This window comes from Chlorocebus sabaeus, chromosome 20, assembly GCF_047675955.1.
Source record: "Chlorocebus sabaeus isolate Y175 chromosome 20, mChlSab1.0.hap1, whole genome shotgun sequence".
Classification (NCBI taxonomy): domain Eukaryota; kingdom Metazoa; phylum Chordata; class Mammalia; order Primates; family Cercopithecidae; genus Chlorocebus; species Chlorocebus sabaeus.
Window position 1 is genome coordinate 132809077 of NC_132923.1, and position 72089 is coordinate 132881165.

The 72089-nt window shown below is 50.9% G+C and overlaps 1 long non-coding RNA gene across 1 annotated transcript; it reads right to left on the minus strand.

Annotated features, from left to right (window-relative positions):
* Window positions 1–7577: 7577 nt before the first annotated feature.
* On the minus strand, window positions 7578–47350 carry LOC140709403 (uncharacterized). The gene is made up of 3 exons (XR_012089899.1): window positions 47240–47350; window positions 46336–46552; window positions 7578–10076 (listed from the first exon to the last, which is right to left on the minus strand). It is a non-coding gene; the product is annotated as an uncharacterized lncRNA (long non-coding RNA).
* Between the last annotated feature and the right edge of the window lie 24739 nt (window positions 47351–72089).

Sequence of the window (72089 nt, forward strand, 5' to 3'; positions counted from 1 at the left end):
ACAGACAGAGCCATGAACAGATGAGAGACCCCCAGGAAAGTTCTGAGGCGGGAGAGCACGGGGCATACTAAAGGACAGAGACCAGGCACAAGGTACGGGGAAGAAGGCGCAGCTGGGCCTCATAGGGCCTCCCAGGCAAGGTAACCAGTGGGGATTTCACCTGCTGAGCAACAAGAAGCCAGGGAAGGACACTAGGCAGAGACAGGGATTCTGGATCCACTGTCAGTGACTACGTAGGAGATTCCTGCAGGGAGGGGAGGCTGGTGCCAGAGACAAGAGGCTGGACTCGCTCATTCAGCCGACACAGGTACATGGTCTACCCGGTTGAGGCAACACCGGGGCAACAGGGACAGGACAGGGAACAAGCAGACCCCACAGACCCCACCCTCTAGAACTAAGCTGTAGACCACAGACATAGTGTGAAGGTGGCAGAGAGGGGGTTTGATGTGTTGGGGAGAGACAGAGAGGAGCTGAGGGCGTGTCCTAACGTGGGCGCCAGCAGAGGAGTAGGACAAGGTGCCATTTACAGATACTGGAAGGCTGGGGGAGGGACAGATTGAAGGGACCAAAGGCAGGCTGAGTCTTGTGGAGTCTGGGGTTCCTATGAGACACCCAGGGGAGGGGGCAGGCAGGCACCTCCGCCCAGGAATCGGGCTCTCCAAGGAGAGGTATGGCATCAAGGACCAGGAATCCTGGTGGGATTCCTCAGCACTAAGACAGGTATAAAGCCCTGAGATGAAGAGATCAGGGCTGGAAAAGCAGGAAACCAGGACTTTCACAAGCAGATCATTTAGAAAACATAGACTCCCTCACGGATGGACTGCGATGCATGAGGCCTGAGTAGATTTAGGCTGAGCGAGCAAGGGGAGGAGTGGGAGTGTGAGATGGGGCGGGAGAGGAAGGGGAAGGAGGGCGTGTGAACAGAAGGCTCGTGATGGGTGCCAGGAGCTCAAAGAGGCGGCTGGAAGGGGCGTGGGCGATGGGCAGCGGGGGTGACGAGGCCGGTTTGTGGGAGGAACTGCACTGTGAGGAGGGGAGAGGACCCTTCCAGAAACCCTCCCAGAGAGGCTTGCCAGGTGGACAGTGGCGGGCAGAGGTTCGTGAGAAGCACGGATGTACTGTAGCAGGAAGGAATGGGAGCACTCCAGGACACGGCAGGATGGCGACCACCTGCTGGCCGCGCCCTTGACTCGCACACAAGGGCATGGTGCCATCTGCCCAATCCTGCCCTTGGCCTGATATCCAATGGGGAATGTGGACGTGAATCTGCCCCTGGTCTTCTCAGCTCAAAGAGACGCCATGAACCCACTGGAACAGACGCTGTTGGCCATCCCTGAAACATGTGGGTGTCACGCTCCGGCTCCTACTGACTCAGGGCAAACCTGATCCTAGCCAGAGGTGGAGCGTGCAGCGAGGAAGAACGTGGACACGGTATGTTCACACACACGGCGCTCGGCCCGCTGTTCGCCCGCCAACATCTTTCATGCCGCTCAGCCAAAGGCAAGCGCCTGCCCTACGCAAGACCAGCTCAGAAATCCATGACTTCCAAAGTTGGCTCTGTGATCATCAGCGCGTGCCAAGGAGCCTGTGTCTCCCTGAGATCTGAAACCTTGGCAGGAAGCTGAGATGAGAGAGATTGCCGCAGGGATGGTGAAGAACTGGTATCCTTTGCAAGAAAAACACTAACTGGTGGCTCCTCCGTGCTTCATTCCTGGCAGAGCCCTGACTTGGATGCACTCTGACTGTGGAACAATAGCCCTAAACGATAGAAGGTAAACCTCCATTTTAATAATTCATCTTCTTGGGTTTGGTTGTGCTTGATCAAAGATACCGAACTTAATAAAATAATTTGTCAAGGTTATGGCATCTTAGTACAAAAAAATAAGCAAGATCCCTGAATCGTGCTCAACACCATCCCCAAGCTGAGTGATGTACGTGTGTGTGTGTGTGCGCGCGCGTATGTGCATGTGTGTTTGTGTGTGTGTGCAGATATGTGCCCAAGTGGCGGTGCATGCAGGGATACATGAATTTTAGCCAAGATCTTTTGCAAAGGGAAGCACAAAGCTTCAGTGTGTAAGCCTCAAAGGAGGTCGCTAAATGCCTCCATCTTCCGGTTAGGAAACTAAAACGTGGCCATGGTTCTCCCCTCTGAGAGGCTCCATAGCACCTGCCGCGGCTACCCGTGTGGCCACTGCCACCATGCTGCTGAGTCCCTATCTTTGCCGTATGTCCCTGGACAAATTTCTAACCTTTCTTCCCTTTCCTTAGTTGTGCAGTAAAGATGATAACCATCATAGTACCGACCTCATGGGACTGTGTTAGGGCTCAAGGATTGGCAGAGTATTCGGTCCATCCCAGAACTCGCCCAGTCCTGTGTCGCTGCCCCGGGTCTTCCCAGGTCCCCATGCCCCATCCAGAAGCCACAAAGAGCAGCGTTTCAGGACCTGCGACATCTATGGGGTGGCGACCTGGCCCAAACCTCCCACACCTCCACAGAGAGGGACTCAAAGCCACCTGGACCAGGTTACCACATCATGGTCTCAGCCTATGTGGGGACACAGGATCTGGGAGGGGATGAGGCAGGGGCAGAGGGCGCCACTGGGTCCCGGCCTCACATTGACAAAGGTCTGCAAAGTTAAAGTGTTGATGTTGCCTCCGAATATTTATAGTCACAGAGATACTTTGTCAGAATTTAGAGAAGATTCAAAATCTGTGGCCCTCTCTCAGGCCACACCCTGATAGTGCTCTCAGAATTACTATTTTTAAATAAATCCTTTAACTAGCTTATAAATTGCTATGGAAATATGGAACATGAAATGTGGAAATTACATCAAATTATCTTTTTTGTTAAAAACTTATAGTTGCTCGATGTAAATATATTAAACCTACCACCATTTTGATATCTGCTTCAGAGCTTTTCTTTTTGCTTTCGTTTTCCATCTGCTTGTTTGCTTGCTTGTTTTTGAGACCCCAGATGAAGAGGGTGGAGTTAATCACATATGTATCCTACTGTAGCGTATTTTCACCAAGGATATTTGCAAGGTTCCCAGATCGTTCTGTTGTCTACACATTCCTTTCCGTTTCTCCCCACCCTGACTCTCACCTCCTCCCCTCCCCTGTCTCTCACCTGCTCCTCTCCCCTATCTCTCACCTCCTCCCCTCCCCTTGGAGGCAACAGTTTTGCTCTGATTGCCAAGTAGTTGCTTCTGCATTTCATGTTCTTACAAAATAGGCATCACAGTCTTATTTGGGTGTACATTTTATTTGCATAAATGGTATTGCATTATATATCTCATTCTTCTGACATTTTTTTCTAAAAATCCACTAGGTTCTGAAGTCTCACCTGTGTGGAAGGGGCACATTTAATCCAGGTTCCATGGCTGCATGTGGCTCCAGCACGATCAGCCACGTTCACCTGCGCATTCTTTCTCTGATGGCTGGCACCCGGCTGCCTCCAATGCTCTCCCACGTACCTCCTCCACACTGAACAGCCTCAAACCCGTGGACCACGGTGGATCCCATGGAATGCCTCTGGCTGGTATACTCAGTAGCGTAACCACTGGGTCATAGCATCAGGAGCCCCAGATCCTTCCAGAAAGGCTGAAGCATCCACACTCCATCAGCCACCATGAACTTGCCTGCAGAACCCATCCAGGCCAACATTTGGCTTCACCAGCTTTTCAACTGTTTGCCAGTACAACAGCTGGAAAGTGGCCTTGTGTTCTAGTTCTCATGTGTGTGATTACTAATGACCTTGAGCTTCTCTTTACATGCATAATAGCTTTGGGATTTTTCTTTCTGTCATCTGTCCATATCCCTTGCCCAGTCTTCTGCTGCGGTTGCTCTCCTTGTCTTTTTGATTGGCAGGAGTCCCTTATTAATCCCTCATCAACTATTAACATTGCAAATATCTTTTCTCATTTGTTCAGCTGTGCATTAACTTTGTCCATCTTGTCTTTCATTTAACAAAACTCTCTAACTCTGACATAATGAAAAGTGTCAATGTGTTGCCCTATGGCTTGTGCTTTTGAATTTTTATTAAGACATTCCTGCTTATAAGTAACAAAGGTTTTTCTCCTGTATATTCTTTTAACTTTCGCTTTTTCTACTAGGACTTTACCTAGAATCCAGCTATGTTTATGGCGTTAGGTAGAATTCAGGGTTTTTAAAAAATGTTTTATCAGAGATGAGTACTGCTATGGTTTGAATAATTATCCACTTCAAAACTCACTGGAATTCAGGCTGGGTGTGGTGGCTTGTACCTGTAATCCCAGCACTTTGGGAGGCCGAAGCAGGCGGATCATCTGAGGTCAGGAGTTTTAGACCAACCTGGCCAACATGGAGAAACTCTGTCTCTACTAAAAGTACAAAAATGAGCCGGGCATGGTGGCACATGCCTGTAGTCCCAGCTACTCAGGAGGCTGAGGCAGGAGAATCACTTGAACCTGGGAGGTGGAGGTTGCAGTGAGCTAAGACCATGCCACTGCACTCCAGCCTGGGCAACAGAGCAAGATTCTGTCAAAAAAAAAAAAGAAAAAAAAAAAGGAAGGAAGGAAGAAATTTAATTGTCATGGACATTGTATTGAGACCTGGGACCAGGCTAGGCATGGTGGCTCACACCTGTAATCCTAGCACTTTGGGAAAACCAAGTTGGGCAGATCACCTGAGATCAGGAGTTTGAGACCAGCCTGGACAACACAGTGAAACCCCATCTCCACCAAAACAACAAAAAATTAGCTGGGTGTGGTAGAGCACACCTGTGGTCCCCGCTACTCCAGAGGCTGAGGTGGGAGGATCACTTGAACCCAGGAGGCAGAGGTTACAGTGATCTGAGATCGTGTTGCTGCCCTCCAGCCTGGGTGACAGAGCGAGACCCCATCTTCACAATAAAATTTTTTTAAAAGGGGGGTCTGGGAACTTTGGAGGTGATGAGGCCATGAGGGCTCCTCCCTCTTGGGTGGGATTGGTGCTTTTATAAAAGGACAAGTTCGTCCCCCTCTTGCCCTCCTGCCTTCTGCCATGGGACAATGCAGCAAGAAGGCCCTCACCAGATGGCAGCACCTTGACCTTAGACTTTCCAGCCTCCAGAACTGTGAGAAAATACATTTGTGTTTATCATAAATTACCTAATCTCAAGTATTCTGTGGACAAGCACAAAACAGATGAAGATTAATACTGAGCTTTATCAAGTGCTTATTCTGCATTGATTGAGATAAAATATATTTCTTTAATCTATTACAATAGTGAATTGTATTGAGAGATTGTTAGATATTCCTGGATGAACTCTACTTTATCACTTATTTTTCTGAATATACTTTTAGATTCTATTAACTAATATTTTACTTAGGATTTTTAAAACTCCATTTATAAATAAATGGGTCTATATATTTTTTTAATCCCTGCTGTCTCTATTTGGTTTTGAAATCCAGATTACATGAGCGTCACATAATGAGCCAGACAGTTTCCACTCATTTCCCAATTTTCCAAATATCTTGTATAAAATAGAAATTAACCATTCCTAGAAAATATTATAGAAATCTCCAAAAACGATTATCCAGACTTGGATTTTTTTGGTGCCTTTCACTACCATTTAACCTCTTTAACATGCATTCATCTATTCAAGTTATCTGTCTTGTCTTTTACAAGTTTGGCATTTTCTACTTTTTATAAGTAATTCATCTGGCTGGGCGTGGCAGCTTACACCTGTAATTCCAGCACTTTGGGAGGGCAAGGTGGGCAGATCACCTGAGGTTGGGAGTTTGAGACCAGCCTGATTAACATGGTAAAACCCTGTCTCTACTAAAAATACAAAATTAGCCGGGCGTGGTGGTGCACGCCTGTAATCCCAGCTACTCAGGAGGCTGAGGCAGGAGAATCACTCGAACCCGGGAGGCAGAGGCTGCAGTGAGCAGAGGTCATGCCATTTTGCATTCCAGCCTGGGCAACAAGAGGGAAACTGTACATTGAAAAAAAAAAAAAGAATTCATCCATGTCATCTAAGTATCAAATTTGTTAAAATATGCCTCTTCATAATACCAATTTATTATCTTATTTATTCCCCCTCTTGCCCTCCTGCCTTCTGCCATGGGACAATGCAGCAAGAAGGCCCTCACCAGATCCCATTTTTATTGGTCTTTCCAGAAGTCTGTCTGGCATATTAAATGTTTTAAACCAGATTTTGATTTTGTTCATGCTCTGTGGGTTTTATTCATTGTATTTGTTTCTACTTTTATATTTTTCTTCTCCTTTCTTATGTTTTCTGGGAGTGGAGTTGGATAGGTGTTGCTCTCTTGCTCTTTTTCCAGCTGCTTGTGTTAAATACCTGGCTTGTTTGTTTTCCCCATTTGTTGTTTCCTAACGAAAGCATTTTAAGCTTTCAGTTTCCCTTTAAGACCTGCCTTGGCCTTGCCTGAAGGCATGTCACTGACTTGGGCATGTCACATTGGGTATACATAGAGGAAGTGCTCACATAAGTACAGAACTCCTCTATGTACTTCTTAATTTCCTCAATCATTTCCAAGGGTTATCCATAAATATATTAATTACTTTCCAAAATATTGGAGTTGTTAAAAAAAATTCTTTTGTTAAATTTAATGTCATTGATGTGTGGTTACGGAATGCAGTTTATTTTGTATTAACTATTAGAACTTCACTGAGACTTCCATGGCTCTGTGTCTGGCCTATTTTGGTAAATGGTGTGTGCACGCATGAAGGAAAGGCATAGCCTCTGTCTGATGAGTGGTAAGTTCTCTGCGTATCTCATATCTCCAGCTTACTCACTGTATTGATCAAGACATCAGTATCTGTTTTCTTTTCTCTGTTTGATCATTAAAAGCTCCAACTACAATTGTTGATGTATGTTTCTCTCCCTGAATTTGTAAGTATTGCTTGATATTTTTTGAAGCTGTTCAATTAGATTGACCCTCGAACAGCATTGGGGTTAGGAGCTCTGCCCCCATAAAGTGTATTGCTTTACACTTTTGACTCCCCCAAAACTTAATTACTAACACCCTACTGTTGACCAGAAGTCTTACCAATACCATAAACGGTCAGTTAACACATATTTTATATGTTATATAATTATATACTATATTCCTACAATAAAGTAAGCTAGAGAAAAGAAAATGTTATTAAGAAAATCATAAGGAAAAAATATTCACTCATCATTAAGCAGAAGTGGATCATCTTAAGATCTTTTTTGGGTTGTTTTGTTTCGTTTTGTTTTGTTTTTTGAGACTGGGTTTTCTTTGAGACTGCACTCCCAGGCAGTGGCGCAATCAGGGCTCACTGCAGCCTCAACCTCCCTGGGCTCAGCTCCTCCCACCTCAGCTTCCCGAGTAACTGGGACTACAGGCACACACCCTGCTAATTTTTTGTAGAGATGGAGTTTCACTGCATTGCTAAAGCTCAAACTCTTGGGCTCAAGCAATTCACCCACCTTGGCCTCCCAAAGTGCTAAGATTACAAGTGTGAGCCACTGAAACTGAACTCAGCCAGAAAAGATCTTCATCATTGTGGTCTTCACATTGAGGAACCTGAGGAGGAGGAAGAGAAAGAGGAGGGGTTGGTCTTGCTGTCTCAGGAGTGGCAGAGGCAGAGGAAAATCCACGTATAAATGGACCCAGCCAGTTCAAACCCACGTCGTTCAGGGTTCAACGAGAGGTGTATTTAATGAATTGATCTTTAACTATTTAGAATTAATGGGTTTCTGTCCTTTTTTAAAAAAAAAAATCTTGTATCCTGTTTTGTGCCTTTATCTTGTTAAAATTGTGATAATACGACTCGCTATATCAGAGAGTTAACTTGCAGATTAAACATGTTATTCCATGTAATGCATTTTAAACCAGGTCTAGAATCCTGAAACTCTGCTCAGCGCTAACTTTGTTGTTTTCCCTTTTTTTTTTTTTTTTTTTTTTTTTTGAGACAGAGTCTTGCTCTGTCACCCACGCTGGAGTGCAGTGGCACAATCTCTGCTTACTGCAACCTCTGCCTCCCAGGTTCCAGCGATTCTCCTGCCTCAGCCTCCCAAGCAGCTGGGATTACAGGCATGCACCACCATGCCCAGCTAACTTTTGTATTGTTAGTAGAGATGAGGTTTCACCATGTTGGCCAGGCTGGTCTTGAACTCCTGACCTCAAGTGACCCACCTGCCTCAGCCTCCCAAAGTGCTGGGATTACAGGTACGAGCCATGATGCCCAGCCTGTTTTTCCATTTTTAATAGACCGTGAGTCTCAGACACTCGAGGTGACCAGGGCACCTCTGCTGGGGTCCCGCAGGCCCTGCCTGGCTCTCCTCCCTCTCCTCTCAGCACCAGGGGACTCCCCTCGCTGCAGAAGGCGCACAAGGGCTGGGGAGGGAAGAGAAAGTGACACTCTCTAAGACAAATCCCCCTCCTGGAGGAAGCTAGAGTGAGGTCCTTCCAAAGTTGGATGAGTGAGCATGGCCCAAGCCAGAGGAGAGAATCCAGAGAGAGTGGAGATCTCGACAAAAGAGACACACAGCAAGCAGCACAAAATCCACTGCAGAGCTGCTCAGCGTGACAGACGGCTGCAGCCAGAGCCCTCAGATGGGAGTGATGAAGGAGCAGCCAGCTCCGTGTGGAGAGAGGCTTCCAGAAGGATTGCTCTGCTTTGCTGGTTGGACATCAGCCCGCCTTGAGGTCTCTGGGCATGTGGGTGGCCCAGAAACAAGTGGCCAGCGGTCACTCATTGACATCCCAGGGTCACCCAAGGTGGGCCCTGGAGTCCGGTATCAGTCACTCCTCCAGCAGGGATTGTGACCTCAGGACTCTGCTGCTGAGGGTAACTCAATCATTGCCGGGAGCGCCGGCCCCCACGCGGCTGTCGATCTAAGTGAAACTCTGGGTTTTCGTAACACGGGCCGTTCCAGGATGCCTCTCTTCCCAGCTTTATCACCTCTGCCATCCAGTCGCTTTTGAAAGAAAAAAAAATAAGCCAAAGGGGATAATAAGTAACAATTTCTAAAACAGGGTCTTGTTTCTGGTGGTTTACTTGGGAGAAGAGTAACAGATTTGACAAACCCTCCCTGGCAGGTTGTGGACTAGACCCGTATCCAGGGTTGGAAGGAATGAGGGTCACCAGACCCTGACCTCAATAGGCCCAGGGCTTACCCAAACCCTGCTCCCAGGAGTCAGATCACCTGGGAGCTCCTGCGTCCCCACCGCCCCTGCTGAACCACCCAGCCAGGGAGAGGCCCAGGAATCTCCATTCTAAAGTGTGGCCGGTCACTCTGATGCATGGCTCAGTCCACTGGCCCTGCCTGGCCCCACCACAGCCTCCTCCAGGTCATCCGCACAGAGCAGCCCCAGGGAACGAGGCCACCCCTACTTCTTGTTTAGAGTTCTGGCCCATAACCCGCAGCAGCATTGTCCGAAGTGGGTCCCGATGTGCCTTCTGTGGGAGAGGGTTCTATTGTCCGGTAAGTCTGAGAGTGAACGCTGGCTGACGCCCTGGCTTGCAGGCAGCATGAGCTCCCATTGCTTCGGAAGGTTCATCTCCAAAAATACACAGAGACAACATTCTCAACCCTGAGCTACTGAAATCCCATCCGTCTTTCTCTGAAGATTAAAAACAGGAAGGCAATCAATGAATCTTTTTGTACACCCTATGGCAAATATTAACTACTGTGCACTTGTTTTATGAGAAACTGCAATAATCTTTTGGGTCCTAGCTAGGCCCCAGCTCCCTGACCTGCAAAACAGGGCTCACTTCATGTAAGAGATGAAAAATCGGCAATGGTTAGGCTCAGAGAAGTCCAAGTCACTTGTTCGGGGCCACACAGTTGAGATTTGAACTCGGCCCAGCCACATCTAAAACCCAAGCTTCTGCCCCCATGCCTGGGTGTTTCCCAAAGATGAAAAACACCAACTGAAAGGGAGGGTCAGGACCCAAGAGAAAAGTGCCACGAGTGATAAGAAGCAGGGACGAGGAGGAGACAAAACTGGCTCCTAGAGGTAAGGCTTCAGACGTGGTTCCAAGCCCACTGGCAGATCACATGGAGACAGATGAACGGGTGGGTGGGTCTCCCTATCAGAAAGAAGGCAACACATGTGTTCCTGAAAAGAAAATTCTGTAGCAGTTGACCCGGGAATGCTGTGTGATAAAATGGGAATATCATTCTCAATACCGTTTTCATGGAGAAATACGGCAGGAGGACACCCTGCACGCAGCTGTTTTTCACAAAGGCCTCAGCAGAAGTCAGTGGCACAGCAGGAAACTGCCTCAGTGAGGAGCCCTCTTTGCACATGCATGGTCCTATGGTCTAGATATGCGGACTTCTTCCTCCAGAGGTAGACTTCAGGGTGCCCAGAGACGTGGACGGACTGCGTATCCTGCAAATAATCATCTGTCTTTCAAAAGCAGTCATTGGGCTTTTGGTAGAAGCCAGAGAGCAGAGACACCACTGTGGCTGGTGATGCATGGGTGTTGTTGCTGAGGTTGACAACCGGGGGTACAGGCAAGAAATTTAATCAAAATTCCTGCTGGGATTAAATGTCTCCATACCTCCAGAGAGACACTACAGGAAACCAACTGTTTATGAACAGGGGTAGTTTGGGCTCCGTTTCAAAAGGTAAACAATTGTCTGATCACAACCCTCAAATTCTACACAGCAGAGCTTGGCCAGAATTCCCGGGCATGGAAACGCCATTTGCCAACTGCAGCCATGGAGAAGCACCTGGCGCCACCTGGTCCGTCTGATTTTCGCCACAGGGAGTCCCCACACACCCTTCAGATATAACAGCTTAGAAATGAACTTCCTACAACTGAATAAATCAACTTTCCTTATAGAGTTATTGTTGTTCATTTAAAAATCATTAGATTCTCACTTTGCTTAAATTTTAAAAATCCAACAGGATCAGAGAAGGATTATTTTCTCTCTTTTTTACTCCTCTATTCTCGGGAAAGAAGTAAAATGTGCTAATGATTTTATTCTGGCTTAATAAATAAAAATAACAAATATTATACCTTTAAGAAAACAAAGATGTTGGTTCAAATATTATTGCCACTTCAACACATTATGAAGACACCTTATCAGAATTACAGCTCACTTTTAAGATGCAAGTGACCTTTTCCAGACACAGGAGACTCTCTAGAGTCCAGGATCTTGGAAGATGGCTTCATTAGCGGTGACGTTTCCAAGCACAGCTTTCTTTATTGCGGCGTTAGGGGAGGTTTGTCGGCATCCTTCACCAGAAGTTAGACAGGGCTACAGTTTCCAAGCTAAGCCTGAGAAACTCAACACTAACAACAGAGAGAACACATGGGCAACAATATCATAGCAAACAGAAACAGGGATAGAGAATGTTCCCTCCAGTCACACACTGACAGCAATCGGATAAGAGGCTCTCACGCCATCACCTGCCCCCAGCTCTGGCAGGGCAGTCAGATGCTGGGGAGAACTGCCAGGCCTCTCTTCATGTCATCCAGGGTAAGGGGTACTAGTCATGTGACCTCCACTTTGCAGGCACAGGGGAGTCACTGGAGCTAGAAACAGGGACAGGTCCAGCTTGGGCATGTGAGTGGCTGTCCAAGGTGATGCCCAGTGACCCCACCTCCTGGTATTCACACCTTTGCACAGTTCCTTCCCCATGGCATTGGGACTGGTCTGTGTGACCATCTGACAAAAGGATGACGTCACCTCTAAGATCAGGTTATAAAAAGACTGTGGTTTCCTTCTTTGTTCTATCTCTGTCACTCTCCTCTTCTTTTTCTCTCTCTCTCTCTGTCTTATCCTCTTTTTATGTCTCTGTCTCCCTCTTACCTCCCTATTTCTGTCTCTCCCTCTTCTTTCTCTTTCTCTTCCTTTTTCTCTCTTTTTCTGTCTCTCTCTGTCTCTCTCACTTCTCTTTTCTCTCTCTCTGTCTCTGTATCTGTCTCTATCTCTTGCTTCCCTTTTTCTGTCTCTCTCTGTCTCTGTCTCCTCTCTCTCACTTCCCTTTTTCTCTTTGTCTCTCTCTGTCTCTCACTTCCTTCCTTTCTCTGTCTCTGTCTCTCTCTACTTCCCTTTTTCTCTTTGTCTCTCTCTCTCACTTCCCTTTTTTCTCTCTCTCTGTCTCTGTCTCTCTGTCTGTCTTCCCTTTTTCTGTCTTTCTCTGTCTCTGTCTCTGTCTCTCTCACTTCCCTTTTTCTGTCTGTCTCTGCCTCTCTGTCTCTTTCTGTCTCTCCGTCTCTGTCTCTCTCTCTCTCTGTCTCACTACCCTTTTCCTGTCTCTCAGCCCTTTTCCTGTCTCTCTCCCCACCCCTTTCTCTCCTCACTCTCAAATTATGGGGACAGAAAGCAGCCATGCTGTGCAGCAGCCTTCCAGAGAGGCCATCAGGCGAGGAGCTGCATCCTGGACCCAGTCAACAGCAAGGGAGTGGGCCTGGAAGCAGCCCCTCTGGCCCCAGTCGAACTTTCAGACGAAGCAGCCTTGGCTGACAGCTTGATGGCAACCTTGTGAGAAACGCTGAGGCAGAACCCCCAGCTAAGTCCTTCCTAGATTCTAAACGCTCAGAAACCATGAGAGACCATCAATGTCTGTTGCTCTAAACTGGGTAACTTGTGAACAGCCGTAGATAATGAGAGCATCAGGGACCCAGGCGGAGCCAGGCAGGGCCCTTCTTGAGGATGACGAGGAAGCTGCAGGGAAGCATCAGGCCACAGCAAGAGAGGTCAGGCAAAGGCCCACAGAGCCAGGAGAGGGACTGTCCAGGAAAGAGAGTCCTGAGGCCATCGCCTGGACCCATGAGTCCACCTCCGCCTGGAGGGCCACCCCCAGAGCCCTTCAGGAACTCCCAGGGACACTCATTAATTACACCCTCCTTTCCAATTCCATTTCGAAGTGGGTGTCTTGCAAGTGGGCAAGCCCTGGCTGAATCACTGGGTCTGTGAAACTCTGCCCAGGACCCACACCCTGCCCAGGGACCAGAGGTGGTCCCAGAGTCGGCACAGATGGGGCAGCCCTGTAGCCCAAGACCCTCTCTTTGGCCCCAGCAGGAGCTGGAGGAAGTATAGACTTTCCCATGAGCTCCTGGCCCAGGGGCTGTGGTGTTGTGGGCTCTAGGGGGGCCCTGCCTCCAGCCTCCCGTCACTGCAGAAAACAGGAGAAATTGCAGTTGGCAGGCCAGGTGCGGGGGCTCATGCCTGTAATCCCAGCACTTTCGGAGGCTGAGGCGGGCAGATCACGAGGTCAGAAGATCAAGACCATCCTGGCTAACACGATGAAACCCCGGTCTCTACTAAAAATACAAAAAAAAAAAAAAAATAGCTGGGGGTGGTGGCGGGCACCTGTAGTCCCAGCTACTCAGGAGGCTGAGGCAGGAGAATGGCATGAACCCAGGTGGTGGAGCTTGCAGTGAGCAGACATTGCGCCACTGCACTCCAGCCTGGGTGACAGAGCAAGACTCCGTCTCAAAAAGAAGAAAAAAAAACAACTGCAGATGGCAGCAGATGACCCATCAGCACAGGGCTCCGGGGCTCTCCCTTCAGAGGAGCTGCTCCAACAAGGTAGGAAAAAATGATGGGATGCCTGGGACTTTCCGTTGCATTTCCACACGGTCCACTTGGCCACAGCACAGGAGACACAGCTCCTGGCTATGGGCATGGCCCTCACCCCTGCATTGCCCCCTCCGGGGGATGCAAACAGCCCCAGCTGGGCTGGGGAGGTGAGGCCTCCGCCCTGCCTTCTGCATCCCCCTCCCTCATGCCCAGCCTGAACTCCTCTTGCTCTTCCTCTGAAATGGTCTCCTGTTGCTGTAACCCAAACCCTATTGAAAAGGACTGCCACTCAGCAGTCACCCTGCCTGTTCGTGTACAGCAGGTCTCTCTGTAATGTGAATCATTCACGCCTATTCAAATGTTTGATTCTACAAATACATTGCAGAGGGAAACGTGCTCCCCTCTCTCCTCTATCGTGGTGTATGGAAGCTCTTCTGGGACCTGTCTCCTGGGGTCCTGGCTGGCAGGGGATGTGTCTGTCTACCCTGCAGACACACAGGGAGGAACCTGTGTTGCTCCCGACCAACCTTTCGCCACGCACAGAGTGCCTTGTGTCCAAAACAGAGAAGGATGCCCGGCGGAAACTAAGGACAGCAGCGTGGGCAGCAACTGAGGTTCTAGTCTCCATTCTGGCACTTGTTAGCTGTGGGACTTGGAGTGGCTGATTTAGCCCCTCTGCGCCTGGGTTTCTGTCCCTTGGAAAGGAAGGAGGCTGCTGCTCTAGCTCCCGCAGACTGCTGTGTGTTCAGTGGCAGAGCCCACTGTGAATGCTCCAAAGTGAACAAGTGAGCCAGCACCCAGTGCCTGCTATGAGCCCACTGCTCCCAACCTGTGCAGTGCCAGTGGCCTGAGACAGGAACCCCGGTGCCGTTCCTATTTCCCTGAGGGGCTGGCAGTGCACAGGCTCCCAAGACACAAGGTCATGCAGCCTGGGCTCTGCGTCTGGTGGCTTCAGGGCAGAGCATGAGCCCCAGACACTGGCCCCTTGGCCCCAGACATTTAGGGCATAGGAGCAGCCCATCCCACCTGCACCCCATCTTCAGCCTCAACACACCCTTGTTCTTCAGGCTTTGCTGGGAAAGCCTCCTCCTCCTTCTGAAGAGACCCCCTCACCTCCCTTTTCCTTTTGAAGGTAAGTGGAAGATTCCAGAACATCGTGTACTGCCTTGCTACCTCCCTATCTTGATTAGTAGCTGGATATGGGGCAGCCAGAGAGTGTGGGGTTCAGGAAAGCAGAACTCAGTGGCTAGCACTGTGGAAGACGAGGGAAGTGAGCTGGCACAGAAGACGGGGCAGGCACGGGGCAGATAAGACCTAAGGCAGAGGGGGCAGGGAGGGACGTGGAACATTCCAGGCACACGGAGCAGGCAGGCCCCATTGGAGCAAGGATTTCATTTGGGAGGAGCAAGAGGTTAAACAGCGAAGTCTGTGTGGGACCAATGCACAAGGTGCTTGGCTGCTCATCCGAGGGCTCGGAGCCTCTGCTGCCCGCCCTCAGGAGCCTGCTGTGATTCCGTGTCCCCCGAGACACTCAGAGCGTGGAGTCCCAGTGACTTCAGATGACAGTCTCCTGAGGGATTGAAGTGGAGATAGACCAGCCTCACTCCCAGCTTTGCACAGATGAGGAAACTGAGGCCCGGAGAGGGGAACAACCCACACCCAGGCTCAGCCCAGGTGCAAGGTAATTCCGCAGCCTGGCTCCAGCCTCCTGGCCTGGCCTGCCCTCAACAGAGTTGCTAGTATCTGCTGATGGAAGGATCAGTAGAATAGCAGATGTTTGTAATTATAAACTTCTTAAGACTTTTTTTTTTTTTTTTTTTGAGATGGAGTCTTGCTGTGTCACCCAGGCTGGAGTGTGGAGTGCAGTGGAGCCATCTCGGCTCGCTGCAGCTTCACCCTCTGAGATTTAAACAATTCTCATACCTCAGCCTCCTGAGTAGCTGGGATTACAGGGGTGTGTCACTGTGCCTGGCTACATTTTTTGTACTTTTAGTAGGGATGGAGTTTTGCATGCTGGGCAGGCTAGTCTTGAACTCCTGGCCTTGAGTGATCCGCCCACCTCGGCTTCCCAAAGACTTTTTCTTGTAGAGATAGGGTCTCACTCCGTCACCCAGGCTGGTCTCAAACTCCTGGGCACAAGCCATCCTCCTGCCTCGGCCTCCCAAAGTGCTGGGATTGCAGGCGTGAGCCACCATGCCTGCCAGAATTTTTTTTTTTAATGGACCATAACAAACTTCAGTGTTGTTTCATTCCTTAATGCGGCAACTTCGAAACACAAAGGAACTCTTTTTTTGTTTTTGTTTTTGTTTTAGACAGAGTCTTGCTCTGTCACCCAGGTTGCAGTGCAGTGGCATAATCTCAGCTCACTGCAACCTCTGCCTCCCAGGTTCAAGCGATTCTCCTGCCTCAGCCTCCCAAGTAGCTGGGACTATGGACATGTGCCATCATGCCCAGATAATTTTTGTATTTTTGATAGAGACGTGGTTTCACCCTATTGGTCAGGCTGGTCTCGAACTCCTGGTCTCAAGTGATCCACCCACCTCAGGCTCCCAAAGTGCTGGGATTACAGGCATGAGCCACTGTGCCCGGCTGAGACACAAAGGAAAGCTCTAATACAGTTTCCGATTGCTGCTGCAACAAATGACTGGAAATTCGGCATCTTAAAACAACATGAAAGTATTGCCTTGTAGCTCTGGAGGTCAGAAGTCTGAAACAGGGCCCCCTTGCCTATAAGCAGCTGTGCTCCTTCTGTGGGTTCTCGGGGGATCTGTTCCTTGCCGTTTGCAGCTTCCAGCAGCCGCTCTCATCCCTCAGTTCTTCCCTTCCTCCGTCCTCAGTCAGGCCGGCACAGCATTTCTCTCACCTCTTCTCCTGCCTCCTCTTGCCCATGTGAGGACTTTTGTGATGACTCTGGGCCGCGCAGTTAATCCAGGGCCACCTCCCCATTTTCAGGTCAGCTCACGAGCAACCCAAATTCCATCTGCAACCTTAGTCCCCCTCTGCCCTGCCAGGTGACATATCCACTGGCTCTGGGGATTCGGACGTAGACAACTTTGGGGGCCATTACCCTGCCCACCACAGTAACACGTCTCGGCCTAGGAGGAATTTTTGGTTTCAGCTGTGTCCCCTTGCACCTACCACAGTGATCACACAGAGTGACCCTGCTGGATCGGATGAGAAGTGGCATGGTCAGAGAGGCCAGGGCTGGCCGTGCTCCAAGGGAACTGGTCCCTGTTGTGGAAAAGGAAGCTGTGCCCCAGTGCCCATGGCCTGGCCTGGAGTCTGGAGGCACTGGTCCCCACAGCCGACTCCTCACACCCAGCAGCGAGCTCGAGGCCACAGAGCAGTTGCCTCTAAGGCGTCATCTTTCCCCACCCTGCCCCCAAGGGCACCCGTTCCTCACGCAGCACAACCTGGAACTATCTACTGCACAAGGAGGCCCCGACATCCCCCGGGCACACATCCTGGGGGCTGCGTACATGACATGGCTGAGGACCAGCTTTCTGCTGAGCGAGTCATGTCCTGAGTAACTCCAGGGGGTGCTGCTGTCATCTACATGGATGGTACCCCCAAAGTTGTGCAGTGCTCCACCTGGGCAACCACCCATGGCAGCCCTGAAGATTAGAGTGAGGAGCAGAAAGGAGTGGGGCATTCTCCACCATGGGATTCAGGATGAAATATGAAGGCTACTCCCTGTATTTTCTTGACAGTGGCACACCCATTGTCTAACCTGCCGTATCCTCCTTATCCTCAAGAAAATCCACCTACTTCTGGGTCAGTACCTGAGTGTTCCCTGAGTGCCAAAGTTAGAAAATCCAATCATGCTCATACCAGCTGAGACAGGAAACTCCCATGCCCACCTTACAGCTGAGCTGAACTGTGGGGGTGGGGGAGATAGTAAATAGTTTACCCACAGCCATGTGGCTAATAAGCTGACTCAGGCTGCCAGGAGAACAAGCTGCTCTGCCCCCAGTGTGTTGTGTGGGCCTGGCAGAGGTGCTGTACCCATCAGAGTGCCCACTGGCAGCCCTGGGGGAGGCACCTGACCCATCAGAGTGCCCACTGGCTCTAGGGTTCTCAATGCCCACAGGTCAGGGCCAGCCACAGGCAAAGCCACACTGGGGAGGCTGCTTTCTCCCAGCAGCCGGAGGGCAGCAGCCAGGCTGGAGGAGTGGTGGATCTGAAAGCAGCTGGCTTCTGTGCAGTTTTGGCTCTAGGACGAGCAAGGAGGGGCGCTGCTTCCATCACCCAGAGCACTGCTGCTGCCGAGGCTCAGAAGTGAGATTTTTCACAAAGAGTCCTACAGAGGGGGAAGAGCAAGCACCTGCAATTTGCCCTGAAACATGGGCTTCTAGCAGAAGCTCATCCATGGGGGCTGCAGCTCTGCTCCAGCAGAGCCATCCCGTCCATGCCCTGGGGTGTGGGAACTGCTGGTGCCAGCAAAGCCCAGGAGAGAAGACAGAGACAGAAACCTGGGCCTGGGCAGGTGCACTGCTGACACTGGGACATGTGGGCATCTCCATGAATGCCCAGCACAACAGCCCTTTCCCACAGCCTCGTATGTCAACCCCATGGCAGCATTTAGGGTGCCCTGGGCAGGTGTCACTGTTGCTTGTGATACAAAAAGCAAATTGTCCCAGGACATCACGTGTCTCCTCTCCCTTTTCCAGCCCCTCCTGGTCCCTCAAAGCCTCATCTCACTCAGCCTGGCTGCCCCCCACCACCCATCCAAACAGCCTCCCTGCCACCAGCCCAGACCCCAGGTGGTGCTGCCACAGCTTCCCTCTCCCTTGCAACGTGAACGCCCCGAGAAGCACACAGGCCGGACCTCCAGGGCAGCTACACTGCAAAAGTTCTTGAACACAAAAGCCCACGTTCACCAAAGTGTTACATAAAAACCTATAGACACTTTTGGAACGATGCTTTGCCCACGCTCCAGGTGAAGCAGCCTCTGCGCCAGCCCTCCTGGAATCCGCGCTCAAAGGCTGAGCTTTGCACATCATCCTGGAAAACTTTAGGGCCCAGGTGGGAGGACAGTATCAGGGAACGGATGGATTTTGTCTATTTGACGCTCCACATAGTAACATTTTGTTATCTAGGCCATGGAGACTGGGAACGATGCCAGCGAAGGCCCAGGGGAGGTGCCCTGCCAGTGACAGTCCGACGAGCCCCCTGCATTCCCACCCCCGTCCTGGGCCTCCTTCCTCCGCACTCAGCTCATGGATATCGAAAGCTTTCTCTGTTCACTGCCACCCTGAGCCACACAGCAATGCTCTGTCACTCCTGACACGTGACTCTCGGAAGGTGCTGCCTCCCCGGCCAGCAGCTGGAGGTCTTCAAGCCAGTCATGAGGGCGTGTGGAGTCTGCAGCCACTGCTGCCTGGGGCAACTGGGGCTTGTGCTGATTTGACCAAATCTCCCAGGCACCTCCAGGACCCACGGAATCTGCCAACTACACCAATGAAGAAACTGCCCCAGTGAACGGCGCTTCACACAGCCTCTCGTCACTAAAGGCCACAGGGCGCCTCCTGTGTGCCCAGCCCTCTTCTGTGCCCAGTGCGTGCTCAGCGGTCCCTATGTGACTGTCCTTGGGGAGGACAAGACATGAAAATGCACAACAAACCCTGAGCTGTAAGCGACTGAGCACTTACCCCCGATGTGTTCAAGCCCCGGCAAAGCCAGAGAACCTCGTGGCCCGAGGGTGAGTCTCCTACGCCTCTGGCACCTGCTCGTGGAAAGCAGTTAGTGATCGAGGGAAAGGGATTGGAATCAGGGGCCCTAGAGCACCTGTGCCTGGGCCCGGCACTCAATGATCCTGGAGGTGGCCTTGGTCTGTTCACCCCCAGAGCAGCCTGCAGAGGGTCCGGCCCCTCCACACAGGAAACATCTAAGCAGGGCTCTGGCTGTTTCAGGACCCTGCCCCACAGAGCCGGCCCCGAGAGCAGCCCTCAACCTACCCCAGCACTCCAAGACATGGGAAGAGGGAGGCTGGGACTCAGTTAGGGAGGCCTGTGCATTTGCCGGGAAGGCTGTGGCCAGCAGGGAGGGCACTGTGGGCTGCTGAGCAGGGGAGAAGCTGTTTGGGACTGTTTATGGCCCCTCAAATTTGTATGTTGAAATCCTAACCTCTAAAGCGATGGTAACAGGAGGTGTGCACTTTGGGAATCATAGGTCATCAGGGTAGAGCCTCACGAACGGAATTAGGGCCCTTATAAAGGGGGTCCCCGGAGTGCGGCCTCTCCCTCTTTCCACCAAGTGAGGACGCAGCAAGAAGGCTGTACCAGAAAGGGTCCTCACCAGAACCTGGCCGGGGGCACCCTGGTCTCAGAGCAGCCGGAGCCAGCAGAGGCAGAGCCCGTACACACTGCTCCCCAGAGGAGACCAGAGGGCCATGGGTGAAAGAAGGGATCACAAAGAAAACACGGATCCGTGCCCTTCCTTCCCTTTCATCTCAAAACTGCAAACGTCTTCAGGCCTGAAGATCAAAGCTCCTACCTGTGGGCAACTCCAGGCCCACCCAGTCGGCAGTGTGGCCCCACTCCTCTCTGTGACGTGTCCTTCTGGGCAGCTCTGGCTTCACCCAGGACCACAGGGCAAGGCAGATTCAAGAGCACTTGGTTGATTCATGGGGGTCACAGACGCCGCTGTGCCTCAGCAACCCAGGGCCCTGTGCCCAGGAGCCTCCCGGGAACCGCTGGGGGTTGGGCGCGGTGGCTCATGTCTATAATCCCAGCACTTTGGGAGGCCAAGGCGGGTGGATCACCTGAGGTCAGGAGTTCGAGACCAGCCTGGCCAACATGGTGAAACCCTGTGTCTACTAAAAATACAAAAATTAGCCGGGCATGACGGTGCGTGCCTGTAATCCCAGCTCCTGGGAGGTTCAGGCAGGAGAATCACTTGAACCCGGGAGGCGGAGGCTACAGTGAGCTGATGGTGCCACTGCACTCCAGCCTGAGTGACAGAGTGAGTCTCTGTCTCAAAAATTTAAAAAATAAAATAAAAAATAAACAGAACTGCTGGGACCTGGGACCCCCCGTCCCAGGCTCAGGCATAACCCCTTGCCACCTGCAGTCTTGGCTCAAACCTCTCCCAGGGGCCACCCCTGACCACTCCCCACTTTCCAAACTGCACCCTGCACTCCCATCCCCGGGGCTCCCCAGTCCCCTCTCCTCCCTCACAGCTGACAAGGTGTCATGAGCATTAGATGAGCGAACACACACAGCACACACATCACCCGCCTGGCACACAGCCGCTGTTCAGCATTAGATTTAACTTTGAATATTCACTGAATTTAAGACACCGTCGATAGCAAAGCACTGCGCTATTTTATGAACCACTAAGAAAGAGAAAATGCTGCCAATTAAACTGACATGACGCTTTCTTATCACTCATAACTTTCATTTTACACTTATTGAAGGAGCTCTTCTGGACTTAATTAGACATGGATTTGTACTGGCCATCACTTTGGCACACACATAAAAGAAAGATATCAGCAAAATAAAATTTGTTAAGCTATTCCTAAAATTTGTGCACATTATTAAGTCCAAATCTTCCAACTCCATTTCCCTCCAAGCCATCGAGCCCTGTGCTTGTCCTCACGCTCCTGTCCTCTGAGCTATCAGAAACATCCAGGGTGCAGCTGATGCTCGAAGAACACGTAAAAGGATGAAGAGTCGTAGCTGCGGGATCCAGAAGCCTGCCTGGGGTTGATGGAGTCAGCCTGCTGCCTCCTGCTTAGGGGACTTCTGCGAAAGGCTGATTCTCAACATCCCTGGCCACTTGGTCTCCTAGGGGCAAGTGTGCTCCACCATTGTCCTGAGAATTTTCTTCCAGGCCCACACCCATCTGCAAGCTTTGAGACTGAGGCTGTCTTGTTCTGGCAAAGGCAGGCCAGTGTCTTGTCCAGGCACAGACAGGCCCAGTGGCTACATGGCTGACCACGATGGTGAGACGTCTTCTATTACAAGATATGTCCTGATTTTGGAGATGTCCACGCATTAAAAACTGGGCCAGGCATGGTGGCTCACTCCTAGCACTCTGTGGGGTGGAGACAACAGCATTGCTTAAGCCCAGGAGTGTGACATCAGCCTGGGCAGCATAGCAAGACACCAACTCTACAAAAAATAAAAAATTAACCATGTGGTAGCAAATGCCTGTTGTCCCAGCTACTAGGGAGGTTGAAGTGGGAGGATTGCTTGAGACCAGGGAGTCGAGGCTGCAGTGAGCTGTGATCACATCACTGCACTATGGCCTGGGCGACAGAGCGAGACCCTGTCTCACAAAAATAAAATAAATAAATAAAAACTGCATCCTAAACAGGCTGAGGCTGGAGGAAACCACAAACCTAGGAGTTTGAGGCCAGCCTGGGCAACATAGCAAGACCCTCTCTAATTTTTTAAATAAAAAACATATATACAGATAATAGGCCATTGTGTTTTTACACGCAAAGCCTCCAACCAGCCTCAAAGCATCCCTCTCCCTGGTAGTCACGACAAAATGACTCAACTCATGCCCTGCTTCCTTCTCAATCCTATGCTGACTCCAGAGCCAATGCAGTCCCAGCTCCACTATGACTCAGTGGCCTTGGCACTTCCCATTGCCTCCTGGGTGCCTCATCTGTGAATTGAGGTGTGAACATAGCAGAGCCTCCCCCTCAGGGCTGTGCTAAGAACTAAGGAAGTGACACTCTTAAAGCCCATTGATGCCTGAGGCACATAGATGTGAGTGCTGGCCACACATACACTCCATCCCATAGCATCTTTCCGTAGGATCACCACTCCATCCCACACCATCACTCCATCCCGCACCATCACTCCATCCCACACCATCCTTCAATCCCACACCATCACTCCATCCCACACCATCACTCCATCCCGCACCATCACTCCATCCCACATCATCACTCCATCCCACATCATCCTTCAATCCCACACCATCCTTCAATCCCACACCATCACTCCATCCCACACCATCACTCCATCCCACACCATCACTCCATCCCACACCATCACTCCATCCCACACCATCCTTCAATCCCACACCATCACTCCATCCCACACCATCACTCCATCCCACATCATCCTTCAATCCCACACCATCACTCCATCCCACATCATCCTTCAATCCCACACCACCACTCCATCCCACACCATCACTCCATCCCGCACCATCACTCCATCCCACACCATCCTTCAATCCCACACCACCACTCCATCCCACACCATCCTTCAATCCCACACCACCACTCCATCCCACACCATCACTCCATCCCGCACCATCACTCCATCCCGCACCATCACTCCATCCCACATCATCCTTCAATCCCACACCAACCTTCAATCTCACATCATCACTCCATCCCACACCATCACTCCATCCCACACCATCCTTCAATCCCACACCATCCTTCAATCCCACACAGCCACGCCATACCGCACCACCACTCCATCCCACACCATCACTCCATCGCGCACCATCACTCCATCCCACATCATCCTTCAATCCCACACCATCACTCCATCCCACACCATCACTCCATCCCACACCATCCTTCAATCCCACACAGCCACGCCATACAGCACCATCACTCCATCCCGCACCATCACTCCATCCCGCACCATCACACCATCCCGCACCATCTTTCAATCCCACACCATCACTCCATCGCGCACCATCACTCCATCCCACAGCATCCTTCAATCCCACACCATCACTCCATCCCACACCATCACTCCATCCCACACCATCACTCCATCCCACACCATCCTTCAATCCCACACCATCTTTCAATCCCACACCATCACTCCATCCCGCACCATCACACCATCCCGCACCATCTTTCAATCCCACACCATCACTCCATCCCGCACCATCACTCCATCCCACATCATCACTCCATCCCACATCATCACTCCATCCCACACCATCCTTCAATCCCACACCATCACTCCATCCCACACCATCCTTCAATCCCACACAGCCACGCCATACCGCACCACCACTCCATCCCACACCATCACTCCATCGCGCACCATCACTCCATCCCACATCATCCTTCAATCCCACACCATCACTCCATCCCACACCATCACTCCATCCCGCACCATCACTCCATCCCACACCATCCTTCAATCCCGCACCATCCTTCAATCCCACACCATCACTCCATCCCGCACCATCACTCCATCCCGCACCATCACTCCATCCCGCACCATCACTCCATCCCACACCATCCTTCAATCCCACACCATCCTTCAATCCCACACCATCACTCCATCCCGCACCATCCTTCAATCCCACACCATCACTCCATCCCACACCATCACTCCATCCCACACCATCACTCCATCCCACACCATCACTCCATCCCGCACCATCCTTCAATCCCACACCATCACTCCATCGCACACCATCACTCCATCGCGCACCATCACTCCATCCCACATCATCACTCCATCCCGCACCATCCTTCAATCCCACACCATCCTTCAATCCCACACCATCACTCCATCCCGCACCATCCTTCAATCCCACACCATCACTCCATCCCACACCATCACTCCATCCCACACCATCACTCCATCCCGCACCATCCTTCAATCCCACACCATCACTCCATCGCGCACCATCACTCCATCCCACATCATCACTCCATCCCGCACCATCCTTCAATCCCACACCATCCTTCAATCCCACACCATCCTTCAGTCCCACACAGCCATGCCATACCGCACCATCACTCCATCCCGCACCATCACTCCATCCCACATCATCACTCCATCCCGCACCATCCTTCAATCCCACACCATCACTCCATCCCGCACCATCCTTCAATCCCACACCATCCTTCAATCCCACACCATCCTTCAATCCCACACAGCCACGCCATACAGCACCATCACTCCATCCTGCACCATCACTCCATCCGCTCCATCACTCCACCCACACCATCACACCATCCATAGCATCACTCCATCCCGCACCACCACACCATCCCGCACCACCACTCCATCCCGCACCACCACTCCATCCCGCACCACCACTCCATCCCACACCATCACTCCATCCCACATCATCCTTCAATCCCACACAGCCACGCCATACAGCACCATCACTCCATCCTGCACCATCACTCCACCCACACCATCACTCCATCCCACACCATCCTTCAATCCCACACAACCACTCCATACCGCACCATCCTTCAATCCCACACAGCCACGCCATACAGCACCATCACTCAACCCACACCATCACACCATCCATAGCATCACTCCATCCTGACCATCACTCCATCCCGCACCACCACTCCATCCCACACCATCACTCCATCCCACACCATCCTTCAATCTTGCACCATCGCTCCATCCCGCAGTATCACTCCATCTCGCACCATCGCTCCATCCTGAACCATCGCTCCATCCTGAACCATCGCTCCATTCTGCACCATCACTCCATTCCACACCATGGCTCCATCCTGTACCATCGCTCCATGCCGCAACATTGCTTCATCCCACAACATCGCACTGTCCTGCACCATCGCTCCATCCCGCACCATTTCTCTGTCCTGCTCCATCGCTGCGTTTTGCTCCATTGCTGCATCTCATACAATCTCTGTGTCCTACACCATCCCTTTATCCTGCACCGTCACTGCGTCCCACACCATCGCTCTGACCCACACCATCACTCAGTCCCGTGCCACCACTCCGTCCCTCACCATCGCTCCATCTTGCACCGTCACTCCATGCTGCAGCATCACTCCATCCTGCAACATCGTTTTGTCCCGCACCATCGTTCTGTCCCGCACCATTGCTCCATCTCACTCCATTGCTCCGTCCCGCACCATCACTGCGTCCCATTCCATCACTCTGTCCTGCACCACTGCCTTGTCCCACAACATCGCTCCATCCTGCAGCATTGCTCTGTCCTGCACCAATGCTCCATCCCACACCATCCTTCAATCCCGCACCATCACTCCATCCCGCACCATCACTCCATCCCACACCATCCTTCATTCCCGCACCATCACTCCATCCCGCACCATCACTCCATCCCGCACCATCTCTCCATCCCGCACCATCCTTCAATCCTGCACCATCACTCCATCCCGCACCATCACTCCATCTTGCACCATCTCTCCATCCCACACCATTGCTCCATCTGGCACCATTGCTCTATCCCGCACCATCGCTAAATGCCGCAGAAATTCTCCATTCCACAACATCGCTCCATTTCACATCATCAATTCATCCTGCTCCATCGCTCCATCCCGAACTGTCGCACTGTCTTGCTCCATTGCTCTGTTCTGCACCATTGCTTTCACCCACTCCATCGCAGCATCCCGCACCATCCCTGCATCCCGCACCATTGCTTCACCCCGCACCATCGCTGCACCCTGCACCATCGCTTCATCCCACATAATCACTTTGTCCAGCACCATCACTTTGTCCCGCACCATCACTCCATCCCGCACCATCCTTTTGTCCTGCACCATCACTCCATCCTGCACCATGTCTCCATCCCACACCATCACTCCATTCCACACCATCTCTACATATCACACCATTACTCCATCCCACATCATCACTCCATCCCACACCATCTCTACATATCACACCATCACTCCATCCCACATCATCACTCCATCCCACACCATCTCTACATATCACACCATCACTCCATCCCACATCATCACTCCATTCCACACCATCTCTACATATCACACCATCACTCCATCCCACATCATCACTCCATCCCACACCATCACTCCATTCCACATCATCACTCCATCCCACACCATCACTCCATCCCACACCATCACTCCATTCCACACCATCACTCCATTCCACACCATCACTCCATTCCACACCATCACTCCATCCCACACCATCTCTACATATCACACCATCACTCCATCCCACACCATCACTCCATCCCACACCATCACTCCATCCCACACCATCACTCCATCCCACACCATCACTCCATCCCACACCATCACTCCATCCCACACCATCACTCCATCCCACACCATCACTCCATTCCACACCATCACTCCATTCCACACCATCTCTACATATCACACCATCACTCCATCCCACATCATCACTCCATCCCACACCATCACTCCATTCCACATCATCACTCCATCCCACACCATCACTCCATCCCACACCATCACTCCATCCCACACCATCTCTACATATCACACCATCACTCCATCCCACATCATCACTCCATCCCACACCATCACTCCATTCCACATCATCACTCCATCCCACACCATCACTCCATCCCACACCATCACTCCATTCCACATCATCACTCCATCCCACACCATCACTCCATCCCACACCATCACTCCATCCCACACCATCTCTACATATCACACCATCACTCCATTCCACACCATCACTCCATTCCACATCATCACTCCATCCCACACCATCACTCCATTCCACACCATCACTCCATCCCACACCATCACTCCATCCCACATCATCACTCCATTCCACACCATCTCTACATATCACACCATTACTCCATCCGACACCATCACTCCATTCCACACCATCTCTACATATCACATCATCACTCCATCCCACACCATCTCTACATATCACACCATTACTCCATCCCACACCATCACTCCATCCCACACCATCACTCCATTCCACATCATCACTCCATCCCACACCATCACTCCATTCCACACCATCACTCCATTCCACATCATCACTCCATTCCACATCATCACTCCATCCCACACCATCACTACATATCACACCATCACTCCATCCCACACCATCACTCCATCCCACACCATCACTCCATCCCACACCATCACTCCATCCCACACCATCTCTACATATCACACCATCACTCCATTCCACACCATCACTCCATTCCACATCATCACTCCATCCCACACCATCACTCCATTCCACATCATCACTCCATTCCACACCATCTCTACATATCACACCATTACTCCATCCCACACCATCACTCCATCCCACACCATCACTCCATCCCACACCATCTCTACATATCACACCATTACTCCATCCCACACCATCACTCCATCCCACACCATCTCTACATATCACACCATTACTCCATCCCACACCATCACTCCATCCCACACCATCTCTACATATCACACCATTACTCCATCCCACACCATCACTCCATCCCACATCATCACTCCATCCCACACCATCACTCCATTCCACACCATCACTCCATCCCACACCATCACTCCATCCCACACCATTACTCCATCCCACACCATCACTCCATCCCACACCATCTCTACATATCACACCATTACTCCATCCCACACCATCACTCCATCCCACATCATCACTCCATCCCACACCATCTCTACATATCACACCATCACTCCATCCCACATCATCACTCCATCCCACATCATCACTCCATCCCACACCATCACTCTATCCCACACCATCTCTACATATCACACCATTACTCCATCCCACACCATTACTCCATCCCACACCATCTCTACATATCACACCATTACTCCATCCCACATCATCACTCCATCCCACATCATCACTCCATCCCACACCATAAAGGTGCTGTGAGGGGTGAGTATGTGGGGTTTGGGAGGGGGGATGGGAGAGCCTCCCTGGGGTGAACGGGAGGGCCCCTGGCTCGGGTGGTCTCTCCTCTGGTCATGATGCATCAGTACCATAGTGTCACCCTGGTGGGGGGTTCTCTGTTGGATGGCACACCATGTGACATTCCAGATACTGGCCACGAGTGCCCTGTGCCAGGCTCCAACACTTTCGCTAAATACTTTTAATAACTCATTTTTAAAAGTAATCGGGAGGCTAGTCTACTTGTGGAAAGAGTTAAAGAAGCCCTGGTCCAAGGTTCTGTGGTATTGAAAGGGCCGTGAGCTTGTAAGGAGGGAACCTCTGCTTGGATTCCTGGTGAGTTGCCCAGAGGCACTTAGGAATGAGCCAGAAAGACTTTTCAAAAAAAAAAATTAAATTCAGTAGGATCATGCTGACTGTCCAGCCTTCAGCACCATCCAGCAGCCATCAAGTCTTTGCGGAGGGTCCCCGTGGTACCGACCTCAGCTTGCTTTTTGCCCTGAGCTCTCCTGGGAGAAGCAGTCAGGGATGGGGTGAGAGAAGGTGCCACCCTGGAGCATGTAGAGTCTTGGCACCTTCTCCTACTTGCCTGGAACCTTGGCCCAGTGATGCCCTTCCTGTGAGGTGTGGTTTCCCACTCATAAGATGGGGATAGCACAGACCTCAGAAGGATGTTGGCTACAAATGTAAAAACTGACACACTGTCAAAAACAAGCATTTTTTTTTTTCTTTTGAGATGGACTTTTGCTCTTGTTGCCCAGGCTGGAGTGCAGTGGTGCGATCTCCGATCACTGCAACCTCCACCTCCCGGGTTCAAGTGGTTCTCCTGCCTCAGCCTCCTGAGTAGCCAGGATTACAGGTGTGCGCCATCACACCTGGCTAATTTTTGTATTTTTAATAGAGATGGGGTTTCACCATGTTGGCCAGACTGGTCTCAAACTCCTGACCTTGGGATCTGCCTGCCTCAGCCTCCCAAAGTGCTGGGATTACAGGCATGAGCCACCTCGCCTGGCCAAAAACAAGCATCTTTTGTGTGTGTGTGTGTCAAATAGTTTAATTCATGGAAAGAAAACAGCTTACAACAAATCATTTAAAAAGCATGCTTACATTTACCTTTTATACCTGCGTTTGTACACCTGTGTGTTGTGAGTCCATAAAGGAAGAAGCATGCTCCAATGATACTTTCTCAGTGTTTCCTATACAGGGGTTTCTCTGTCATATGCTGCCATTCACTAAAAAAACCTGATTATGATGCATCTTATAGAAAGCTTGTTTACATTTGCTAAGGATAATGGCCTCCAGCTCCATCCATGTTCCTGCAAATGATGTGATTTCATTCTTTTCTTATGGCTGCCTAGTATTCCATGGTGTATATTTACTGCATTTTCTTTATCCAGTCCATCATTGATGGGCACTTGGGTTGATTCCATGTCTTTGCTATTCGGAATACTGCTACAATGAACGTATGCATGCATGTGTCTTTATAATAGAATGATTTATATTCCTGTGGGTATATCCCCAGTGATATGGTTGGGTGGTGTCCCCATCCAAATCTCATCATGAATTGTAGTTCCCATAATCCTCACGTGTCGTGGGAGAGACCAGGTGTAGATAATTGAATCAGGATAATTTCTCCCATCCTGTTCTCGTGAGAGTGAGTTAGTTCTCATGGGATCTGATGGTTTTCTAAGGGACTTTTCCCCCTTTTGGCTCAGCACTTTCTCTTGCTGCCACCATGTGAAGAAGGACATGTCTGCTTCCCCTTCCACCATGATTGTAGTTTCCTGAGACCTCCCCAGCCATGCTGAACTGTGAGTCAATTAAACCTCTTTCCATTACAAATTACCTAGCCTTGGGTATGTCTTTATTAGCAGTGTGAAAACAGACTAATACACCTAGTAATGGTATTGCTGGGTCAAATGGTAGTTCTGTTTTTAGCTCTTTGAGGAATCACTACACTGCTTTCCACAATGGTTGAACTGATTTACACTCCCACCAACAACGTGTAAGCATTCCTTTTTCTCTGCAACCTCACCAGCATATATTTTGACTTTTTCATAACAGCCATTCTGATGGGTGTGAGATGGTATCTCATTTCAGTTTTGATTTGCATTTCCCTAATGATCAGTGACGTTGAGCTTTTTTTCATATGTTTATTGGCCACATGTATGTCTTCTTTTGAAAAGTGTCTGTTCACGTTCTTTGCCAACTTTTCAATAAGGTTGTTTTTTTCTTGTAAATCTGTTTAAGTTCCTTTTAAATGCTGGATATTAAACCTTTGTCAGATGCAGTTCACAGAAATGTTCTCCCATTCTGTAGGTTGTCTACTTACTCTGTTGATAGTTTCTTTTGCTGTGCAGAAGCCCTTTAGTTTAATTAGACCCCATCTGTCAATTTTTGCTTTTGCTGCAATTGCTTTTGGCATCTTTGTCACAAAATCTTTGCCCATTCCTATCTCCAGAATGGTATTGCCTAGGTTGTCTTCCATAGTTTTTATAGTTTTATATCTTACATTTAAGTCCTTAATCCATCTTGAGTTGATTTTTTGCATATGGTATAAGAAAGGGGTCTAGTTTCAGTCTTCTGCATATGGCTAGGCAGTTATCCAAGCACCATTTATTGAATGGGGAGTCCTTTCCCCATTGTTTGTTTTTGTCAGCTTTGTCAAAGATCAGATGGTTATAGGTGTGTGGCCTTATTTCTGGGCTCTCTATTCCATTCCATTGATCTACGTGTCTGTTTTTCTACCAGTATCGTGCTGTTTTGGTTACTGTAGTCTTGTAGTATAAAGTCAGATAGTGTGATGCCTTTAGCTTTATTCTTTTTGCTTAGGATTGCCTTGGCTATTTGGGCTCCTTTTGGGTTTATATGAATTTTAAAATCGTTTTTTCTTAGTTTTGTGAAGAATGTCATTGGTAGTTTAACAGGAATACTGTTGAATTTATAAATTGCTTTAATGATATTGATCCTTCCTATCCATGAACATGGAGTATTTTTACATTTGTTTGTGTCATCTCTGATTTCTCTAAGCAGTGGTTTGTAGCTCTCCTTGTAGAGATCTTCCACCTCCTTAGCTGTATTCCTAGATATCTTATTCTTTTTGTGGCAATTGTGAATAAGATTGCACTCCTGATTTGGTTCTCGGCTTGACTGTTGAAAAACAAGAATTCTTTCTTTTTTTTTTTTTTTTTTTTTTTGAGAAAGAAAGTCTCACTCTCTCAAAAACCGAGGCTGGAGTGCAGTGGTGCGATCTTGGCTCACTGCAACCTCTGCCTCCAAGGTTCAAGTGATTCTCTAGCCTCAGCCTCCCGAGTAACTGGGGTTATAGGCATGTGTCACTATACCTAGGTATTTTTTTTGTATTTTTACTAGAGAGGGGGTTTTGGCATGCTGGCCTGGTTGGTCTTGAACTCCTGGCCTCAGGTGATCTGCCTACCTTGGCCTCCCAAAGTGCTAGGATTACAGGTGTGAGCCACTGTGCCCAGCCGAAAAATAAGGATTCTTAACAAAGCTTACCTTCATTTTGTTTCCTGAAGAGGCTGGCGTCTGGCAGTGATGATTTGGGGAGAGGTGATGTCATGGGGGAGGTGATATCATGGGAGAGGTGATGCAATGGAGAAGTGATTTTATGGAGAGGTGATGTCATGGGGAGGTGATGTGATGGGGAGGGGATGCAATGGGAAGGGAATGTGCTGGGGAAGTGACGTCATGGGGAGGTGATGTCATGAGAAGGGGATGTGATGGGGAAGTGATGTCACGGAGAGGTGATGTAATGGGGAAGTGATGTCATGGGGAGGGGATGTGAGGGGGAAGTGATGTCATGGACAAGTGATGTCATGGAGAGGTGATGTCATGGGAGAGATGATATCATGGGGAGGTGATATCATGGGGATGTGATGTCATGGGGGAGGTGACGCCATGGGGAGGTGACACCATGGGAAGGTGACATCACAGGGGAGGTGACATCATGGGAGAGATGATATCATGGAAAGGTGATGTCATGGGAGAGGTGATGCCATGGGAAAGTGATGTCATAGAGAGGTGATGTCATGGAGAGGTGATGTCATGGGAGAAGTGATGTCACAGAGAGTTGATGTCATGGGGAAGTGATGCCATGGAGAGGTGATGTCATGGGAGAGGTGATGTCATGGAGAGGTGATGTGATGGGGAGGGGATGCAATGGGGAGGGGATGTGCTGGGGAAGTGATGTCATGGGGAGGTGATGTCATGAGGAGGGGATGTGATGGGGAAGTGATGTCATGGGATTGGTGATGTCACAGCAAGGTCATGTCATGGGGAGGTTACACCATGATGAGGGGATTTGATGAAGAAGTGATGTCATGGAGACGTGATGCCATGGAGAGGTGATGTCATGGGAAGGTGATGCCATGGAGAGGTGATGTCATGGGAAGGTGATGCCATGGAGAGGTGATGTCATGGGAAGGTGATGCCATGGAGAGGTGATGTCATGGGGCAGTGATGTTATGCAGAAGTGAGGTCATGGGAGAGGTGATGCCATGGGAAAGTGATGTCATAGAGAGGTGATGTCATGGAGAGGTGATGTCATGGGAGAAGTGATGTCACGGAGAGCTGATGTCATGGGGAAGTGATGCCATGGAGAGGTGATGTCATGGGAGAGGTGATGTCATGGAGAGGTGATGTGATGGGGAGGGGATGCAATGGGGAGGGGATGTGCTGGGGAAGTGATGTCATGGGGAGGTGATGTCATGAGGAGGGGATGTGATGGGGAAGTGATGTCATGGGATTGGTGATGTCACAGCAAGGTCATGTCACGGGGAGGTTACACCATGATGAGGGGATTTGATGAAGAAGTGATGTCATGGAGACGTGATGCCATGGAGAGGTGATGTCATGGGAAGGTGATGCCATGGAGAGGTGATGTCATGGGAAGGTGATGCCATGGAGAGGTGATGTCATGGGGCAGTGATGTTATGCAGAAGTGAGGTCATGGGGAGGTGATGTCATGGGGAGGTGATGCCATGGGGAGGTAATGTCATGGAAAGAGGATGCCAGGGGAAGGTGATGCCATGGGGAGGGGATGTGACGGGGAAGGGATGTCATGGAGGGGTGAAGTCATGGGGAGGTGATGTCACAGAGAGGTGATGTCATGAAGAGGTGATGACATGGGGAGGGGATGTTATGGGGAGGGGATGTCAGTGGGAGGTGATGTCATGGGAGAGGTGACATCATGGGAGAGGTGATGCTACTGGGAGGTGATGTCATGCAGAGATGATGTGATGGGGAAGTGATGCCATGGGGAAGACAATGTTGTGGCAGTGGTGATGCCGTAAGGAAGTAATGTTGTTAGGGAGATGATGTCACAGGGGTAAGCCATTGGGGAGGTGAAGTTGTTGGGGAGGTGATGTTGTTGGTGGAGCATATGTCATTGGTGGAGGCAGGATAGTGGCGACACCTGTGTGCGGCCACTGAACACCTCATGGTTGTGGAATACTGAACTGTGGCAGGTGACTCCAGGAGGGGAAGGTGGGCTCTTGCCTCAGCAGGGCTTGCCGGCAGGCTGTGCCCAGTCCCAGCTACAGCAACTCCAGAGGGACTGAGGGTAGGGCCGGGTAGGTGCTCGGGCCTCCCCGGGCAGGTGGGACCTGGGGTGGTGGTGGGGGATACTGCACTGAGTCCTGCTGCAGCCCCAGAACCAGGACCTTTCTTTGCTCCCTTTCCTTGCAATGAAACAGGGTGGAGAACTGGAAAACCATAAGTTTCAGGGCCCAGACCTGGACCCAGACCTATCTGCCTTCAACCTCAGCTTTGAGCAGGCAGGAGCTGGCAGGAGCGTGCTGTGCTGGGGTGCATTTAGGCTGGAGGTTGGCTGCGGACACTTGGAAGATGCGTAGCTGGTGGGATGCCAGGTGGGTGTCAGGACTCCTGGAGGCCTTGAGTGTCGGACAAAGGAGTTTCTGGGCAAGGTACTCTCTTTGGGTCTTAAAGAAAACCACCTTTGTGCTACCAAATGGAGTGCTTTTCTTTTTGGTTGGCACCTAGCATATCTGTCGGCACCATATTCTAACTGGAGTTATGTGACTTCCTGGTGTTGTGGTCCAGAAGGCATCATTGTTACCTGTACTGACTCTTCCTAAACATCGGGTGTTGCAGCAACAGGCGATTCCTCTGCTGCTCCTGTTTCCTTGTTTTCAACTTGGAAAGCAGCCCTTTGGAAAAGGGCAATTTTGCTTTCCATTCTATAGGTGGGGAAACTGAGGCTGAGAGGCTTAGGAGCGCGGCCAGCTCTCAGCCTGCAGAGGGGACCTGGGAGGCCCTCCCTGTCTGGGAGACTTCACATCGTCGCTGCCAAGTGGACAACTGCTTAATGTATTTTCCCCCAAAGCCGAATAAATGGGCCTTTACAGAAATTTAGTAGGTGAATAAACCACAGATGAAAAATCAAACACTTAGAAAAACCATTTAACGTTTTTATTTACACCATAGTGAAAATACCAGCTTAGTTTGGGATCGGAGCTGTTACATAATTTATGGCCACAAAGCCAATTCCTAACATAACGTACTCTCAAGTTTTGCAGGTCCCCGAGGCGCCCAATTTATATTCCATTCTAACTTGGAGAGGATGAATGGCAGGCGGTGGCAGGGAGGGAAGGGTGCCTTCCTGGGAGCCGGGGAAGGGACGGCAGCCTGGAGGAACGGGAAGGCAGCTTCGGCATGTATGTAGGGCAGGAGAGTGGCTTATAATGGAAGGATTGTAATTTATTTTGACACTGATCATGTATTATTCAGCTAGAGTAAAAATAAACCTTATTAGCCAGGAAAATAGATCCCTTTCTTTATGCCCACGCAATGCCAACTGCAACATCACAGTGATGATCAGGACAATAGCGGAGTTTGCTCAAACATCTCATCAGGCACTCGAAGAATCAAATCCCTCGTTGGGAAGAGATTTGCAAACATGCAAGTGCATCTACATAATACGCTTCATCTCTCCCTGAGCCTCCGAGCTCCCAGAGAGGGAACCTGCGCCCAGGAGGCAGCCCCGCCTTTCCTCAGCCCATCCCCAAGCCTGGGCCACCTATTTCTGAGCCTGAGCCACTTGTCCTCAAGGCTGGGACACGTGTTTCTGAGCCTGGGCCACCTGTTTCTAAGCCTGGGTTGCCTGTCCCCAAGCCGGGTGTTCCTGTCCCCAAAGCCTGGATCACCTGTGTCCAAGACTGGGCCAGTTGTTTCTGAGCCTGGGCCACTTGTCCTCAAGCCTGGGTGGCCTGTCCCCAAGCCTTGGACACGTGTTTCTGAGCCTGGATCACCTGTCCCCAAGCCTGGGCCACCTATTTCTGAACCTGAGCCACCTGTTTCTGAGTCTGGGCCACTTGTCCCCAAGGCTGGGACACCTGTTTCTGAGCCTGGGTCGCCTGTCCCCAAGCCTGAGCCACCTGTTTCTGAGCCTGGGTCACCTGTCCCCAAGCCTTGTGCTCCTGTCCCCAAGCCTGGATCACCTGTCCCCAGGCCTGGGCCACTTGTTTCTGAGCCTAGGGCACCTGTCCCCACCTCTCTCACTGACAGACACCACCCATCCCTGCAGACAGGATCAAGCCACACATTGCAGGAAACCTTCCTGTGAGCCTCCCCAGTAACTTCCAGCCCACTTAGAGTCCAAACCCAAACCCCAGCCACCTCCTCTACTGGGAGGCAGACGCATCGCAGAGTCCAGAAGTGTGCGCTGATCCCTCATGAAGGAGGACCAGGACACATGGGTCCAGAGACCAGGGCAACCCGCAGTTCAGGTTGCATGAGAGAGGCTGACATGGAGACTTGACCATGCTCCCCACACAAGGCACAGCCCCTCCTTCCCTCACCTTCATGTACAGGGGAACCCCTCCCTTGCCCCCACACGAGGGACCCCAGGGATTGTGGTGGGAAGAATTCTAAGGCCATCCCCCAAGCCCCACACCCTCGTATGGTGGCCCTCTCAAGTGCAGGGAGACCCAGGAGGCGAGGGGGCATCACCCAGGATTATGTCACATCACACAGCCACAGGGATGAGTGAGGATGTCATCAGGTCCCTAACAATGGAGTACTTCAAAGGGAGAGTGTCCTGCTTGGGCCTGCGCTAATCAGGGAAACTCTTAAAAGGGAGTCTAGAGGTTTGAGACAGAAGTCAGAGAGACGCGCCCTGCTGGCCTAGAAGAAAGAAAAACCCCACTGTGAGCTGTCCATGGTGGCCTCATTGCAAGGACACACAGGCAGTCTCCAGGGTGGACGGCATGGCGGCCTCATTGCAAGGACACACAGGCAGTCTCCAGGGTGGACGGCATGGCGGCCTCATTGCAAGGACACACAGGCAGCCTCCAGGGTGGACAGCATGGCGGCCTCGTTGCAAGGACACACAGGCAGCCTCCAGGGTGGACGGCATGGCGGCCTCGTTGCAAGGACACACAGGCAGCCTCCAGGGTGGACGGCATGGTGGCCTCATTGCAAGGACACACAGGCAGTCTCCAGGGTGGACGGCAGCCCCATCCAACAGCCAGCAAGAAAGCGGGACCTTAGCACTACAGCCCCGAGGAACTGCATTCTGCCAACAACCTGAACAAGGGTAGAAGAAAACCCCGAACTCCAGAGAGGAGCACAGGCCTGGCCAGCACCCAGATGGCCACCTGAGGACCCCCCACCCAGACTCCTAATCCACCATGCCCCGGAAGCATCCACAGGGGTGACGGTGACGTAGACTACGAATGGGTGGTGATTTGCCCCAGGCATCGACAGCCAATGCAGAGGTGCCTGAGCCTGCACCCCATCCCAGGAGCCAAGGAGAGTGAATTTTTATCAAGATACAGCACGATATCGCAAAGGCATCCTTTAAAAAGGTGACCTGTGCTTTCACTCAGGATGTCAACTTTTGCTACGTAAAATGTGTTCGTCACTTCCAAACCTCAAACAAGAAGTCAGCTTTAGGGTCTGAATGAAAAACAATCTTGGGGTGGGTGAGTGCACCTTCCATCACAGGGACACTTTGCTTCTACCCCTCATGGTGGGGGAAGTCACGGAGACTCCAGGTACCCGGGTTGGGGATGCTTTCTGCCATTGCATTTCTCTGCCTGGAGTGGCACCAGAAGTTTCTGGAAGGTGATTTAAACCAACATTCAACCCAAAGATACATCAGAAGACTGCACTGCCCCCTCCGACACAGCGTGGGTCATTTACAGGAGTCCTTCCACCACAAACTGCTTTAAAACTCAGAGCTGCAGTGATTTCAGGCCCTGAAGTTCAAATAGTACAGTGATTAATGCAGCTGAACAGCCCCTGTGAAAGAGCTGGAGCGTTCACTATGTTTTTAAATATATAGATACACAGATATATAGATATAGATGTACATATATATGCACACATACAGAAAGAGAGATACAGGGTCTCACTCTGTTGCCCAGGCTGGAGTGCAGTGGCACCATCTCGGCTCACTGCAACCTCCACCTCTCAGGCTCAAATAATCCTCCCACCTCAGCCTCCCGAATAGCTGGGACCACAGGCGTGCACCACCACGTCTGGCTTTTTTTTTTTTCTTTTTTTTTTTTTTTTTGTATTTTTGATAGAGTCGGGGTCTCACCATGTTACCCAGGTTGGGATTACAGGCGTGAGCCACCTTTCTTGGCATATATATATTTTCTACAGAGAGGGTTTTGCTGTGTCACCCAGGCTGGAGTGCCGTGGCGCCATCATACCTCACTGCAGCCTCAAACTCCTGGGCCCAAGCGATCCTCCTACCTCAGCCTCCCAAAGTACTGGGACTACAGGCACCACCACACCCAGCTAGACTGTTCACTATTCTTACAGTTGTGGTTCCACTGGGCGCTTTGTCTGTCCTGTTTTACGGGACCACTCTGCAAAGCTCCAGAAGATACAGTAAAAGGAAAAGCGGGGCCGCCAGGCACCGACCAGGGATGGGAAGAGGCTGGGGCAGGGACCTGACCTCCACCTGTGACCCTGCTGGAGCAATATATGGTTTAAATGTGAGCTCACATCCCATGAAGGAAAGAATGTCATTTTAAATGGGTTTTTTTTATTGCTGTTGTTTTGTGGAGGTTTTTGTTTGTTTTTTAATAAACCATGGAGTGGTTTCTCGTTCTTACAAGGTCTTTTGGCAGCTCAGAGGTTTAACTGCTTTAGGCCAAATGTGCGGGCGCTGGGAGTGGGCACAGGCGAAGCCACTGGGGTGTGGGAAGCTGAACGCCGCTTAGCCAGGAAAATGTAACAATGAGCCTCCATGGCAGAAGTGGGAGCAAAAGTTAAAGGTCAGCAACATGGAAACTTCCTCTCTCCCCCATCCTTCTGGAAGTCTCTACAACTGGTGTTCCCGGCTCATACAGGGGCCTCAGATCCCCTGACAACAGCAAGGTGCCAGTTCATGGGTGTGTCCCCGGCCTCAAGCTCATGACTCTGTCCTGGTGGGTAGCCCCCAAAAAACACAAATGCAGTCCCTCCGGCAGTTTAGATGAGAGGGACCAAGGTGTCCTTTCTCTGTGACACTTGGCCAGGAGTCCGTTGCAGGGCCAGCTCTCAGAGCTGTAGTCTAACAGCTTCATCCAGACAAGCTGGAAGAAGGGCTGGGGTGTCTCTGTCTTGCAGACAGCTCCCCTGAAACTCATTTCCAAACAAGAAGGGAAGACTCACTTTCTAATAAAAGAAGAGCAGAACTGACCACTCCAGTTTCATTGAGAGGATATTCAGCAAGACTTCCTCTTCTCGAGGGATGGTTCTGGCCAGTTAACAACAAAAACAGCTAACATTTACTGAGGGCAGATCGTGTGCCCGGTACTTCACGGATATGACTTAATTGGAATCCTTACTTTAAACGCCAGGATAAAGAGTTCTTTCTTTCTCATTTCACAGCCAAAGAAACAGGCTTGGGTAGCTGGTGTGACCTCTCCAAGTCCCCACGGCTTTACAAGGGGACAGGAGCGCCGCCAAAGGGGCAGCCCTTGTCCCTTTCTTCCCTGGAGAGAAGCAAGGTTTTTTATTATTATATTACCCTTATTACAAAAATAATATGTTTTCGATCATTTTTAAAAGAGACTTAGCCAAGCACGGTGGCTCATGCCTGTAATTGTAGCACTTTGGGAGGCCAAGTGGGGGTGGATCACTTCAGGTCAGGAGTTCGAGACCAGCCTGGGCCATGTGGTGAAACCCTGTCTCTACTAAAAATACAAAAATTAGCCAGGAGTGGTGGTGCACACAAGTAATCCCAGTTACTCAGGAGGCTGAGGCGGGAGGATCACTTGAACCCAGAGGCAGAGGTTGTAGCGAGCCAAGATCTCGCTACTGCACTCCAGCCTGGGCAACAAAGGGAGACTCCATCTCAAAAATGAAATTAAATAAATAAAAGAGATGTAAAAACTCCTTCAGCTCATACACCTTGCCACCGTCCAGCCGTAATACCCCTGTAATAATCATGATGATGTCTCAGAGTCGATTCTTTCAATATTCTCTATAGTTGCTTTTTTTTATAAAAATGGGACTGAACACTGTATACACTCTTTTGTTCCTGGTCTTCTTTTTTCCATGATCCAGGTGGTTTTATCCCCCAGGGTCTCTTCTTCTTCCTCCTCCCTCTTGCTTGTCGCCCTCTCGTTGTTGGGAAACTGCAGATTGTTCTCTTCTCCATGTCCCCTCCTGCTGGGACCTCAGAAGCTCCTGCCATTCAGTGAGCCACTGCCTGTGGTTGCCATGAGAAGGGATGCTAGGAGTTCAAGTTCCTGGAGCCTCAACCACATTGGCAGGAGCTGCCTCACCCAGACAGCTCCCCCAGCTCACAGATCCCAAGCCTCGGGGTCCGAGAGCCACCCAGAGCGGAGGCAGAGAGGAAGTTGGAATCAAAACCGCACAAGCCCGTCTCTTCCCCGTACCAGTGCTCCAACCTATGGAGGTGACAAACAATCTTAAAACAGGAATTTTAAAAATAAGGGAAACAAGAAAGGGAAGAGAAGCCAGGCAGTGGGAAAGAGCCGCTCCCCTCAACAGGAGTCGTTTTCTGTCCAAAGCCTGCTCTGCCAGCCATCCTGGCTTTACTCCTAGAATCCATCACTGGCTAGGTTTTACAAGAGCTGCCATGACAAAGCACCACAGCCCAGCGGCTTAAACACGGACACTTACTCCCCACGGTCCTGCAGGCTGGAAGTGAGATGGAGGCACAGGCAGGTTGGTTTCTCCTGAGGCCTCTCTCCTTGGCTTATGGACACCATCTCCTCTCTGTACCCACAGGGTCGTCCCTCTGTGTGTGTCTGTGTCTCCATCCCATCTTCTTATAAGGACACAAGTCAATGGATTAGGGCCTACCCTAATGATCCCATTTTAACTTAATTCTGAAAAAACTATAAATACAGTCACGCTCTGACATCCTGATGATTAGGATTTCAACATACAAATTGGGTAGGGGACTCTACTGACATTTTGGACACACACACACCCCTCTTATTGCCACAACTGAACACAGCGCCAAACATTGCCAAATGTCTCCTAGGAGGAGGGGTTACAACACCACCCACTCCCTGAGAACCATCGCCTAGACCTGAAAGGAAAGGAGGATCCACGTGGGATGCTGTGGCCTCCCGAAGCCCCACAAGACTCCAGACAGAGGAGGAACGTGGCCACTGGCTTACGTCGGGCTGGCCTCATTCACCACCCTGTGGGGAAATCTAGGCATGTGGCTTCAACAGTGCAAGGGAATACTGCCAGGTCCCCAGGTCCCCAGGTCCCCGCATGCCTGCTGAATCCGTGATCCCATTTCAGAGATGGAGCACCTGGACGCATCAGCGATGCTGACTTGCAAAGTTGCACAGAGCCGTGGCCACCCAGCCCGGCTCCCTCACTTCCTGAAAGTGCAGAGACAGGGAACCACTTGCCCAAGGTCACACAGAGTTCCACCTGATAGGACTGCAGCCTGGTCTCCTGGCACTCGGCCCAGTGCTCTCCAAATGGCCACAGGGTCTGGGCACCCAGGCAGACCCTGGCATGGACACCTCCCCTCTGGGGCCTCAGCAAAATCCCCAGCAAGCACCCTGGCCAGACAGAGCCAGATAGGGCCTGCCTGGACTCTGGGGAAAGATTTCCCAGGAGCGACCCCAGGACAAGGGCTTGGAAAGTCCCCCCACCCACCCACAAGGAAGGAGCACCCCCACCTGCGAGGGTTCCCACTCTCCCAGACGCAGTGTTTCCCTCCGGCCTGCACACCCCTTGGAAGCTGCAGCCCTCCCTGCCAGAGGCCCCCAGAGCCCCTCACCTTGTGCCTCCGCACGTCCTCCTCCCTGTCCTGGCCACTCCGCCAGGCCATCGAATGGGAGAGGGAAATTAAATCTGAGCCTTGATTTTGTGAGGAAAATAATGAAAGTGCACAAGGTGAAGTGAATCAAGAAAAATGACACAAAGTGACTGGTTAAAATAAATGTTATCAAAGAATCAGGGAGGGAGAGGCTCGGGTGAATGTCCACGTGGGGAAAGAGATGACAAATTTCACATCTTGTGATCAAAGCTCCATTTCTCTTCACATGCAGTTACCAGGCTGTGAACGCTCGGGCCCAGCCAACCCTTCCAAAACCAACAGCTCAAAGCCAGCAGCTCAAGGACCATGCTGCAGAAACACAGTCCCTTACAGATTCAGTGACTCCCAAGACACATTGGCCCCAATGAGCACCAGATCACAAAGGTGTGAGCCAGGCTTGTAAACACATGCAGGCCTTGGACCAGAAGCCCAACAGGATTGGAATGCATGCTGCCTCTCCTTCCTAATCCTTTTGAGCTGCTTTTGCTGGAATGTGCCATTTCCAGGGGGCTCTTCAGCTTGTCCGCCAAGCAGTGAGTCTTGTTAGAGGCAGCTGGGACGTTGGTGAATCATAAGCCTGATTTGAAGGGACTGGATGTCCAGGCTCTGTGATTCCCAGACTCCTGCCACTTACAGCCCTGCTGAGAACTCCCTTCAGCTCAGAGCCTTCCTGTAGATCCACCTTGCAGGCCTCGGGATGAGAATCTAAGTGAGGTGGCTTCTCCACCCTTTCTGCCTTCTTCCTGCCTGGGATGTGTATGCAGCACCTGGAAGCAGTGCAGCCGTTCTGCAGCCTTGAAGATGAAAGGCACCTGCTATGGAGGGCAGGACAAGGGAAGGGGCCTGGGTTGTGTCTCAGCTCTGCACCACTTTCCTCTGAACATCTTGGCACAAAGATTTAGGGACAGCAAAGAGGAAGGGAGAGAGGACAGCCAGGACATAAAGGTGACACCAACAGCAAGGAGGGAAGAGTCCAACACTTCAAAATGGTCTTCTGGGGTATGGAGCAAGAAGAAGCCACAGGGTTGGTCCTGTTTTCTGAGTGACTGATGCCTTATCATTCTTCGGGTCTCAGATCAAAACACTTGATTGGAGAAACCCACCCTGACAACCCCAGCTAAAATATCCACCATCACCCTCCCCACGACCCTGCACACTCTGTGAGGTGGGCAACCCTTCATCTCTCTCACCACTCCAGATGGATGGATGGATGGATGGATGGATGTAGGGTGGATGACAGAAAGATGGACAAATGATGGATGGATGGATGGATGTAGGATGGATGAGAGAAGGATGGACAGATGATGGATGGATGGATGAGAGAAGGATAGACGGATGGATGGATGGATGGATGGATGGATGGATGGATGGATGACATGGATGGTTTGGCTGTATCCCCACTCAAATCTCATCTTGAATTGTAGTTCCCATAATCCCCACATGTCATGGGAGGGACCCAGTGGGAGGTAATTGAATCATGGGGGAAGTTACCTTCATGCTGTTCTCATAATAGTGAGCTCTCATGAGATCTGATGGTTTTATAAGAGGCTTTTTCCCCTTTGACTCAGCACTTTTTCTTGCTGCTGCCATGTGAAGAAGGACATGTTTGCTTCCCCTTCCACTACGATTTTAAGTTTCCTGAGGGCTCTTCAGCCATTTCCTGAACTGTGAGTCAATTAAACGTCTTTCCTTTATAAAGTACCCAGTCTCGGGTATGTCTTTATTAGCAGCGTGAGAACAGACTAACACAGATGAATTAATAAATGCCCAGGGATCTTCCTCGTGTACCACAGTGCCCTACAAACACAAACTTGTTTAAATAAAATGTAGTGACTGTTTAATTTGGAGCAGCAAGGCAGAAAAACCTATCTAAACCATGAAGACTGTCTCGCACAGAGAGGAAGGCACCAGCAAACTCTCACACAGGTCAGACCAGACTTTGGCAAATTGCTGATCCTGTCTGTGCCCGTTTCTCAAGGGGGCTTCACAGCATGTTCCAAGGTGGCTGATTGGCCTATAAAATCCAATGGTTTTGTGGCCAAATTAAAGAAGGCAATATTTTCCAAAGCCAACAGCTCAGAAAAGCTGATCACTCTGAGACTCCAAGGAATTGGAGCTTCTGGCTGCAAATCCTTGAAACACAAGAAAGAAATAGCTGCTGGACTCAGGGTGGGCTGCGGTTCTGGACGGGGCTCCCCAGTATCCCTCCAGAGTGGGAAGCAATTGAGCTGAAGGCTGGTTCTGGGTGAGGGGGCCCTTCCGGGAGAGGTGGTAGAGGCTACTTTCAGTTGTCAGGGGACCCAGAACTGCAGGATGGTGCTCCTGGCATGGCCTCCACCAGGCTGCAAGATGCACACAGCCCTTGTTACAGGCCGGGGCCGTGAGTCTCTGCCACAGGCACAGCCTTCCTGGGCAAATGCCTCCCCGATGGTGCGTGGGAGAAACGGAACTTCATTACACAGATTAATAAAACATAAATATGGGCTTGGAAATCTAATAATAGCTGGTTTATATGCTAACGAGCCCTCCAAGCAGCAAGTTCAAGGTCTTTCCATGACCAAGCAGAGCACTGAGAGGGCCTGGGGCTCACGGCAGGGGAGCTCTTGTCTCTTGTTTTGTCACCCCACTAGGTGGCCTTCACCCCACAAAACAGACACATGGATAACAAATGACATTTCTGCTAGGTGAATCTGATTTTCCTACGACATTCATAATTAAAAACAAGGACATGTTCCCATAGAGAAGAAAAACCCCACTGACGGTTAGCGGGAAGGGCTAAGGACCGGCCCCTTCTTCAGCATGGTGAGTGAGCAGCGCCATGTGTGCTGCCAGGGCTGGGGGCAGCTCTGCACACCCAGTGGACAGCAGACACGTGTCCTGCAGCAGCTTGGCCCTGGGCCGTGCCCCGGCGGGACCTCAGTACATGTTTATTGAACTGGATTGGAGCAGCTGTCTTAGCAAGCCCTGCAAGCCTGTTTACAGTGCTGACCCTTTCTGACCTCATTACCCACCCACTCTGGCTCTCAAAACCCCTCCACGTTGACCTTCAGAGCCCACAGTCAGTCATCAGCAAAATCCCCTGTACCTCCAAGCACTCCTCTAGAGCGTCCCTTCACCCACCGGCTCCAGCAGGGCCCTGGCTCTCTCCCCCACGATACATGCCTCCCGGGCTGCGTCTTAGCTGGGGGCCGTTTTCCCTCCCACGGCCTCGGCCCACAGAGCTGAAGCTGGGTGGGTGGCCTTCTGCTTTTCACCGTGGCTTTCAGGCTACACTGGTAAGCTTCCGCTCGCTGTCTAACAAATGACCAAAAAACAGCGGCACTAAAGCTACACACCACAGCCACAGCGGTTCCTTCCCACAAATCTGTGGGTGAATTTTCTGGTCTCTGCTGGTCCCAGCTGAAATCTCTCACGTGTCGTGCTCCCCAGGCTGGTGGGTTAGCAGCTGGATAATCTCGCTGGGCTTCCTCACCCGTTCTGCACGCAGCAGACCATCGGCCAGGGCTCCCAGTTCCCCCCCGGGTAGCATCTCACCTTCTAGCAGGCTGGCTTGGGCCTGTGCCCGTGGCAGCCTTAGGACCCCAGGTCCAGCAAAAGGACAAGCCCCAGTGAACATGGGCTTTTCAGCCTTCGACTCTAATGTCCCACTGGTCAAAGTGAGGTATGCGGCCAAGTCCAGAGTCTGTGCAGGACCCCCACTCACCAGGACCCCACCCACTAGGAGCAGAGACACAGGACGGGAGAGCACTGGGGTCATTTTTACCAACAGTCTATACGCAGACCCCGTTCCCTCCCTCCACCATCAAAGCCTCCTCTCTGAGTCCTACGTCAGTGGGCGTGGTGGCCCCATCCCCTTTGCCGAGTCCCCCTCCAGCCCTGGTTCCTGGAAGGCTCAGCTTCTGTTGCTCACGCTCTGCCCCCACCCCACTCCCGCCCAGTCATGGGGAATCTGACTCCTCTCAGCCCCTCCTCCACTTCGGCCCTCACGGAGCATTGGCTGAGCTCCTCCCTCACGGCCATGCAATGTCAGACACCCTCACAACTGCAGCTGCCATCCTCCCAACCCCTCCCTGGGCCACGCCAACTGCAACAGCCCTTCTCTGTAACCCCCGTGGGCCCTCCCTGCACTCTTGCCACCGACTCCCACCCCTCCAATAGCTCCTAGGCCCCCCTCGCCTTTGCTTCATCTTTAGAGGCTTCCTTGCAAGACCCTCATGTCCTGTCGTTTTGGCATCCTGCAAAGCCCCCGTCCCAGGGACAGCCGCCGTCCCCCCACTCACAGCACCCGCATCCTTCGGCTCAACAAGGATGAGGAACAGCTCATGCCATCGGCCTCACTTTACACTCAGCCCACGCATCTCAAGGGAGCCCCTCATCCTCCCTGTTGGCCCGGCCCCCAGCCCCTCCACACACTGGTCTCCTGGGTGGTGGCATCATGTCACTGCCTCAAATGGGAGCTTTCAGGAGTTTCCACAACCCACCTCAGTGCCCGTGCCCTCCACCTTCTCCCTTGTCACCCCAGGGGCCAGTCCAGGCCCCTCTCCAGCGCCAGCCCTCCTCCTGTGCACTAAGTTCACCCCCTCGCCCCTGCCCAGGCCATCACCCCAGTAGGCCTGCTTCCATCTGCTCCCTCCTGGGATAGTCCCTCTGCTACGCCATCCCCAACAACACATGAAACTCACCTGCCGCTGTATTTCCCCTGTGTGCTGGGGAAATACCAGCACACAGAACACAATGCACAAGGCACAGCTCCCTCCTGGCTTCCCCCACTCCCCGACTCCCCTCCACAGAGAAACAGCTCGTAAGAGCCATCCACACCCATGATCTCCACTCCCTCTCCCGCCACTGTCTCGAGTCCACTCACTCTGAGCATGACCTCCACGCTGCCACCCAACTTCTTGGCCAAGGTCATCAGTTACCTCCACGCTGCTGGCCATGATGGCCCATGCCAGGTTCTCAGCAGCAGCCCGTGGCCGCGTGATGGCTCCTGCCTGCTGGGCATGCTTTCGTCCCGTCCTCCAGGATGTCACACCCTTCTGCTTCGCCATGCACTTTTCTGGTCACTCCTTTGCTCAGGATCACTGTGTGGCCACACAGGTGGGTCCTGCACAGTTCCAGGAGTGCGATTCACATGATCTGTGAGGTGAATGGTGACTCCACAGTCAGGGGACGTGGCTGCTTTGCCTTGGTGGATTCCACTCCTCCCCTGCTTCCTAACAGTGGGGTCCAGGTTTTCATTCTGGGATCTCTCCCTCTCTCTGCCCCCTCACCCGCTGGTGAGCACATCCAGCCTCAGCTGTACACTCAAATCTCCTGAATGCCTGTTCTCTGTCTGTGATCTTTCCTCCAAATGTCAGGTCCACTTTTCCTAGAGATTCCCCAGTAGCGCCACTGGGATATCCAATAAGCATTGCATATTACCATGTCCAAATCCACATTCCCCAGAGCTGCCCCCAGCCATCTCTCAGCTCAGCCACGACTCCATCTTCCAGTCCCTCCAGCTCAAAACAACGAAATCAAGTCATGTTACTCCTCTGCTCGAAACCCTCACATGGCTCCTGGCTCACACAAAGCAAGAGCCAAGGTCACCAGAGCCGCCCTCCAGGCCCTCGGGATGTGGCTTCAGCATCCCTTGCTGTCCTCTCCCCAAGCCCACTCCGGCCTTCTGGCCTCCTGTCTGCTCCTGGAGCCTGGCCATGTGTTTCTGCCTATATTCATTTATTCTCACACTGCGATAAAGATACCACCCGAGACTGGTAATTTATAAAAGAAAGATGCTTAATTGACAGTTCTGCAAGGCTGAGGTGGCCTCAGGAAACTTACAATTGTGGCAGAAAGCAAAGCAGCAGCAACCACCTTCTCCACAAGGCAGCAGGAAAGAGGGAAAAGCCCACGGGAAACCGCCATTTATAAAACCATGAGATATCGCGAGAACTCACTCATTATCACGAGAACAACATGGGAGAAACTGCCCCTGTGGTCCAATCACCTTCCACCACTCCCTCCCTCCACCCGCGGGGATGCTGGGGATTACAATTGGAGATGAGATTCAGGTGGGGACGCAGCCGCACCCTCTCAGTGCCTCAGGACACTTGCACTTCCTGTGCGTCTGGCTGGAGTGCTCTTTCCCCGCTGTCTGCAGGGCTCCTCCCTCCCCTCCTCCAGGTCTGCACCTGTTCCTCGCCCTCTCGGGAGGCCTTCCCTGGTCACCTGCTTCCAATCGCGGCTCTCCTCTCCGTTTGCCTCCTCCCTTACGCCTTCTCCACAGTACTCAGCCTCAAACAGAAACATGTTTTACTTTTTAAAATACTGTTGTTGCCTCCACTGGCATGCCAGCTCCACGAGGGCAGGGCTTTGTCTGCTTTGCTGACCATGGCACCCTAGACAGCCATGCCTGGCACCCAGTAAGCGCTCAGTAAATCTTTTTGAGTGAATAATTAACACCTAAATGAAGACTCATGCTAAAAGCACAGCGGCAGCATCCCTCCCGTCCCCAGGGCAGCCATCTCTCCAGGTGCTGCGGGTCATCTGCCTTAACCAGCTCTTCTCTTCTGGCGGACTTCCCCTCATATTCCTGGGAGCGCCCCGGCTACCAAAGGCATCTAGCACTGAGCCCCCAGGGTAAACCCTGGAGTGTCTGTCAGTACCCCAGCAAGGATGCCGAGCCTTAAAGGAGAGCCCTAGAACTATTCCTGCCCTGGGAGTCTGGGCCTGGGGGAGTGTGTGTGTGGGCATGCCTTTGTGTGTGTGCCCATTCATCTATGTGCATGTATATAGTTGTACATGTGTGCATGTGTGTGTACATGTGAGTGTGTGCCTGTACGTCTGTGCATATGTGCATATATGTGTGCACTATATAAGCATGTGCATGCTTGTGTGAGCACGCATGTATGTGCATGTGTGGTTGTGCATGTGTGTACCTGTGTGCCCTGTGTGTGTGCATGCTTATTGTGTGTGCACATGCATGTATGTGCATGTGTGTACATATGTGCATACATGTGTGCCCCATATAAGTGCATGTGTGCTTATGTGTGCATGAATGTATGTCTGTGCATGTGATTGTGCATGTGTGTACATGTGTGCCCTGCATCCGTGTGTGCCTGCTTATGCATGTGTGCACATGCACATATAAGCATGTGTGTGGTGGCACATGTGTGTGTACGTGTATGCCCTGGGTGAGTGTGTGCATGCTTATGCGTGTGTGATTGTGCATGTGTGCCCTGGGTGTGTGTGATGTGTGCACATGTGAGAGTGTGGGGGGCTGCTGGAAGGCAGCTTGCTCCCAAACTCATACTGTCCTCAGGGCATCTCACACCCCTGAGGGGAGAAGGGGGTCCTGGGTGTCCCTGTCCTGAAACAGATCTGGAAGTCACCTTCCACTGCGGCAATGAGAGTGAAGGGCAGTGCCCACCCGCTGCCTGCTCTGACCACACACCTGAGGCAGGACCTGTTGCCTGCTCAGCACACAGTTCTCGTCCAGGGGACAATTCCCTTTCCTTGAGGCGTTCTCTCTCTGTTTTCTTTCTTTTTTTTTTTTTTTTTTTTTTAGGCAGGGGCTTGCTCCATCACCCAGGCTGGAGTGCAGTGGCACGATCTTGGCTCACTACTGCCTCTACCTCCTGGGTTCAAGCAATTCTCTGGGATCACAGGTATGTGCCACCATGCCCGGCTAATTTTTGTGTTTTTAGTAGAGATGGGGTTTTGCCATGTTGGTCAGTCTGGTGTCAAACTCCTGACCTCAAGTGATGATCTACCTGTCTCAGCCTCCCAAAGTGCTGGGATTACAGGCTTGAGCCACTGTGCCCGGCTTTGAGATACTCTCTTTCTGAAGATAAATGTCTGCTGACCTCACAACTGATGGTGCCCCTCCCCCACTCACACCACCCACTTGCCCCATCTGCTTTCTGCACATGGAGGCCAGAGCCCCCATTCCCAAACTCCCCTCAGACAGAAACAACTGGGACTGGCAGCTTCTGGGCAGCAAAGCTCAGCTCGCTCTGCCTTTTCACCCTTTTTTTAAGGTCAAAAGGAGAAAAATTGCTTCTCGGTTCTATGTTTCACCTATAGCTAACCCTGGAACTAAATTAGTAGGTATTTTCTGCCTTATTTGAGTACAGTCAAGATGGGTGATCAGGCCCCACAGCCACCGATCTCCCAGGATGTCAAACGTTATGGGCTGCTCCATATTCACTCTCCAAGTCCCTCTAGACACTGTGGGGAATATGGTCCCTGACCGTGCTGAAGTCTTCCCAGAAACTGTGGGGAATATGGTCCCCGACCGTGCTGGAGTCCCTATAGACACTGTGGGGAATATGGTCCTCGACCATGCTGGAGTCCCCCTAGACATTGTGGGGAATAGGGTCTCTGATCATGCTGGAGCCCCCCTAAACACTGTGGGGAATATGGTACCCAGGCATGCTGGAGTCCCAAATGCCCAGTCAGCCCTGTGCACAGGAGCCCCTGAGCTGGAGTGGAAGACACATTCTTTGCACAAGGAATTGTTCTGGACATCTAGTAAGAGTAGAGAACTTGACAGGGCACAGTGCTGCATACCTGTGATCTCAGGACTTTGGGAGGCCAATGAGGGAGGATTGCTTGAGCCCAGGAGCTTGAGGCCGGCTAGGACAACATAGTGAGACCCTGTCTCAATCAATCAATCAATCAATCAATAATTTTTAAAAGAATAGAGAATTTACCATTAGTTGAATTCTTGGTGGTACAGCAGAGTGGTCATCTACACAAACTCTGGATCTAAAATACTGCGGCCAAAACCCCAGCTCTCCCACTTACTCTGTGTGACCTTAGGTAAGTCTCTTCACCCCTCTGTTCCTCACCTTCCCAATCTGTAAAATGGGTGACAACAATAAGCATCACTGATATAGTTTGGACGTGTGTCCCCTACAAATCCCATGTTGAAATGTGCTCTAGTGTTGGAGATGGGCCTGGTGGGAGGTGCATGGGTCATGATGACGGATCCCTCATGAATGCTGGCTGCTGTCCTCACAATAAGAAGTGAGTCCTCTTTCTACGAGTTCATGTGAGACCTGGTTGTTTAAAAAGAGCCTGGCCCCTCCCTCCTGTTTCTCTTGATCCTTCTCCCACCATGTGATATGCCAGCCCCCTCTTCGCCTTCTGCCATGACCATAAGCTCCCTGAGGCCTCTCCATGTGCAGCCTGCAGAACCATGAGCCAAAATAAACCTCTTTTCTTTATATGTTACCGTGTCTCAGGGGTTCCTTTAGGGCAACACAAACAGACTAACACATCTACCTTCTAGGGTATTGTTAGGAGCCAATGAGTTAACACCTATGAAGCTTCTCTGTGCTTAACACAATGACAGACTTGCAGCTATTCTTTCAGAAACCTAGAATGAAACAGATCAGGTGTTGGATCAGGTACCAGGTGATCACATTTTCCAACTAGTTTGGAGTCTCTCAGGTCTAGTATTCTCCATCCTCATGAGTCATTCACTAGGACTTTCAACCCAAACCTCTACAGAGTAATGACCAGCAGGAAAAAGAAGCAGCTGCTAAGTGCTGGTTCCCTTTTGATCTTTATTTAAAGGAGGATTAGGAAATCCTGCAGAACTGAAAAGCCTAAAGTGAGGCTGTGGTAAGGACAGAATTTTTTTAAGAAAGCAGATCAAAGAGGGAGGTAGCTCCTGGTGCTCCCAACATCTGAAGCAATTCTTTTAATCAGGCTTCAGACTGCCTGGAGGTTGGCAGGACGACGGTGTGGCTCACCATCCCCAAACCTGTGTGCTTTCCAGGCAATGAACCACAGAGCTTGATCTTTTTTCCCTACACACCAGGACAAGGAAAAGAAGATAGCTGTTGTTAAGTTTCATGCAGGGCCAGTGAGTTGCCTGTGTCACCTCATTAATCCCATGACAACCCTATGGGGTGAAAAATGTTATGCCCTTGTTGGAAATGAAGGAGCTAGGCCTCAGAGAGACTCTGTCACTTGCTCAAGGTTATACAAGACAAATGGGAAGTTGAGAGTCACATCAAGGTCCACTCCGCACACACACTCTTCCCACTGCCCCCAGGAAATAGCCTTTGGTCCTGGGCTCTCCGAAAATTCAAAGACAATTTGGGAATTGTTTACATCCCCAAATCTTCTGTCCTCCATTTTTTCTTACTGGCGTCCCGGGGGGCCCCAAAGTAGAGAAGCCACCATGGGTTGCCCCTGCATTTGCTGAAGTGCTCAGGAAGTTCCATCCAGGAGCCACCGGCTCTCTAATGTCCCCTTTGCCCACCTGGTCTCCAGATCTTTCCACACCTGGGCTGTCCAGTCCCACTCTGATGGGGCTTCTGCAGTTAGCAAGGTCAAGGCCATAGTATATTTTTCAGAGAGCCACATGCCGCCCTCAGCAAGCACTCCCAGGTCCCTCATTCATGAAGCGGGAGCATGAAGGTTGGTGCAGGCAGAAGAGAAAACTAGGACAGACTTTTCAGAAGTGGAGAAAAAGTAATACCCTTCGTAGGTGAGCTGCTGAAATCGTCCCACAAGGAGCATTTTGTTTTTGATGAAACAGTTGACATTTGCCTCCAGGAGCCCAAACTGAGAAAAACGGAGTAGGCACTATTTATCCCAGCCAGGGATTGCAGTGTTTTGGCCGACACCCCCTGGGGCTCCAGCAGACTACTCAACCAAAATACAAAAACAGGAGTTGATGTGATGTCTTCTCCATGCACAGTGCGACAGCTGGCGTCTGCTTTTTCCTGCATAAACAGGAATTGACAAACAAGTTATAAGCAGGTGCCCAGCTGGTGTACTGCCCTCTGCTCTCCTGATACAGATGCCATGTGCCCCCATTTATGCAAACCCATAGGGACTTTGGAGGTTTGGTTGAAGTGCCAGGACCACAGGGTATGGAAATGAGGTTTGTGGAACAAAAGCATGGTCTATGACAGGCAAGGTTTCAGCAGCTGACATGCTCGAATATTGTGGAAGCATTCTGGATTCAAATCTGCCTGCTGGGAGTAGCAGACGCTGGTGATATTTCACACCTTAGTGCCTCAGCCCACTTGACCTCAGTGCTATTAGCGAGAACAAGTCCCCCACCTCAGGAACCCTGCATCTCCCTGCTGTGTGGAGTCAGAGCTTTCTCTGATGCAATAGATGCTGCTCTGCCTTTCACTGGCACAGCCCAGAGGCATGGGGAGGGGACACTCCCAGAAGTAACCTGAAAGAATAGGGGATGGGAGTTGATGGACAAATGGCCCAGCCTCACTTCCTTCATAAGCACAATAATGAGAGGCATTCTACACGGTGCCCAGAGTGCCCGGTAGAACTAGAGCTCAGTTGAACACAGCTGTAATCATCTCAATAGAAAACGCTTTCACTGAACTTTCCTCCTGCCCTATTCCACCCCCACTACCCCTGCTTCTACACCCTGGGATCACTGCCCCATGAAAGTAGCTGCATCCAAGACCTTGTCTCAGACTCTGTTTCTAGGGAATCCAAACTTAACAAAGAAAACAATCCTCAGGATGGAATCATGGAACTGGATTGCTCCCTGGAAAGACAGCAACAAAGACTTCATGACGGGATCTTCAGTGACATTAATCGCTTAAATTAACATGTTAAGCACTGCCTCATGGGCAGTTCAATGCACATTGATGGGATCTTGCTTCAAGTCTGTGCTGCCTTGACTCTCCACTTTTCTGCCCCAAGGCTTTCTCCAAAACTGCAGAATATCCCCCACACAGGGACAAAATGATGAAGATTGGGAGCTGATGGATAAATCCCTAGGCGATGTTAAGTGTGACAACAATCCCTATAAACTATAAAATATTTTGCCTGTTGTGTGTTGGGATGAGATTCAGGCATAAGGAAAGCATTGGCTTATACACTAACTAGCACTTGAAGTGTATGAAAGCAGTAGTAGTTATAATGATGGGAGAGTTTGCTGGGTTTTGTTAACTGCCTTAGATTTGATGAAAGAGAATGACAAGCTCAGGTCAGCCAATTATCAGCTCAGGCTATGTTGTCAAAGCCAGAACGCCTCCAAAGCATCATTTACAGTGACCCTCATCTCTTGCAGCCAGAGGGCAGATGGTGCTGAAAATCAGGACTGTAATTAAATCTAAGGGTGGAAAAACCATAAAAGAGACTGAATGTGTAGCCTTGACAGGTCTCCAAGGCTAATGTCAGGGATCAATACAGAAAGAGTGGGGCTCCAAGTCCAGGGATGGAGACATGTGGAAGAATGCACCTGAGAATTTGGGACCTTATCCACTGACCCCTCCAAATTGAAAGAGAGAACTTTCTCCCCCTTTCTAGAGAGGAAAACCCTCTTAATTGGTGACTATGAAAAGGCAAGCCTTCATCTGATGATGCTCCATAAGGTGATGCTTGTCCTCGGGTTCCCTCTTCCTCTCCTCATTACCTCCAGACCAATAACTAGTGTCAGTGATCAGCATATCCCAAGCAGGCTGTGAGAAATCTAGGATGAGTGGTGAAGGAAAGAGATGCTGAATTTCAGTTATGACCTCTCAGGGCCTGCTACAGCAGCAATACTAGCTGTGTTTGACAGATCCCTCTGGCTTAAGCCTTTCATTAGGGAGTTCAACTGGCCACCACGTTGAGATTCAGTGATAGAGGGAACATAAGGTGAGGCAGGTGCAGATTAACAGTTAAGGGGCGGACTGTAGCAGGCTCCCCCTGGCCCGCCCAATTTTAGCACTGCTATCGTGGACAGTTCCGTGCATTTTGACGGGGTCTTGGTTCAAACCTGGGCTACCTTGACTCCCTGCTTTTCTACACCAGGGCTTTCTCCAAAGCTGCAGAATGTCCCACACACAGAGACAACCTTCAAATGAAATCGGGAGTTGGTGGATAAATACTCCCGCCTTGCATCCTTCAGAAAGTAATTCTAAAGTGCGAAAATTCCTCATAGGGTCTCCAGCAGAATTAAGAACTAGCTGTTCACAGTGGTAACTGGCTTAACAATGGATCCTTGATTGATTCTTCCCTCCCCTCCTGTCCCACTACCATCAATCTACTCTGCAGCTTCCTGGGAATCTACTCTCAGTTAAGCTCCCTGTGCTGCAGCCCTTGCCTCAGGCACTGCAAGTGGGACATCCAGAGACATCGGGTAATGTTTTTGCTTTGTACATTAGCCGGGGGGCACTCACAATGTACGAGATTCTGCCCAGTGCAGAGGAAAGGCAGGAGCCCTTGGGTGGCCCCACTCTGTGGTTGAGCCAGACATGGATATGTGAATGATTCCAGAGATATCCAGTTTTTATCCATTGCATTGGCTTTAATTGTCCATGATTTAAATCATAATAACTATTGATCATTCCCACTTTCTGAGGGTATAAAGTTCTTATGTTGCCTCGGTTTACTTTGGCTCATAAGATCCCTCCTGAAGTGGCTCCTTGTGACCTCTATCACCTCATGTCTCCTTTCCAGTCCCACCGAGGCACTCCACTTCCAGTCATGTAGAGTGACTCCATTCCTGTCATGCCTCACACACTCTCGTCTTCTGGTCCAAGCTCCAGGATTTAGCTACCTGGAGGAACTCTGTCTCTCCCCACCTGAGCCCTGAGCCCACCCTGGACCTATTCTAACCTAACTATCTTTCCAGTGCCCTGTCACTCTCTTTGCCAGCATGTGCTGGGCATCCCCCCTAGGTGCTCCAGGGACTCCTCATGCCTAGTCTGTCTGTTGTAACTGTAACAATCTTTTGACTTTCTCTATTGACTAGTGCATATAAACCATGGTACTGTGAGCTTTATGAGAACAAGAACTATGTTTCACCCATTCTTGTAACCCCAAAACCTAGCACCATTGGGGGCATGTATCAGGTGTTTAGTAATGTTTGTTTTTTAAAAAGTTAGGTTGATACAAAAGTCATATCTACAAGGTGTCACAACAGTCCATTCATGCACTTATTATTTTAATAGGGCTGCTATAACAATGTAACACAAATAGAGCGCTTTAGTAGAACAACGGAAAATTATCCTCTTGTGGCTCTGGAAACTGCAGGTTTAAGATCAACATCGGAGCAGGGTCACGGTCACTCAGACACTCTGGGTAGAATCCTTCCTTGCCTCCTCCAGTTTCTGGTGTGGCCATTAACCCTTGGCATTCCTCGGCTGGCAGCTGCCTCACTCTGATCTCTCTGCCTTTATTATCACAGGGCATTCTCTCTGTGCATAAACTTGTGCAAGGTCACCAATAAGATCAGGATTTATTTATTGTAGCAGCCAGCCTTTCCTTAGCCTAACTGGCACATCACTGGATACCACAACTGCACAGTTCTCATCTGAGGGTGAGAAAACACCCACGTGTCTCCTTACAGGGAAGACTCGGCTACTCCACATTCAAACTTCACTGAAAACCTTCAAGGTAGAAACTGCTGTCACCCCTTTTTCAGACGAGAAAGGAGGCTGAGAAGTTAAAAACTTGACCCAAGATTAATCTGCTAGTGAAAGTAGAGGTTGGACTGAACACAGGTATGTGAGTGACTACCCAACCTTCGAGAAAATGGCATGAGGTCCGAGATTTCCTGCAGAGTCTCAGTGTGGTCAGCTCCCAACAATGCAGGTTCCTGGTCCCCTGATGCTTCTATTCTAAATGGAATTTTCGAGTTACCAGGTAGCTCTCCTTCCATATTTGCCTGGGACAGCACCTCCCACTGTCAACTCAAGGATCACCCTGGGATCACTTGTGTGGAGCTTGGCCCTGGGAAGGTCCCAGGATGTCCAGAGCCCACATTCCTGTCTCACCCACATTCCAAGTGGGACAGGAAAAGGATGGTGGCACACATACAGGTGACTGTGGGTATCCAGGAGCCGTGTGGCCACACCTGGGCAAGGCCCACCGGGCAAGGGGCCACATGGGAGAGGCCTCCACTTGTTCTTTCCCTGTCATACCTCTGACAACAGGGCACAACCAACTGGCCACCTCATGAGGTGTTTGCTGCCATCCTGTCTGTTAGACCCAGAGCTCCATGCAGGCAGGAACTGCACCTGTCTCAAGCATCACCAGACATCAGCACCAAAGACAAAGGAGCAGGAAGGTGCTCAGTCAATGCACCAAATGAATGAATGAATGACGGATCTCCACTGTCACTCTGGTATGGGATGAACTGCGTTCTCCTAAAAAAGATATGTTGAAGACCTAACCCCGAATACTTCAGAATGTGACCCTATTTGGAAATAAGGCCATTGCAGATGTTATTACTTCAGAAAAGCTCATGCTGGAGTAGGGTGGGCCCTAATCCAATATGGCTGGGGTCCGTCTGAGAAGATGGCCATGGGAAGACAGAGGCACAGGAAAAAGACGGCCATGGGAGGATGCACCTGCAAGCTGAGGAACGCCAAGGCTTCCTGGCAGCAACCAGAAGCCAGAGGAGGCAGGAAGGATCCTCCCTACAGACTTCAGAGAGAGTGCAGCCATGCAGACACCTCGGTCCCAGGCTCCCAGCCTGCGGAGTGGTGCAGGGACCAGCTCTTGCTGTGATGAGCCCCCACAGCAGTCTGCGGTGCTTTGCTACCACAGCCCCAGGACACTACCCCAAGCCCAGGGCCATAGCACTGGCCACTCAAACCCCTTTGCAGGAGCCACATTGGCACCAGCTGACTGCCTGGAACCCTTCCCTGCACCAACTGCAGCCACGGCCTCAGTCATCTATTCATTTGCTGCAGCTTTGGAGCACCATGGGCCAGGCCTCGTGCTGGACACTGGGGACACAATAGGCTCACAGTGCAATCTTCATCCCTCCCGTTATTATCACACCATATTGATGCAGGACAGGCAAGCCCCAGAATTGGAGCTTAGCCCAGGAGGGTTCTTGGCTTCACCCAGGAGAGAATTCAAGCGTGAGTCAGTGGTGTTAGACAGCAACTATATTGAAGTTGCAGTGCACAGCAGCAACAGCGGTACGGCTCCTTGAGAACCAGGGCTACCCCACAGGCAGTGTGCCCAGGGTAGCCGCCCAGAACCACTTCTGTATCACATTTATACCGGCTTTTAATTACATGCAAATTAAGGGGCAGTTTATATAGAAATTTCTAGGAAAAGTCTGGCAACTTCCCGGTTGTCAGGGTCGTTGACGTGGAAAGAGGCAGTAACGTCCAGGCGTTGCCAAGGCAATGGTAAACTGGCATGGCACACTGGTGGGCATGTCTTATGGAAACCTGCTTCTGCCCTGGCCCTGTTTTATCTAGTCCTTAATTTGGTCCAGTGTCCAAGCCCCACCTCCAGAGTTGAGTCCCACCTCCTACCTCAATATCACTGATGCCTGAGGCCCAGGAAGCTTCAGTAACTTCCCCCAAATCACCCTGCTCTGAGGGACAGTGAGGGACACTGCCTAGGACGTGCTCATGGGGGACCCTGTGAACCCCAGAGCTGGTTGTTGCATGCTGAGACCACCCAGGCAGATTAACAGTGTGTTAAGTTTCCCAACTTTTTTTTTTTTTTTTTTTGAGACAGGATCTCACTCTGTCACCCAGGCTGGAGTGCAGTGGCTTGGTCTTGGCTCACTGCAACCTCTGCCTCCTGGGTTCAAGCAATTCTCCTGTCTCAGCCTCCTCAGTAGCTGGGATTATAGGCCTGCACCACGACACCTGGCCAATTTTTGTCTTTTTTGGTAGACACATGGTTTCACCATGTTGGCCAGGCTAGTCTTCAACTCTTGGCCTCAACTGATTCACCCACTTCGCCTCCCCAAAGTGCTGGGATTACAGGCATGAGCCGCTGCATCCAACCCAAGTTTCCCAAATATTCAGAATGTGATCTGTACGAAAGTATCCTCCCCCCATTCCTTGTTTAAAGATGGCAGCAGGATTGGGCAAAAGTATTCCGCTGCCCAGGGCCCTGAAACCACATGCGGTTTTGAGCAGACCTGGGAACCGATCCCCTCAGCCTGAGGAGCCCAGGGTCAGGCCGCTCTTCCTGGTGAGCTCAGGACCCAGCAGAGGAGGGCTGTGCCTGTGCACATCTCAGGGCCCGGCTGTACATGCATCTCCTGGGCACTACAGAGGCCACCAGCCTTCTGCAGTGTGCATGGCCCTCCACCTGGCAAGCGCTCATGTTAAATTTTCAGGAATTTTAGGAGCCAGTAGTTAAACACAGCCATTATTAAAAATTAAACTATATAAACTTTCAATTAAGTAAATTATAAAAATGAACATATTAAGTACTCACCATTCATCACTTCCCCGTCATTTGACTGCATCTGACTGCATACCGTGCACGCCAGATGGCTCATGTCTGCAGCAGCTGCACGGTGGGGAGTGTGTGGTGGTACCAACAGTCCCTTCTCAGCCCTCCTTCGGTGATGGCACAGTCCTGGGCTCAAATCAGCCATAGTTGCAGTGTTTACACCACGGAAGTAGGCAAACACTGTCAATCAAGGTTAGATTTACTGTTCCATAGATCGCCTAGTCTTAGAAAAGAGAGAAATTGCTAATGATGAGGACGAAACTTTAAAGTACATTGCTGTGTTTCTGGCCATTCATTGCACTGTGATGAGCACAAAAAAATGAGGAAATATTCTTTGAGTATTTGAAAACTATCATCCAATTCAGCAAAGAACCACTCACATAATTGACAAAATGATGATGTTTAGACATATGTCTCTGTTGTTTCATTTCTGTCTTATTCATTAACATAAACAAAAATACAAACTGACATTCATGTCAGAACTATACTTGTTCATCAGCTGCAAGCTTTGACTACAACAGATACAAAAGTTTGACAAAAAAATCAACAAAAGCTACCTTCGAGAATCCATCATATGGAATTTAAAATACACAGTATTGTAGATGTTAATGTCAACTGTGTGCTTTATATCCTTTCTTTTTTTGTTGTTTTTTTTTTTTTTTTTTGAGATGGGGTCTCGTTCTGTCGCCCAGGCTGGAGTGCAGTGGCCCGATCTCAGCTCACTGCAAGCTCTGCCCCCCAGGTTCACGCCATTGTCCTGCCTCAGCCTCCCGAGAAGCTGGGACTACAGGCACCCGCCACCACACCCGGCTAATTTTTTGAATTTTTAGTGGAGACGGGGTTTCACCGTGTGAGCCAGGATGGCCTCGATCTCCTGACCTCGTGATCTGCCCGCCTTGGCCTCCCAAAGTGCCGTGATCCACCACGCCCAGCTGCTTTATATCCTTTCTATCAGTAATAACATCTGTGCATTTTATCAGAGAGCCAGTTGTTGAGCATCACCAGCACAGCACTGTCTCCCAGCTGAGGCCAATCTCAACCTTCTGGATCCTCAACGTTTCCAATGCTTTCACTGCATGTGGCCAAAGCTCAGCCCTGGGCTTATGAAATGCAGCCATGGCTGCCCTTGGCCACACAGGCCCTGAAGAGCAGACAACAGCCGGACTAGGCACTGCTGGGCGTGAGGCTCTGAGAGCCCCGGCTAAAGACTCAGGACTTACCAGACGGAGGAATTTGTTTATGGGACCAATTACCAAGGGGAAGTGGCAGTAACGGCGGTGTCAGCCGTGAGCCTGAACGCATCAGTGGGACCTCCCCCCGGGTAGGCGCATTTAGGTTGACCTGGGCTGCAGCAGGGAAGCCTGTTTTCAAGCTCCTGGTCCTTGACAAGTCCTCTCCTGGACCTGACTCTGCTCTGGCTCCTCTCAGCCCTCTAGGCCTGACCTTTACATTGGTCCTTCACAGGCCTGGCTCACCCAGTTTCAGCAAAAACTCTGTTAAGCCAGGTGAGCGAGACTGCTCTCATCTGATCAGGTTCTTCATCCTCCACATCCCCCAGGCAAAGTCTGATCACCTGGCCTAACTTCAGCAAGAATCCTATTAGGTGGGTTGAGCCAGAATCCCCCCGGTTCCCGAGGTTTCCTCTTAGTCATTTTCCGTCCACAGACCCCACCCTTCTCCTTAGCTGTAAATCCTCACTTGCCTGTGCTGTGTTCAAAATCAAGCTCGGGGCCAGACGCAGTGGCTCACACATGTAATCCCAGCACTTTGGGAGGCCGACGTGGGCAGATCACCTGAGGTCAGGAGTTTGAGATCAGCCTGGCCAACATGGTGAAACCCCATCTCTCCTAAAAATACCAAAAAAAAAAAAAAAAAAAATTAGCCAAGCAGTGGGGTGCACCTGTAATCCCAGCTACTCGTGAGGCTGAGAATAGAGATCGCTTGAACCCAGGAGGCAGAGATGACAATGAGCTGAGATTGCATCACTGCACTCCAGCCCAGGCGACAGAGTGAGACTGTCTCAAAAAAGAAAAATAGAGCTCAGTTCTACACTAAAATTCCCTTTCTCCCATTGTAATGATCCCAAATAAATCTGATTTTAGGCCGGGCATGGAGGCTCAAGTCTGTAATCGCAGTACTTTGGAGGCCGAGGTGGGTGGATCACGAGGTCAGGAGTTCAAGACCAGCCTACCAATATGGTGAAACCCTGTCGCTACTAAAAATACAAAAATTAGCTGGGCGTGGTGGCGTGCATCTGTAGTCACAGCTGTTCAGGAGGCTGAGGCAGGAGAATCCCTTGAACCCGGGAGGCAGAGGTTGCAGTGAGCCGAGGTTGCAGTGAGCCAAGGTTGCACCCCTGTGCTCCAGCCTGACTCTGTCTCAAAAAAAAAATGTTATTTTAGCACTTTAATGACTCCCATTTTCTTTGACAGCCTCTACTCTCGCCCTCCACTGAGCGAGTTCCAGGCTGGGAGATGCCAACCTGACCGACGTCCAGCGTTAGGCTGTCTGGCCAAGAGAACTTGGCTTTTTAATAAAAAATTATGGTAAAATATGCAAAACACAAAACTTGCCATTGAAAGAGGTCAGGACACGCCACCCCAAAATATGCCACTTTGGCACATGGGTTATTTTGAGCTGAAGACACTTGGGAAACGGCAGGTGCAAGAAGGCCTCTCTGGACTCCCCTTTTCTACCTAAAAGCAGGTCACAACGTCTCCCTGAGAAAGGTGCCCTCCCTGTTACCAGGAAGAGAAGAGCGTCCCCATCACCAGAGACTGGGGCTCGGTGCTGAAATGAACCTACAAACCAAAATAACCCCTATCTTCCAGAGCCCCCTGCAGCCCAGCTCCTCTCACTTCCCCACTTTACTGCCCCGAGCCCAAACCTCTTTGTCGGGTCATTTTCTCACAAACTTCTTTGTCTAAAAGGTGGATAAGCTCTCTGTTCTGGTCACTTCAGGTCTTCATTGTCTTTTTCTTCTCTCTTTTTTTTTTTTTTTTTTTTTTTTGACATGGAGTCTCGCTCTGTCACCGAGGCTGGGGTGCAGTGGCACAATCTCAACTCACTGCAAACTCCACCTCCCAGGTTCAAGCAATTCTCCTGCCTCAGCCTCCTGAGTAGCCGGGATTACAAGCGCCACCCCCACACCCGGCTAGTTGTTGTATTTTTAGTAGATACGGGGTTTCTCCATGTTGGCCAGGCTGGTCTCTAACAACTGACCTCAAGTGATCTGCCCGCCTCGGCCTCCCAAAATGTTGGGATTCAGGCGTGAGTCACTGCGCCTGGCCTCTTCATTTTCTTTTGAGGATTTCCATGTATATATAAAATTTGTTTTCTTTTCTGCTGTTAATCTGTCTTAAGTCAGTTTAATTCTTAGGCCCAAATAAAGACCCTAAAAGAGCAGAGGAGGAATTTTTTTCTCCCCTACACCATCTGAACCATTTTTAAGTGCCCACTTCAGTGGCATTAAGCACTTTCACAGAGTCACGCAACCAACACCACCACCCATCTGCAGATTCCTTCCTCTTCCCAAGATGAACCTCGTTCCCCATCCAACACTCACTCCCCATTCCCCCTCCCTCAGCCCCTGGCACCCACCACTAGGCTTTCTGTCTCTCCGAATTTGATGACTCTACGGACCTCATATAAGTGAGATTGTACAGTATTTGTTCTGTTGTGGCTGGCTTACATCTGCACATATATTGTGCTCAAGGTTCATCTGTGTTGACCCTTGTGTCAGGATCTCCTTCCTTTTTAAGACTGAATAACATTCCACTGTGTGGGTAGACCACGTTTCCTTTACCCATTCACCCATCAATGGACACATGGGTTGCCTACCTTTTGGCTCTTGTGAACAAGGCTGCTATGAACGTGGGTGTGCAGATACCCGTTTCAGCCCCTGCTTTCAGTTCTTTTGAGGCATGTACCCAGAAGTGCCACTGCTAGATAATAGGGTAATTCTGTTTTTAATTTTTGAGGAGCTGCCATACTGTCTTCCACAGCAGCTGAACCATTTTTCTTTCCTAGCAGCAACACACAAGGGTACTGATTTCTTCACATCTTTGCCAACACTTGTTATTTTCTGTTCGTTGTTTTTATTATTTTATTTTTTGATTTTTTGATTTTTGAGACCGAGTCTCACCCTGTTGCCCAGGCTGGAGTGCAATGGCGTGATCTCAACTCACTGCAACCTCTGCCTCCTGGGTTCAAGCGATTCTCCTCTTCAGCCTCCTGAGTAGCTGGGACTACAGGTGCTGCCACCAGGCCCGGCTAATTTTTGCACTTTTAATAGAGACAGGGTTTCACCATGTTGGCCAGGCTGGTCTCAAACTCCTGACCTCAGGTGATCCTCCCAGCTTGGCCTCCCAAGTTCTGGGATTACAGGCCTGAGCCACAGCGCTCAGTCTGTTTGTTGTTTTTAAATAGTCATCCTAATGGGTGTGAAGTGGTATCACATTGTGGTTTTGATTTGCATTTTGCTAATAACTAGCAGTGTTGAGCATTTTGCATGTGCTTCTTTCTTGGCCATTTGTATATATTCTTTGAAGAAATGTCTGTTGAAGTCCTTTGTTCGTTTTTGACTTGGCCTGTTTGTTTTTGTTGTTGAACTGTAGGTCTTTAAATATTCTGGATATTAGCTCTTCATTAGATATATGATTTGCCGGTGTTTTCTCCCAGTCCATGGGCTGCTTTTCATTCTGTTGGTAGTATTCATTGATGCACAAAAGTTTTTAATTTGTATGAAGTTCAGGATTGAATCTGGCTTTGAATTTTAAAGCACAGTGATTTCAATGGTGCTTGGCCTCATCCAAGGCCAGCCCTGCGCTGTAATCTAGGGACACAAAAGAAGATGCAGAGCTGCCTGTGGGATGGACTGACTCACAATAACAACGGTCACATCACAGTAACGGCACCTAACACACCCTCCAGAAAGCACACAGCCACGCACACAGGCGCAGGCGCACCCATGCACACACACACAGGAAAATCCAAGGAAAGCTGCCTGAGAGGTCATGCCAGCCTCACAACAGAGGGAACACTGGGGCTGAGCCTGGAAGGAGGACGAGGGAGTCCCTAACCAGATCCGGAAGGAGAGGACAGAGACATGGCATCCTGCTTGAAAGACTAAGATCTTTCCTCTCCTCAACTGAAAGGGCTCCTGGGGCAGCCCAGGGCTCCTCAGGCAGAGGGCAGCTCTCTCAGTCTCGCCTGGAAAACAAAAGTCACAACCAAAAGCTAACAGGATTTAAGAGGCAGGACCGGTGGGACGTGGTGGCTCATGCCTGTGATCCCAGCACTTTGAGAGGCCGAGGCAGACTTCAGGAGTTCAGTAATTCACCTGAGGTCAGGAGGTCGCGACCAGCCTGGCCAACATGGTAAAACCCCATCTCTACTAAAAATACAAAAATTAGCCTGGTGGGGTGGGGTATGCCTGTGGTCCCAGCTACTTGGGAGGCTGAGGCATGAGAATCGCTTGAACCCAGGAGGCAGAGGTGGCAGTGAGCCGAGATAGCACCACTGCACTCCAGCCTAGGTGACAGAGACCCTGTCTCAAAAAACAAAGAGAGGCAGGACTAAATGGGCTGGGGGGCCCCTGTTTCTACCCCCGGGGGCTACAACTCCCAAATCTCACTGAGGCCCAGCCCTGCCATCCTGCTGAGGCCCCACAACCTTCCACCTTCAGGGACAGGACCACGGGCAAATCCACGGGTGCTCTTCCCCCGCCCCTCCCCTGCCATCTGTGGAAGGGGACAATGAGTCATTTGTATTCATAAGACTATTGTTCCAATGATTAATTAAAAAGCGAGAGTATTTTTAACCATCTGTACTAATTTAGGGGAAGAATTTAGAAATATAATTGTATTATCTGTAACTGAGGAATTCAGACAGATCCCTCTCAGAATCAGAATATTAACGTCTCAGAGGAACTCACCAACCTGCGCGACTCATTGCTATCGTTCCTCCTCCTCAATTAGCCAAATAAACAAGGGTGATTTAAGATGTTTGGTTGGTGGGGAAAGGATAGAGGGAAGACCAGGCTTTCCCTCCCAAGTCTGGAGAAGTGGAGGCTCCAGGCTGGGATTCAGCCCTCAGCAGTTGGGTGGATGAATGTTCTGGACCCAAATGATACAAGGCCGTGTATTATTAGGATGCGCTTATACTGTCAGTGGTGGTTGACTGGACAGGAGTCTGTGGGGTCTTTATTGCATCTGAGCTCCTTCTTTCTCCTTGGTCCTTTAGGGGTATAATTTGATACCCAGACACTTAGCAGACACCTCCTGTGGTCACCCTCACAGTGTGGGGTGTGGGAGGGGCTGAAATCTAAATAATCAGGTCACCCTGGGGCTGGGGAGGGAGGTGTTGTGAGATACATGCCGGGGGCCACCTGCTTCCACCCAGCCGGCTTCTCAGAACTTGGAGTTGGTGACCCCCAACCTCTGTCCTCCTCAGCCAGCTTAGTCCCATGTTGAAGGACACAAAATAACAAACAGCACAGGGTGGAAGGAAGGGCTTGGTTAGGATGGTGTCCGGGTAGAGGAGACCCCTAGAGAGCCCCTGCAGACCCCAGGCTGCACCGCCTCCGTGCCTGGAGTGGCACTGGGAGGACCCAGGCCTCCTGAGAGGTGGTGAACTGGGACACCAGGTCAGAGGCTCGGCAGTAGCTGTAGGTCACTTAGGGGCTGGGGAGGGGGACTTTACACATGCCAGGGCCTGGGGCAGTGGGGGAAAAGGAGGCTCAACGTGCAAGGAGGGCACAACCTCCTCCTGCCAAGCTCCTTCTGCTCCGAGGGCTTCCTGTCTGAAAGAATTCCCTCCAGAGTGTCCTCATGGCCCTGGATCCAGGGGCTTCCTGGGATATCCTAATCCACGCTGGTGCCCACACAGCCAGGCCAGGCACTCAGGGAGGGACATACCGTGGTAGGCAGTGTGGTTTAGAGACACATCCAGGTACACACATGCAGGCACACATGTTCATGCTCGTGCATGCGTGTACACACGTCCGTGTGGGTGCACACCCATGAACGCACACACACAAGCAGGCACAGGCACTTGAAGAGAGAGTTCAATTCTTGCTCCAAACACACACTAGCCATGTGACTTTGGGCCAGTTTCTAAAGCTTTTCCGAGCCTCCAATTCCTCATCTGCAAACTGTGGGTAATGCATCTGCCCCTCGAGGCTGGGGATGACAGAATATGGATTATCGTGGCTGAGTCTTTTCAGCCCCTCCACACCCCACACTGCGAGGGTGACCACAGGAGGTGTCTGCTAAGTGTCTGGGTATCAAATTATACCCCGAAAGAACTAAGGAGAAAGAAAGAGCTCAGATGCAATAAACACCCCCACAGACTCCTGCCCGGTCAACCTCTACTGACAGTGTAAGCGCATCCTGCCTGCACACGACCCACTTCTCACCTTTCTGGCTTACAGACTGAACATGCGGTTTTGATCAAACAGAATCTACTGTGCGCACACTGAGCACCTACTGAATACAAGGCTCTGTCCTGAGCCATTGTGAGCCTAGCTCACACACAGCCCCTGCCCTCCAAAAGTGATAAAGTCAGGGGAGAAGAGGCAGGGAAAGTTGAATATAAACCACACTGCAGGACAGAGCATGGATGCCTACAGCATGGAGATAGAGCAGAGATCCTGGGATGGAGGGAGCAAGGATTCCAGAATCCAATGGGTCTGTATCATGCTGGTCCAAGGTCCCAGGCCCCCTACTTTGTTATATTGGGAGAAAATGAAATGAGGAACCCTGAAGACTCTGACTAGGACAAACAGTGAGGTGGCCAGGGACACCCTTCCAGGCCACACTGGACCCAGAAGCAGTCAGTGAGGAGAAAGATCCTCCTTTAAACGTCATACCACCGATTTCCAGATGGGCAAACTGAGGCCAGGAGCTCAATGTCATGTGCCCTAAACCTCTCTCCCAGTCCCCTTTGAGTTCCTGAAGTTATCCTTGGAGGAGGGAATTCCCCAATTCCTCACTCCCAGCTCTGATCTTCCTTACCAGGAAGTTCCTCCTCAGCCCCGCTAAGCCCCTCCAGCTTCCAGGATTTCACTAAACCCTTCCAGGATTTTGCTGAGAGCTTTTCTGACAGCCAGGGCCTGATTGGACTCCAGGTAGTGTGACCCTGGCACTCAGGCCGGTAGAGCAGTCCCAAGAGCCCACAGCCTCTGCCGCACTCACACAGGACCCTGGCACTCAGGTCGGTAGAGCAGTCCCAAGAGCCTGTGGCCTCTGCCCCACTCACATACGACCCTGGCACTCAGGCTGGTAGAGCAGTCCCAAGAGTCCATGGGCTCTGCCACACTCACACAGGACCCTGGCACTCAGGCTGGGAGAGCAGTCCCAAGAGCCTGTGACCTCTGCTACAACTACACTTCATTCCCAGACAGGCCTGTCCTTTCCACCATGCAGCCCAAGACCGTGAACATCCACCCATTCACTCACTCAGCAAACATTTAGTGAGTGCCTATGCTGGGTCAGCCTTTGGGCTGGGAACTGGAGATAGAAGAATGGCCCAGCCTTGTTTACTCCACACTGAAAGAAAACCTCTTCTGCCAAACTCTTGAGAGCTCGCAGAGCTTACGGTCACATTGTTATATGTAAAAACGTTTATTTAGAAATAGAATGCCTGTTCCCCGGTGCAACAAATAAATCACACTTGAACATAAATTTAATTTTCTCAGCAAGGCCATTTTTTACTTTCTGCAGAAAGGATGCTCATCCCTGATGGAACAATGGCAAGAGCACACCTGAACAAAGGAGGGAAGCAATTTTTATCCCTTACACAGTTTGTCCCTGCTACTGTGCCCTGTCTCTATTGGCTGGAGCCAGACTGCACAATCTAAACTAAAACCTGATTGGCTAACAGTTTAAAACGTTTTTAAATAGGTAAAAGTAATGGAAAAACAAAGGAAAAGAGAAAGTTACTTATGCCAAATAGGGAAGGGGCGTAGGCTGCGAGCTGGAACGTGCCTGTGAGCAGGTCCAGCACAAATGTTTTAGTCATGGTACAAGGACACAGGATGTACCACGTGCCTGTGAGCATGTTTAACAGCTATACAGGACAGGGCCCAACAAAGAGTTATTAGCACAAAGTAAGGAGGCTTGAAGGAAGTAAGTCTTTAAAAGAAACTATTATTTCTAACACTTATGATTTATTCTTTAACAAGGGAAACTTTGAAGAGGAACTTTTACTTTTGACACACATCATTCTCCTTATTGCAATGGTCCTCTCCCCATTCAGTAGCCCCATCCCCACTGCAAGAGTCCACTATCTCCATGTCAATAGTCCCCTCCCCACTGCAACAGCCTCCTCCCCTAAAGCAATAGTCCCCTCCCCCACTGCAAGTCCCCTCTCCCACTGAAATAGTCCCCTCCCCCAATGCAACAGCCTCCCCCCAAAGCAATAGTCCCCTCCCCCACCACAAGTCACCTCCTCCACTGAAATAGTCCACTCCCCCAAGCAATGGTCCCCTCCCCCATTGCAATAGCCCCTTCCCCACTGCAGTCAAACACTCTTCTTTGCAGTCATCCTTTTCAATGAAGTCTCTCCTTCCTAGGTCCAGATTCCGGTTTTATTGGTGGAACCGCAGTTCTCTCCAGGGTGTGGCCTGTGGGAGAGGAGCCGATAAGGAGGAGCCGGCTGTGGGCAGTGCCGAAGCAGAGAGAGCTTCTAGGCAGAGTGAGGTGGGCGCCGTGTGCAAATGGAAACAGGGAAGAGGAGTGGGGTGGGTGTGAGGGGAGAGCGACAAGAAGCCAGGAGGCCTGGGGGACACAGGCGGGGAGTGTGCAGAAGCATTTCAACCAGCGTCAGCATCGCCCTGGGTGGCAGCGAAGACACCACTGCCGGGGGCTGTAACACCGTCCAGGCAGGAGCAGGTGCAGGCGTAGGCCAGGGTGGCGGTGGCAGTGGAGACAGAAACTCGGAACTTACTGTGATGTAGAGACTGGAGTGGAGAGGGAGTGGAGGAGGAGTAAATAATGACTCTACATTTTTTTTAATGAAAAGAGAAAGACTGGCAGAGGAAAAAGTTATTTTGTCACAGGTCACAGACCAGATCAGCAAAGTTATGCTGCTGTAACAGCAAATAAAAATGAAATTCAGCTGCTTCATGGATGATTCGGCCATTGTACAATGCTGCTGTCTGACAAGCCACTCTGAAACTCAAAACTCGGTGGCTGACATCAACAAGTGCCAGTTTCTCAACCTCAGCCAGCGTCTGGCTGTGGATCATCTGGGCCTCCCCGGGGATTCCACACTCTCTGGAAGGGCCATGCCTAGGGCACATTCTCCCCAGGCAGGTGACAGGAGCCCCGGGGTGAGCCCCTCCGCAGGAGCACAGCTGAGACCTCTGCTTGTGCAGCACTGCCAAGACGTCCTTGGCCAAAGCAGGTCACGTGGCTAAGCCCGGCCCCAACGGTTTGGGGAACACATCCCCTGTACTCACGTCTACTGGAAAGTCACAGGGCAGAGGGACAGACTGAAAACAGAATGCCGAGAAGAGGACAGAATGCTGGGAAAGAGACAGGCGTGGAAAGAAACCCACCAGCGGGGAGGTCCCGGGAGCCCAGGAGAGAAGGGACGAAGGGCCAAGTGTGAGAAAAGCGATGAAGAGGAGACAGAAGAGGAGGACAGAGGGCTGGCCCCCTGCTGTGGCTTGGGGGTTAGGTGGCCAAGACACAGCCTCAGCAGAGGGGCGGGAGGAGAGGCGGGGGTGGGGGGGCAGCCAGCTCTTCTGAGGACTCTGGTTGCAAAAGAGAGCAGAGAAATAGGGCAGCGGTGTTCAGGGGCACGGGGTCACGGAGGCCTCCCACGCCTGGAGAGGAGGATGAATGCTGATGGGAGTGACCCAGAGAGGGGCCATACCCGGAGAGACCGGAGAGGGGAGGTGATTGCGAGGCCAAGTGCTGAGTGGGGGGCTGGGGGCAGAGCCAGGAGAGGCTGGAGCAGGGCGGAGCTGGCCTTGCCCGAAGTGGAGCAGAAGGCGAGGACCCTGCTGTCCGTCCTACGCACCCACCACTCCCTGCTTCAACGCAAACCACCGTGGCACAGATCTACCTATGTAACAAACTTGCACATCCTGCACATGGACCCTGGAACTGAAAATAAAAGTTGAAAAAAATATATATATTGTCATGCCCTCAGGAGGAGTCATATCCGGGTCAAAGCATCAAATACTCTACCAAGGGCAACATTATCTAGAAGGGATAATGAGCCGTTTTCAACCCCCTGAAAACGCTTGGTTGGTAACAAACTCCGCAAATGAGCCAGCCACTCTGCTGGGCTGCGAAGCCTGGATTGGGTTGTCCGTTTCAACTCAGCATCATCCCATCACCTCCACGTTCTCCCTGGTTTCCCAGGTCCCCTCCCGCTGTGGTTCCAGGCCCGTCAGCCTCTGGCAGTTCCCAGACATTCCCTGGGAATGGCTCACTGGGCACTGCGGGCTGCCAGGGGCATCTTCGGGGCTTCCTCGTCATCTCTGCACTTCCGGGTTTCCTAACACTGACCTTCACTGCTCCCTTCCAATGTCTAGGTGAGCCTCTCATTTCCTGGATTAAGTCAATTTCTCTCGCTCGCGCTCTGTCTCTCTTTCCTCTGAATACTGAATGTGGCTCCTGTTCTCCTGCCCAAACCTGTATGGATAGGAGCAGTAATAAAGTGAGAGGGAAGGGGGCTCAGGGGCTCCTGGGGAAAGATGCTAAAGGACATTGGTTGCCTGTGTGGGCACACACCCTAAGGTGTCAGGAAAGGGATGCGGACAGAGAGGCACAGTGGCAGCCTCTGTACACTAAATGTCTGTGTCGCCTCCAAATTCTTGTGCTGAAATCCTCACCCCCCAAGGTGATAGTGTTGGGAGGTGAGGCATTTGGGAGATGATTGATTAGGCCATGAGCACGGACTTCTCATGATGGGATTAGTACCCTGATAAGAGACTCAAGAGAGCTTGTTCTCTCTCTCTCTCTCTCTCTCTCTCTCTCCCCCCTTCTCCCTCCCCGCCTCTCTCTCTCCCTCCCCGCCTCTCTCTGCCTCCCCTCCTCTCTCTTTCTCTCTCCCTCTCTCTCCCCCTCCCTGCCTCTCTCTCTCTTCCTCCCCACCTCTTTTTCTCTCTCCCTCCCTGCCTCTCTTTCTCTCTCCCTCTCACTCTCTCTCTCCCTCCCCACCTCTCTCTTTCTCTCTCCCTCTCCCTCCCCACCTCTTTCTCTCTCTCCCCCCCCCTCTCCCTCCCCACCTCTCTCTTTCTCTCTCCCTCTCCCTCCCTGTCTCTCTCTCTCTCTCTCTCTCTCTCTCTCTCGGATACAACAAGTGGCCGTCTGCAAGCCCTCACCAGACACCAAGCCTGCCAGCACCTTGATCTTGGGTCTCCAGCCTCCAGGACTGTGCGAAATAAATGTCTGTTGTTTAAGCCCCCAGTCACAGCATTTCCAACTAAGATGATCAGAACCCACCTTTTGTAGTACAGCAGTTTCTGATGGTCATGAGGCCAAGTAGCCAAAGGCTACCTTTCCCAATATTCCTCACAGCTATTTGCTGCCATGTGACTAGATTCTGGTCCCAACACAGGTGAGCAGGGTGATGTGAGCAGCACTAGGCCATGTCCCTAAAGTGAAAGGCATAAGCTCTCCCTTTCTTATTCCCACTTGCCACCTGCTGGAGTATGGAAATGATGGCTGGAGCCAGAGCAGCCATGCTGGACTCAAAGACAGAAGCCACCTGTTGAGCACAGCAGGGCAGCAAGAGAAAGGACGCTGGCTCCTTGCCACTGTGGAGCTGTGTTTGGACTGTTACATTCATGAGAAATAAACTTCTATGTCGTTTTGACCACTATGAAACTCCTTCTCAGTTACAGCAGCTGGAATGCGTATTTTAACCCATGTAGAGATGCCTCATCCACTCTGGATGGCTTAGGGCTCAGATGTTCTTTGCAGAGACATGAACTCCAGTCAATCTAAAAATAGATTTTTAAAACTCTACTGTCCTTTGGTAGTGCTGCTGCAAATTTCTGTTTCAGAAGGAAAAATAGTGCATGTCGTCTATAACTAGTGAAAATGTCTATGATATGAGTGTATATTAGTGAAGGTAATGCCAAGTGTTCTAATAAAAGAAACCCAAGAATATACCATGGCCCAGCACAACAATGCTTTGTGTTTTGCTGGAATAAAGTCCAACTGGGTGTTCCTGATCAGTCGGTGGCTCTCCTTCAAGCTGTGGTTCAGGGTAAGCCCATTTCCGGGACAACAGGGCCGCTTCCTGGGTCATCTCCATCCAGTTGCTTCCCAGTTGGGGAAGGGAGAGAAGGAAATACCTCAGAGGTGAGACCTGGAAGGGGCACACATCACTTCCACCCACGTTTCCCATCCATAACTCAGTCACATGGCCCTACTAGACATAATAGAGGCTGGAAATGTGATCCCTGCCTGAAAAGCCAATTCCAAATTACATCCCTACAGCTCGGATGGAGAGCATAGATCTCTGGTGG